General features: G+C 44.1%; 3 protein-coding genes across 3 annotated transcripts; 1 reads left to right on the top strand and 2 right to left on the bottom strand.

Annotated features, from left to right (window-relative positions):
- The first annotated feature begins 960 nt into the window (after window positions 1-960).
- On the top strand, window positions 961-2,892 carry LOC148142744 (uncharacterized). Its single transcript, XM_087975956.1, has 2 exons — window positions 961-996; window positions 1,741-2,892. The coding sequence occupies exons 1-2, from the start codon at window positions 961-963 to the stop codon at window positions 2,890-2,892; spliced, it is 1,188 nt and encodes a 395-aa protein (XP_087832082.1).
- Window positions 2,893-17,927: 15,035 nt separating this feature from the next.
- Window positions 17,928-21,912, bottom strand: LOC122547066 (zona pellucida sperm-binding protein 4-like). Its single transcript, XM_087975952.1, has 7 exons — window positions 21,842-21,912; window positions 21,625-21,758; window positions 21,339-21,528; window positions 20,429-20,576; window positions 20,240-20,312; window positions 18,149-18,256; window positions 17,928-18,065 (listed from the first exon to the last, which is right to left on the bottom strand). Exons 1-7 carry the CDS (start codon window positions 21,910-21,912, stop codon window positions 17,929-17,931), a joined length of 861 nt encoding a protein of 286 aa, XP_087832078.1. The 3' UTR covers window position 17,928.
- A 21,196-nt stretch (window positions 21,913-43,108) lies between these two features.
- Window positions 43,109-68,427, bottom strand: LOC122565073 (cystinosin-like). Its single transcript, XM_043720704.2, has 10 exons — window positions 68,367-68,427; window positions 65,726-65,804; window positions 65,545-65,629; window positions 63,437-63,540; window positions 59,237-59,374; window positions 54,871-54,970; window positions 53,671-53,790; window positions 48,282-48,452; window positions 43,954-44,071; window positions 43,109-43,263 (listed from the first exon to the last, which is right to left on the bottom strand). Exons 1-10 carry the CDS (start codon window positions 68,425-68,427, stop codon window positions 43,109-43,111), a joined length of 1,131 nt encoding a protein of 376 aa, XP_043576639.1.
- Window positions 68,428-71,866: the final 3,439 nt, after the last annotated feature.

The raw sequence follows: 71,866 nt of genomic DNA, 5'->3' as shown, positions 1-71,866 counted from the left end.
GATGCAAAGATTAACTTGAATGAGGAGCTAGCCCCCAACAGTATTTCCAGTCTTCCCTGCACTCTCCCCCCCCCCCCCCCCCCCCCTAGCAGAGAGCAGGGGGGCAAAAGGCAAACAAGACAACTCCACATTGAAGAAAAAAATAGTATAACCCGGATTATTTCTTCAGCATTAGGTTGAAATGTTCACCTCAATTCCCGAACCCGACACACGGCCATTCGGGGAGGGCTCCGCTCCGGGAGGAGGCTGGGCTGCTTACCTGGGCTGTCTCTCAGGTTGTAGAAACAGGATTGCCCACTGAGACTCGGGGACTGAAAGCAGCAGCCCTGCTTGATGCACTCAGTGCTGTTGATAGTGGCCAGGCCACACGGCAGCCTCCAGCCCGGCTCCGGAGGGCACACAGCAGAGACCAGGAAGGGCCGAGCGGCCCAAAGGTACAGACACCAAACCAACCAATGTCCCATCGCGCTGCCTGAATCTGTGCCCGCCCCTGAGCACCAACCCGCTTTATAGCCGCTAATTGGTGAGGAAACCAATCGCAGTGCAGCAGCTCCCTGCCCCACGGGGGGTTTCCCCATCCCAATAAATCGCTTCTTTCTGTCCAGGTTATTGCAATCTGTGACTGGCCTGGGAACACGGGGCTTATTAAACAATTCAGAGGCACCGTGGCTCAGTGGTTAGTCCTGTAGCCTCACAGCACAAGGTACCCAGGTTCGATTCCATGCCTCCGCTGATCACCTGTCTCCCCCTCTCTGGGTGTGCTTTCTCCCACAGTCTGAAGATGTGCAGGTTAGGTGAGTTGGATATGCTAACTTGCACCTAGTGTTCAGGGATGTCTAGATTAGGTGCGTTAGTTAGGGGAGTGGGGCACTTTCTGGAGGGTTGGTGTGGACTTGGGCCTGTTCCCACAGGCGGGAGTAACTCTGACTAAAACCCCTTAGGAAACCGTAGTTGCCGACTATGGCGTTTTCACGTGCCCCCCCGCTGGCCCCGCCGGTAAGCCCAGCAGTCCTGGCTGCTGGGTGACCAAACGACCAAAAAAAGTACGAGACGGCCGTGGTCTAGACCGACCTGCTCTCAAAAAACCAGTATGAGGCTTCCATTTTCAATGGAGCAGTCCAGCTGGGAAGCATCCTGGAAAAACAACCTCCCTGCAGCCTCATCCACAACCGCGAGTTGTGATAAGTCATTAGGTTGTACATGTTTAAAACCCGCAACAAGGTCCATCTCGGTCCAGACCGAGACAGCGACCTTGAGACATTACCTCCTACCTTACATGGAGCTGAGACCGGTCACCCCTCCCAGGGAGCCGGCTCACCCTGTAATGGATGACATAAATAACATTGAAGAAGGCACCGTAAGGGCAGCCCACCCTGCGGTTGAGACAAGCATAACCACCCAAACCTTCTACAACAAAAGTTATCGAGACATAATGCAGGGCATAGACCTAAAAAAAGACTATAAGTGAGACTGGCGAGGAAACAACTGATGCAACTGCCTTCATGGAAGGAATTGTTATCGAGCCAGTGTGTGACAGAACATCTGTCTCGGAGGTAATCATCCACTATCCCGTCGATGGGCTGTTCTGCAAGGACTGCGACACCCTCTTCCCCACGGTGAGCCTGTTTAAGACCCATGTGACTAAAGTGCACGGAATAAAGAACATCCGAACAAAATGTTAACGCTGCGATAAAGCAGGGGAATACCATTCCATCGCCTGCCATTACCCAAAATGCAAAGGAACAAAACAACCCCCAACTGGGGAGTTTGCATGCAGCGCGTGTGACCAGCGGTTTTCAACGAAGTCGGGCCTTGGTCAACACGAGAGACACAGACAGCCGGTTCTACGAAACAAGAAACGCCTCAAACCGGCACCCAAAGTCAAGGGCAAACCTGGGAGAAGTGACTGCAGGAGGAGGTGGCAATCTGAGGGAATTGGAGGTGAGACTTGCAGGATGCAAATTTATAAACAAATCCATCGCGAGCATCCTTAAAACCACAACACCAAAGCAAATCTCAGACAAGCGCAGGCTCCTGGCAAACACCCCGACGGAGGTCACGACCATCAGCAAGTCAACGACAGGTACAGACTCGCACGATTCTGAGGCAGAGAGTGTCCAGGAAAATTCCGACGATCAAGCCCAACGCCAAAGAGCCAGCCGAAGAACACTGGCTTCGATCCCTAAACATAGGGACGTAGATGACCAGCTTACACAAGCTGAGGAGCTCTTGAGCACGAGGAATGACCCGGACACACTTGCCCTCAGAATCGGACTAGTGGAGAGTATTGCCGACCTACGAATGAATAGTAGGAAAAGACAGGACAAACACAAGAGGCCTCAAAAAGATCGGGCCAAGAAAGACAAAAGGCCCGGCAGCAATACCGGAGCCAAAAAATGGTGGGCAGCACGTAAAGCGTTGTTTAGAGCAACACAGCAGCTTTACAAAACCAACTGGCGGCAACTAGCTCGCGAGATCAAGGGGGCGCCGACCTCATCCGCTTGTCCTCTCTCAAAAGAGGAGTTGGAGACATGTTTCCGTGAGAAACCGTCAGCACCAAATAAAAAATCAAACATAAATAAGTGTGCCCCATACACTGGCAAAGTTGATGACGGATGCTTGATGAAACCCATCGAGGTAAAGGAGGTTGACGCGGCCATCAAGGGGATAGACAAGAACAGTGCCACTGGACCAGACGGCCTGAAACTGCAGGACATAAGAACAATCCATGAGCAAGAGGAAACCCGTCTACCCCGCCTCTTCTCCCTGTGGCTAAAGTCAAGCACGATACCCGATTCAGTAAAAAAGAGTCGAACGGTCCTGATTCCTAAGTGTAGGGGTTCTGTGATTTGTTCATTCGTTCGGGCAAACCCTTACTACCTTTTCAGATAATGCATAATTTAATACAGGTTTTCAACACCGGGTCTATCAGTTTAGGCTTCATCTGTGGGCAGCGAAAGGCAAATTAAAGATGAGGGAAACAGGTCCATTGGGAGGGCCCCTCTTCAGAATTTGACTGAGTGAGGCATCAAGGATTCTGAGCATGGACACAGACTCACAGAAGCTCTGGGAAGGATGGACTCACGCTCTTGTCCTTGGTAAGGATTACAGGGAGCAAGCAGGGGAATGGGGTCGTGAAACATATTAGCTGCATCAAATAGTGCAGCACACCTGAGTGGCCAAATGGTCTCTTTCTGCTCCATACATTATGGTCTTCTGAATCTGTCAACTGTTCCTGGGAGGGTTATGTCAGCAAGCTATTTCCTGGAGATGCAAATTTTCTAATCCCACTGTTTCTACAGCTTGCTTTACCCTCTGCAATGGCTATAGTTTGCACTGGAAACATGCTTCATTATTCTAATCAAGACTCTGCTTTTCAGAATGATATTTCAGCTTTTAAATTTTCATCTGGAAGCTTATCCTTGATTTTTCTCTGTTATGGTGTTACTGTTGCGTTTGTAACACCAATCCGCAAGAGATCCCTTTTCCTCGAACCTTTCATGTCTTAAAGGTGAAGGCTATAAAATCTAAGGGTGTAAATTGGCTCTTCAGTCCACTGAATCATGGAATTATGGCTAATCTGAATTCTCGACTCCACTTTACTGTATTTCCCCATCATTTACAGATTAAAAATCTGACTCTCTCTATTTAACAACCCAACCTCAACAGCTCTCTGCTAGTCATTCTTCCATTTATTATCTTAGATGCACACCACCATTTAACATGTCACCTGTAAAGGAACAATTGACAGCACTAACTCAGTACCCCTGTATCCCACAAGGGACAGGGTGAGATAGGGAAAGCCGACTGACACCCTCAGTCTTTGTAATGTCTTGAGACAAGATCAAAGGATGATAATGTACTTCCATCTGAATGCATTAATATTGATCAAGTGCTGCAGCTGGCACAATGATTGGTTTAGAGAGTAACTATGGATTGTGAAGAATCTGATCTAAGTCCTCCCACCAGTCTCTAATGTAGATCAAATCATTGTCACATGTAAATGGTTACAGCGATGTAATAAAAATAGTCTTACTACCTATAATACTCTTCCAGTTATGATGTGGAGGACCAGGTCTTGGACTGGGGTAGACAAAATTAAAAATCACACAACAGCAGGTGCTCCTTCGGCAGCGCTCCGAAAGGTAGTGCTGCCAAATAAACCTGTTGGACTATAACCTGGTGTTATGGGATTTTTAACTTTTCTAATTAGATCAGAAGGTGGCCATTGTTAATACACAAGGCCACTTGGGTCCTGGATAAATGAATTAGTGTATTAGTTACGTGAAGCCAATGACATCTTGTAAAGCACTAGCGACACAATCTTTTTATAAAGATATTTTTATTGAAAAGGAAAAGGTTTTGGGATTTTTTTACAAAATTACAAAACTAATACAAAATAGTGTAACCACTTTACAATATAAATTGAGAAAATTAACGACTAATCTACTGTACAAACTACCAAAACAAAAAGTAAGAAAAAATACTATATATAAAAAAAACGACAATATCATACATTACTAACAACAAAACAAAAAAAAGGGTAAGTAAATAAATAAGCATTCAAAATAAAATTATATCAAGTCAGGGCAACTTTTCACGCACAGGGTGGTACATGTATGGAATGAGCTGCCAGAGGAAGTGGTGGAGGCTGGTACAATTACAACATTTAAAAGGCATCTGGATGGGTATATGAATAGGAAGGGTTTGGAGGGATATGGGCCGGGTGCTGGCAGGGGGACGCGATTGGGTTGGGATATCTGGTCGGCATAGACGGGTTGGACCGAAGGGTCTGTTTCTGTGCTGTACATCTCTATGACTGTATGACTCTAAATCATAACAAGACCCGTATTTATATGGGATTCTTCCTCCTGGGGGCCCCCAAACCGACCAACATCATCCTCACGGCTAAACAAAGGCCCAAGACAGTAAGGCCAATACATCTGCATCGGTGTAGTTCAAGAAGGCCGCCATGTTCGATAACATAATTCCGTTTTTTGGTGCACCATATTCGTAAGGAAGTCCAGGGAAATATGTTCCATAACTATCCTACGCCAGTTCGAAAATCCTAGGGGACTTTCCCGATACCCGGCTTGCTAAAATATTTTTACTTGCACAGAAGGAGAGGATAGTAAACAGTTTCTTCCCATATGCATCTAGCAGTCATATTTCTAAATCAGGAACAATTTGCACTCTGACAGAATGTGGTGCATTATAATTGCTCAGACAACTTGATTGTCAGTTGTACCTAATGACGAAATGTCATTCCAGGTGTAGTGGGAATTTAGAGTACGAATGGGGAATCACAAGGAGGCTGTGGGCAAGTTACTGTTTCAGCATAAAGTGGCAAGGGTCACAAATTACACAAGCAGGAGGCTAGAAGAACACAGCAAGCCAGGCAGCATCAGGAGGTGGAGAAATCCTTGTTTTGGGTATAACCCTTCTTCAGGAATGGAGGTAGGAGTAGGGGAAGCTGCAGATAAAGAGGAGTAGAATTATTATGGGTGGGAAGAGGGGCATAGTGGTGAGGTAGTGATAGATGAATACAGGTGGTGGGTACGACCTGGTTAATCGATGGGATGGATGAATCCGGTTGGTGTCTGGAAGGAAGGGTCGGTAGGTGGAATAGAAGGGAGGAGACAGGGCTGGAAATGGAGTCAGGGGATGGGAAGGGAGGTTATTTGAAATTGGAGAACTCAATGCTGGGTTCTTCGAGCTGTAGGCTGTCCAGGCAGAAGATAAGGTGTTGTTCCTCCAATTTGCGGTTGATTCACTCTGGCAATTGAGGAGGCCGAGGATGGACATGTAGGAGACAGAGGAGGAAAGGGAATTGAAATGGGCGGTGACCGCGAGGTCAGGTTGGTCCCTGCAGGCCTGGTTGAGATGCTCAGCAAAATGTTGCCTAAGTTTTCAAATTAGTCCTCACCCTCAATAACGTTTTCTTAACCCTTCCCATTTCCTTCAAATCCAGGAAGTGGCCATGGACGCTTGCATGGACCCTAGCTACACCTGCCTCTTTGTAGGCTACGTTGAACAATTCCCCTTCAGCACATACACAGGTACTGTTCCACAACTCTTCCTCTGCATTGATGACTGCATTGGTGCTGCATCCTGCACCCAAGCTGGAACTGGAGCAGTTAGAGCCATAGAGATGTACAGCATGGAAACAGACCCTTCAGTTCAACTTGTCTATGCTGACCAGATATCCTAACATTCTGTATCCAAATGGATAGTTCTCCCTGTGTTCCATGAGATCTAATTTTGCTAACCAGTCTCCCATTGGGAACCTTGTCAAATGCCTTACTGAAGTCCATATAGATCACATCCACCGCTCTAGTTCATCGACTTCACCAACAACTCCACCCTGCCTTGAAATTCACTTGTCTATCTTGGACACCTCCCTCCCCTTTCTTGACCTCTCGGTTTCTATCTACGGTGACAGTTTACGGACCAACATTACCTACAAACCCACAAGAGTCCCATAACTACCTGGACTACACCTCCTCCCACACCATAACCTGCAAAAGCTCCAACCTGTTTTCCCAATTTCCTGGTCTCCATCATGCCTGCTCTGATGAAAAGAGGTTCACCTCCCAAGACTCCCAGATGTTCACCTATTTTAAATAATGTGCTTTCCACCCCTGCCATCCAGACAGCTTCCACCGCACCTCCTTCATTCCATGCTCCATTGCTGTAAATCCCGCCCTCCCCCACAAATATAATAAAGACAGGGTCCCCCAGTCCTCACTTTCCACTCTAAAATTCCACACATCCATGGCATCATCCTCAAACACTTCCACAACTCCAACTAAACTCTACCACCACTATTTTCCCCTTCCCACCCCTCTCTGCCTTCCAGAAGAACTGTTCCCTCCTTTTTTAACAACACCCTCCCCACCAAAACACTCAGCACCCACCTCCCGCACAAGTACCTTTGTTCTGGACCAGGCCACACTCCCTCAAAACATTCCAAGAAGGTAGCCCAGACCCTAACGTTTCTACTTGTTTTGAATAGGTATAGAGTGGACATTCCAGGAGGGATGCATCTGGTCAAAACCCCTTGGTTTTAAACAAAGCCGAATTTATTTACAGAGTACCAAATGAAACACAAACAAAAGAGAACAGAATACAGAATAACTTAACCTTAGATCCAAAAACCCAATCGGCTCCATTGCAACTTATTAATGCTGTTCTATCTAGCTGCAACATCCTCATACAAACCCCCTTGGCTAAAAAAGGTCAAGTCAAACAGGTACCAACAGGAGAGATATCAAGAGAGAGAGAGAGATAGATATCAGAGAGAGAGAGAGAGAGAGAGAGAGAGAGAGAGAGAGAGAGAGAGAGAGAGAGAGAGAGAGAGAGAGAGAAAGAAAGAAAATCAGCCATGGAGCTGTTTCCTCGACCAGCAGCCTCAAAACTGACTGCATGCTAAAGCCAAACCAAACTAACCAGAGAAAAGCTGAGCTGGGTGAACTGACCAGTCCCCTTTCATTGTACAAGTTTTTTTTAATCAAAAAAACTTCAGATAGATAAACCCAGACATTTTGGAACCTGTGTCTTTACAACCCCTCTGGAAAAAAAACCAAGGACAACATAACCTTGTTAAAAGGAGCAGCAACATCACACCTTTCCCTGCAACCGTAAAAGATGCAAAACCTGCTGGTACACCACCTCCCTCATCTCCATCCAGGGCCCTAACATTCTTCCAGGTGAAACAGAGGTTCAGCTGCCTCTCCGCCAACCTAGTTTACTGTATCCAGTGCTCTCGATGTGGTCTTCTCTACATTGAGGAGACCAAACGGAAACAAAGGGAACATTTCGTTGAGACTCTCAGCTGGGCCCACAGGGGCTGACCTAACCTCCCAGCCATCATGCATTTCAATTCCCATTCCCACTCCCTCTCCCCCTCCGACATGTCTATCCTCAGCTTGCTCCATTGCCGCAGTGAATCAGACTGCAATTTGGAGGAACACTTTATCTTCAACTGGGCGGCCTACTGCCTAGAGGACTGAACATTGAGTTCTCCGATTTCGAACAACCTTCCCATCCATCCCTGGACTCCATTTCTAGCCCGCCTCTCCATTCCATCCCTCCAATCGACCCTTCCTTTCAGCTACCAACTGGATTCATTCATCCCATCAATCAACCAGGTCATACCCACCACCTGTATTCACCGATCATTACCTCACAACTCAGCCCCTCTCCCCACCCAAAACCTACCCTCCCTCTTTTGTCTGCAGCTCCACCGAACCCCCCCACCTCCATCCAGAAGGGTTATAACCGAAATGTTGACTTCTCCACCCTGATGCCGCCTGGCTTGTTGTATTCTTTCAGCCTCCTGCTTGTCTACTTTGAATTTAAGCATCTGCAATTTTTGTGTGTCATGGGTCACAAATTAATATTTGGCAATTTGCAATTCAACCTGATGCCTTAAAGTAAGCTGCTTTATTTTTTAACATCAGTGGCATTCATTCTACACACTGCCAAGTTTCTCCAGCACTGAGTCATGAACACACACCCTTCATAACTTCAGGCTATTGGTCTGACCCAGCCCATGTAGGTCAGGAGCCAAATGGCTGATTGAAAAGTGTGCATTACTGAGCACCCCACGCTCAGGAACCTCTGATTTTAAAAGTACTTGGACACCTATTCAGGGCTCGTCTTAACATTTTCTACTTTTTCATTCCCACTAACTCATTCAGCGGGTGATACTCGACTCAATACCAGCTGCAGAAAGCAGTCCTGAAGCAGTCAGTTATTAGAAGCGGAATCCTCACCACAGCTCATTTTGGTGTAAGATCCATCAGGTAGATTTTCTGTCACCATCCTCTTTCCTGGGAGGAATCTATAGAGCCACCTTGGTCTCTACATTAGAGGAAAACTTCCTGGAGTTAAATGAGATGACACTTGGCTTAAACACAATATCTTTCTTGCTCCACCTACTGCAGACCTAGTCTAGCAGTAATATCCTTTAGGACTTGATCAGCAGTGCTACTGCCAAGCCACTCTTTGTGGACGACATTGATATTCCTCACCCAGGGTACATTCTATACCGTTGCTAACATCTTTGATTTTTCCAAATGGTGTTGAACATAAAGGACTATGGATGCAGTAGCCTAGAGGTGGGCATAGGACATGTTATTCAGCAGGAGGTGGTTTCCTTGCCTATGCTTGATTTGATGCCATGAGACTTTGTGTGGAGTATGCCTAGGATAGCTCCCTCTTTACTGTATACCACTGTGCTGCCAGGGAGACAGGATATGCCCAGGGCTGGTGATAGTGTCATCCAAAACATTGAGGTATGATTCTGAGAGTGTGAAACAATTAGGCTGTTTCTTGACCAACCATCAGGCATTTCTCCCAGTTTTAGCACTAGCTGTCAGCTATGAAAGGCTGTGCAGGGTTAATAGGGCTATGTTTGTAGATTGGCTAGTGGAAATGAGAAACCAATGTTCTTTGTTTTGTTGCTGAGTTTATTTTTGTCTCATCTCTCCTTAAAATAATTTAGAGAACTCTCACCAGAATGTTATGAATTCGCCCAGGTATCCAACAATACAAACCAGTACCAAGAGAAGAGTCCCAACTTTATTAGGAACAGAGTTACAATAACCATCACCAATCAGCTCCTGAAGATTGCAATACTTCCCAAGTCTCTTGTAGATCTATGCTGTTGCTCTCTCCCTGGCTCTGCCAAGCTGCTTTCCTCTTTCGCTCCATCATCCTGCACCCCTCCTCCCCACCCCAGTCACCTGATCTCTTCTGCTTGTCACGTTGGTCTCCTTGGTAGGTCTCAGACAAGTCCAACAGCAACTTCAGGTGAACCCTGTTTAATGACTTTATTTTTCAGCATATTCTACAATTTTGGCCAATTGGAGATTGCTTAATCATTTACAGTAGTCAGTTTTTTGGATGACATGCTACTGTCAGTTTCTGGATTTTTTTAATTTCAAAAATATGCTTTATTCATAAAATACTTTAATGGTCTGTACAGTTGGACATGCCATACATATGTAAACATTCCATTTGTTTGCATACCTAAAACAGAGTAATCACTCCTATTTACAGGTCGGTACGATTACATTTTTCGCTGAGGCGTCAGCAGAGCCCAAAAGACTGCGTGGGCCCCCTATTCTTCTTTAGGCAGGCAGATGTTACACGTTGGTCTTTCCCCATCGCGCCTTGGCGGCAGCTGCCCCAAGCTTCAGCGCGTCCCTCAACACGTAGTCCTGGACCTTGGAATGTGCCAGTCTACAACACTGAGTCGGGGTCAACTGTTTCAGCTGGAAGATCAACAGGTTTCAGACCGCCCAGAGAGCGTCCTTCACCGAGTTGATGATCCTCCAGGCACAGTTGATGTTCGTCTCGGTGTGCGTCCCAGGGAAACAGACCGTAGAGCATGGAGTCCCGTGTCATGGCGCTGCTCGGGACGAACCTCGACAGACACCACTACATTCCTCTCCAGACTTCCTCTGCATAGGCACATTCCAGAAGGAGGTGTGTGACAGTCTCGTTCCCCCTCCGCAGCCGCTTCGAGGGCAGCGTGCGGTGCGGCTGAGAGTCCGGGCGAGCATAAAGGATCTAACAGGCAGAGCCCTTCTCACCACCAGCCAAGCCATGTCCTGGTGCTTGTTGGAAAGTTCTGGCGATGAGGCATTCTGCCAAATGGCTTTGACAGTCTGCTCAGGAAACCGCTCACTAAGATCCGCCCTCTCCTTTTCCCGAAGGGTCTCAAGGACACTACGTGCTGACCACTTCCTGATGGACTTGTGGTCAAAGGTGTTTTTCTTCATCAACTTCTCCACAAAGGACAGGTGATACGGAACGGTCCAACTACTCGGAGCGTTCCGCGGCAGCGAGGCCAGGCCCATCCTTCGCAACACCAGGAACAGGTAGAACCTCAGTACATAGTGACACTTGGTGTTCGCGTACCGGGGATACACGCACAGCTTGATGCAGCCACACACAAAGGTGGCCATCAGGGGGAGGGTGGCAATGGGTGTATTTCTTCCCCCATTGCCCAGATCTTCGTACAGCGAGTCCCTTCGGACCCGGTCCATCTTTGACCTCCATATAAACTGGAAGATGGCCCTGGTGACTGCAGCGGCACAGGTTCTGGGAATAGACCAGACCTGTGCCACGTGTAATAGCAATGACAGTGCCTCACACCTGATGACCAGGTTTTTTTCCGCACGACGGAGAGCGACCGTAGCTTCCATTGGCCCAGTTTCTGCCTCACTTTGCTGATACGCTCATCCCAAGACTTGGCGCACAACCCAGCCCTCCCAAACCAAACACCCAGCAACTTCAGGTGGTCGGTCCTGACGGTGAATGGGATCGAGGATTGGTCAGCCCAGTTCCTGAAGAGCATGGCCTCACTCTTGCCTTGGTGTCTGATGCCTGTTCGAACATGAGTCTGCGTACGGACAGTGGATGCGAGCAGAAAATGGCAACGTCATCCATGTACAGGGAGGCCTTAACCTGCAGGCCCCCACTACCAGGAAGAGTCACCCCTCTCAGGCTCGCATCCTTCCTGCTGGACTTGGCCAATGGCTCTATGCAGCACACAAACAAGGCAGGAGAGAGGGGGCAGCCTTGCCTGACTCCAGATCTGACTGGGAAGCTATCTGATTCCCACCCGTTGATTGAGACTGCACTGACAATGTTGGTGTAGAGCAGTCTGATCCAATTACAGATTCCCTCCCCAAAGCCCATTTTGGAGAGAACATCTCTCATATACCTGTGTGATATCCTGTCAAAGGCTTTCTAACCTTTGACGATTTTGTAATCCGCATTCAACAGTGAGATTGGTCTCTAATTTCTGAGTTCCTCCCTCTCCCCCTTCCACTTGTAGAAGAGGGTGATGATGCCTTTCCTCATGGATTCACTCATTGTACTTGCCCAAAGCATATTGACATACACCTCTAGCAGGTCCTGGCCATCAAGTCCCACAGAATGGAATAGAGCTCGACTGGTAAGCCGGCGCTTCTGGGAGTTTTATTCTTGGAAGGACTCGAGGGCCTTAGTCAGCTCGCCCAGCCTCTCGTGTGTTCTGTCATCTAAGACCTCTGAGCAGTACAGTGGCACAGTGGTTAGCACTGCTGCCTCAGTGCCCGAGACCCGGGTTCAATTCCCACCTCAGGTGACTGACTGTGTGGAGTTTGCACATTCTCCCCGTGTCTGCGGGGGTTTCTTCCGGGTGCTCCGGTTTCCTCCCACAGCCCAAAGAATTGCAGTCAGGTGAATTGGCCAAGCTAAATTGCCCATAGTGTTAGGTATGGGGTAAGTGTAGGGGTATGGGTGGGTTGCACTTTGGCAGGTCGGTGTGGACTTGTTGGGCCGCAGGGCCTGTTTCCACACTGTAATGTTGGTTGGTTAGTTTCTGGATGTAGCAAGAATCAATACCTTAGATCAGGGCCCTCCTTTGCTCCATGGATAAGTTATTGGGGTATATCTGTCATGATAACTTTTACATGATATTGATGCTAATGGCATGTGGCTGCTGTGTGAGATTGGAGAGTTTGACTTTGCCAGTGTACCCAGCATCCCTTGCTGATGGGCCAAGCTAATCATCTGCATTTTTAGGTAGGAGGCTACTACAGCTGAATAGCTTACTCAGGCAAATGACACCAGCCAGAGAACTCTCCCCTAGTTACCTCTTGATTTTCAGGGACAGATCCTCAGTGCTACAAGTCAAAAAAGGTAGGACAAAAAAAAAGGATTGTCTCACCCTGAGCACTGAAATTTTTTTTTTGATGTGGAGAGTGTCAGAACTGTAGAATCTCAACCAAATCTGTAGACATGAAGGATTGTGAAGCCACCTATTAACATTCCTCAACCTCAAATGCAATGGCAGGTGTGTTCAACTATCCATTCTGAACTATCTTTCAAAGACCATCTTGAAATAAATTGCTACTAATTCTCACATTCAAAAAAACCAATCAACTCCCCTTATTCACAAAAGCTGGTTAAATTGACACCTTGTTTAAAAAAGTTACCTGGTTTTTGGGAAGAATGTCCACATGAGGGAAGGGGTTATTGTTAAAGAAGATCTTCTGTTCAACAAAGGGGGTAGAGTCATAGTCATATGTACAGCATGAAAACAGACCCTTAGTCCAACCTGTCCATGCCGACCAGATATCCCAACCCAATCTAGTCCCACCTGCCAGCACCCCTGGCCTATATCCCTCCAAACCCTTCCTATTCATAAGAATCCAAATGCCTCTTCACTGTTGCAATTGTACCAGCCTCCACATCCTCTGGCAGCTCATTACATACATGTACCACCCTGTGTAAAGTTGCCCCTTAGGTCTCTTTTATATCTTTCCCCTCACCCTAAACCTATGCCCTCTAGTTCTGGACTCCCCAACCCCAGGGAAGAGACTATTTATCCTATCCATGCCCCTCAATTTTGTAAACCACTATAAAGGTCACTCCTCAGCCTTTGATGCTCCAGGGAAAACAGCCCCAGCCTGTTCAGCCTCTCCCTGTAGCTCAAATCCTCCAACCCTGGCAACATCCTTGTAAATCTTTTCTGAACCCTTTCAAGTTTCACAACATCTTTCCGATAGGAAGGAGACCAGAATTGCACACAGTATTGCAACAGTGGCTTACCCAATGTCCTGTACAGCTGCAACATGACCTCCCAACTCCTGTACTCAATACTCTGACCAATAAAGGAAAGCATACAAAATGCCTTCTTCACTATCTTATCCACCTGCAACTCCACTTTCAAGGAGCTATGAACCTGCACTCCAAAGTCTCTTTGTTCAGCAACACTCCCTAGGACCTTACCATTAAGTGTATAAGTCCTGCTAAGATTTGCTTTCCCAAATGCAGCACCTCGCATTTATCTGAATTAAACTCCATCTGCCACTTCTCAGCCCATTGGCAAGTAGATAAGGTTCATCTGTCTGCACCTGGAGCTTCAGTAATTTGGAAAGAGCCTGCCTGACACTCATTAGGTGGAGAACCTCATGCTGGGATCTGATCATCAGGTAGAATCTCATGCCTGCTATATTTAGCATGGTAGCCTTGCCACAAAAGGCTGAGGGGACAACAACCAGACAGTGGTTTTTGCCGACAATAGCAAGAACTGTTAGCGTGATTCACTATGAGCCCAGTTATACATTCTGCTTTTGGACAATCTCATGGCAAATATGACCTTGATGTACAAGCAAAAGACCTGTATATAATGAATGATTAATTCCAATCTGTGTACAGAAATGCAAGGTGCACCTATGAATGGCACCAATTGTACAGAAAATTATGAATAAAGTATATTTTTGAAATAAAAATGTCAGCAGGTGATGAGGGATTGTGACCTGACATCATTGGCATAAACTATCCCCATTCACCTGGTAGGTAACATTGGTGCCTTGACAGCAGCATGGATGGCAGCTGTTGTCACCAACATAGAAGGATCATCCTAACCAGATCTACAGCTAGATTATGGTGAACAGGGAGATGGCATGGGGCAGGGTGACACTAGGCACATTAGACACAAGATGGCCACGATTACAATATGAAGAGAAACAGCAGAGCACATATGGACAGTGTCTGGGGCCAGAATGCCAGCACAATAAACTCATCAACTGGATTGAGTGTAAAGTGGGAGGAGGGGGAAGAAAATATGCATGAATAATGAACACTGCCTAAAGTGTCTGGGCCCAGCCAACACCTCAGAAATGCCAAGTTTGATAGACTCAATACAAAATGCTAATGCCAGGGCTGAAGTATAGTCCTCTTCAGGAAATGAAGAGCACCCATTACTACAATGGATTTCCATGCCTACACAAACTGAAAGACTATTGAAACTATGATTCTGCAAGGATTACCATAAACAAACCATGTTACAAGTCAGTAAACTTTTACACATCTTGTGTCACAAGATGTATAAAAAGTTTGACATGTGCTCTGGGTTGACAGAAGACTTGCAGCTAACCACTTAGTGTCTCCCCAGAGCTCAGTTTATTGCACAAGGAAATACCAGTCATTGAGCCCTGATTCTGACTCAGACTGGTGTTTTCCCCCCCAACAATGGCATTCCCAATGATAGATGCAAATTCAGATTAAGTGCCATGGCAGGATTGCTGTGTGCTAGTATAACCAGAGGGAAAAATCAATTGATGACAGCCAACTTAATGCTCTAGATCCAAAACCAGGACATCTACAGATTCAGGATATTTGGTAGAAAGTGACCCAGCTCTGAAACCCTGCATATCACTAAGACATGGCTGTAATGGAGTAGCTATCTTCTGCATGGAAACTGGTATAATTGCAGGTCAGTCAGATGTACAGCACAAAGACCTTTTGGTCCAACTCCATGCCAACCAGATATGGTAAAATAATCTTAACCCATATCCCTTTAAACCCTTCCTATTCATGTACTCATCCAAGATGGCTTCTAAAGGCTGCAATTGTACCAGTCTCCACCATATCCTCTGGCACTTGGCCATACACACCCTCAGCATGATGTTGCTCATTAGGGTAAGATTTAGGTGCCTTTTAATCTTATGCCCTCCGACTCCCCACCCCAGGGAAAAGACTATTTATCCTATCCATGCCCCTCAATTTTAAGCCTTTATGAAGTCACCCCTCAGACTGACTCCAGGGGGAAAACAGCCCATTTAGCTTCTCTTTATAGAAATCCTCCAACCCTGGCAACATCCTTGTTAATCTTCTGAACCATTTCAAGTTTTGTAATGAGACCAGAATGCACCAATATTCCAGAAGTGACCTAACCAGTGTCCTGTACAGACAGGACATCCCAACTCAATGCTCTGACCATTAAGTAAAGCATACCAAACACCTTCACTATCCTGTCTACCTGGGACTTCAGGTCCCTTTGTTTAGCAACACTGCTGAAGACCTTACCATTAAGGTATACAAGTCTTACATGGATTTGCCTTTCCAAGAAGGAAAATGCAGCACCTCATTTAAAACTCCATGTCATTCCTAGACTCATCTGATCAAGATCTTGTTCAGAGGTAACCTACACTGTCCACTACACCTCCAATTGAGAGGTCATGTGCAAACTTATGTTCACATCCAAATCATTTAAATACAAAAAGCAGTGGACCCAGCAAAGATCCTCATGGCACACCACTGGTCACAGGTCTCCAGTGTGGAGTAACCCTCTACTACTATATTAGGGTCTTTGAGTTTTATCCAATTGGCTAGTTTGCTCTATTCCAGGGAATCTAAACAGTCAAGCGTGAGGAACCTTGTCAAACACTTGACTGAAGTCCATGATTTGAAGTCCACAAAATAATGTAGGAAATGGTAACTGTTGATTAGGACTCAATACAGCTCCCAAACATAAGGCAAAGCTAGAAAAAAGGTAGAAGTTGGTATTCGTTGATTTGGCAGCGGTAGTAAATAGCTGTAAACCAGGATGGGGATAATTATGTAATAAAGACAAGTTACATATGGGAGTAGTGTACAGTACCCCTCCAGTGGACCTTGTGGCAAGGTGGAGCATAAAGGGATGATTACTTAAGGTGCAAGGATGATGGAGGTGACTTTACTCTTTCTACATTCCAGGCTTGGTGTAATGGGCACCCAACTTGGAGGCCTCAGCATAACTGAACTAACTTTCATTTTAAAACAGGATGCATTGAAAGCTATGAGCAGGCTGTATACTAGACTGGGCATGGAGCCTTGGGGAAAGACCATTCCTGCTGCTCCTTAGTGGTCATGGTATTATGCATTAGCATGAGTAGCCATTAAGCTTGAGGGCCAATACATATATAGAAGCTGGGTTGATAAATTCAGGACAGATCAATAAAGTGCTGTGGCAGACATCTAAAATATCCAATGTAAGCCATCCTAGGATGACAAGTTACCAAATGCTGGATCCACACTTTGAAGGGAAAGATGCGCAAGGAGAAAAATAGTGTGCAAAGGTACATAGCAATCAGGTTTGGACTGAGTGGAGATTAGAGGGTACCAAACACAGATGCAACAAGTTTCCTTTGTCTCATACCTCATCAGGAATGATCTGGAGACTGGATGATGAGTACTTTGTAGATCTCAGAATCCAGTGAGGCATCCTAAAATGGATTTAAACTAGGAAGTGATAGTAAGGAGAAAAATGCAGAGATGAGCAAACATAGCTACAGGCTGGGAAGTGTCCAGGTCCTGAGAGCCTTCACCTTCTGGAGATGTAGAGGAATTGGTTTTAATTTCTGAAATAGCCTTCATTTGAGAGTTTAATATATGCAACTAATTCAGAAGGAATTAATTGGGAAGGAAGCAAAAAACTACAGGCTGGAAGACCGATAAGCACATCTAGGTATTATCCTGTGGGGAAAAATTAGGGCAGCTAGAGGTTTAAGATCAAACCCTGATATGGAGTGTTATGAGGAAAGGCTGGACATGCATTTAATAGCATGGAATCTCAATGAAGTTGGGTGAGTATTGTCTAGTTGACTGAGGAGATGTTCCCTCTTGGGTGGAGATTTCAAATTGGTGCTTGCCATTTAAACCTAAATTTCCCCTCCCTAATTTAGGATCTCTAGAACATTCCCTGATGAGTTAGTCAAAAATCTATCCACACCTGCCTTCAATATTAGTCATCCAAGTAAGTAGTGGGTGAAAACATTTCAGGGTAAATAGGAATGATATTCAAGGGGAGCATTATCAACCTTTGTATTCAGTGGCTAAGCAGGTCAGAACACTACTCTGGTTCCAATGGAGGCCAAACTATTGGATTGGTTCAGTTTGCTTTGGAAGATTCCAAAAATCAGTTCAAGTAACTGAACCAAGCTGACTGAAGTGGTCTGGTGTTTGGTGGATTCTGGATTGGATCTAACGACATAGCTAGAGTTCCCATCAATCCCTCACCAGCAGCAGAATTTGCTGATATTTGCACTGACAGTTCAAGGACTCATAACACATTTCCCCATCTGATTTATTTCTGTTCAGGGCTTACAATTCACATGGAGAAACAGCAGCAGCTCCTGCTCTCTTCATGTACACTGCAACCATCACTACCAGCAGGGATAGAGACACCATCAGGAGGCCAATAGCTGCTCCATGCAGAACCCAAGGGGTCCCAGCAACATCTATGGAGTGAGCAAAGGAGAGATCAGAGGATGGTTTCTTTTGCTGGAGGTCACAGGTGACCTATTACAGAGGCTTCACTCACCATTTGCTTCAAGTTGTTTCTTTGCAGTGTAACCACTCCCTCCCAGGAGGATTGGGCCAGGTGCACTCACCACTGTCCCCTCATGGGGATGGGTACTCCTGCGCTGCCCTGTTGGAGACAAAGATTAGATAGTTCTGACCCAAGCTAGGGGAGTTAGTTGAGAGCTTGCTCTAAGATCAGAAGTGTTTACTATGTGGAGAACCATCTGTACTTCATCCTGCTCTGCAACAGGTAGCAGTTAGCAAATGCTTACCTACCCCCCCCCCCCACAATCTGATGTTTTAGTGAAAACGGAAACCCTCATACTTGGTAGTCACTGCTTTCACTCAGGCTGCACTGGACACTGATGATTCAAACCATTGAAGTTGGAAAGAACCCCTTTTATGCAACTATATTTCACTGGTCAGTGAAAAGTATACTCCGTTATTGTTAACAGTGGTTTATTTGGGAATGGGAAGTGCCAGGAAGGAAGCTCAATATTGCTGTTGGTCTCACCTGGAGGTTTGTGACAAGCAATCAAAGCAAGCATTCCCAATGCTGGCTCAAAACAACTATTCCCTCACATACAGTTGAGCAAGTTCTTGCTGTGGATTGTTATATCTCTGGTTCTTCAGAGAAGGGCCATGACTCTGGCCATTAAATCCAGGCCTGTTTTCTTATTGGCATTGAGGGGGACAAGTTAGTGCTTCAGACATGGATTCAGTTCCTATTGACATAAAAACCCCCTTCACTGTCTGTCCAAGAGGGATCAAGCCTCAGACAGGCCAGCAGAAATTCCTTCAACAAGCAAGTTACTCCAAATCTGAAGCAGATGGCTTCCCAAGTCTGTGACCAGGATGACATTCAGCCCCTCAACCTATTCTACCATTTGGTGGTAGATCAGATTGGGTTCTTGACTCCTTCATTCACTTGTGGGACATGGCCCAGCTATTAACACTCATTGTCAATCCCTAGTTGCCCAAAGATGGTGAGCAACCTTCTTGAACTGCTGCAAAGCATTGTCTACCCCTCAATCATGCCTAAAGTCTGCCTTATTGGGCCTGCTATTGAATTGCAACAGTTTAACCAAGGGGGCCTGAATCTCCAGTGGATCACTTATTTGATAGAGTGAGCCTAGCTCTAACCAGAGGTCATCCTTCAGCAGTCACCTTATCTGACTCCTCCCCCTCAGCACCACTATGATCACCCATCATTCCAGCAGTCAATAGAAACCCATTCAGAAGGTTTGTATGTGAGTATTGAGAAAGGCAGTGACCCAGACTGGACAGTTTAGAATGTCATCTCACTGGTGCTTGAAGGAACTGTTGGGAAGCCTCCTAGGTGCAGTCATTTGGGAACAAACTATGATCCATATATGGAGAGAGTCTTTTACTGCTGTTATTTCCCCTCAATACTGTCCTTGTCTTCCTGCTAAAGTGGAAAAGCTCATTGTTTGAGCTACAAAAACTCTTGCCCACTTGATGTTACGTGCCTTTAGCTAGTCCAGCCAAAATCCTGACCCATCTGGAGGGCAATTAAAATTCAGCCACTTGGCAGTGGCTCTGGAGTAGTCAAATGAAGGTCAGACCCAGCAAGGACAGAAGACTTCCTGAAAGGAAGTTTTTGAAAAGGCTGACATCAGTTACACGGTCACCATTTAACTAGCTTTAAATCGAGAGACTTCTGGAATTCAAGTTACCTACAGGGGAGGGGGGGTGGTGGAGATTTGACTCAGATCCCCAGAATATTTACCCTGGAGTGGTGTATTGCTAGGTCAGTGACATTAGCATCTATTTCTCTTTTCAAACCTTTACCCATCTCTGCAATCAAGTTTAGCTATTGCACAGTCACATGAAGTGGAGGAGCCAAAAAGGACTTAACGAACTGAATCCCAACATTCACTTTGTGCTAGCTCAGATGACCAATTCATGCCTTCTGTTTCAGAAGAGAGCTAACCCCCTTACTTCATGTTATACATCTGCACTGGGAAGTGGTTTTGTAACTTTTAAATGCTTCAGTAAACATGACATCTGCCAATTCTCCTTTATTCATATGACTCATTACATTGGAGAGATTTAAATACCCTTTGCCTCCCACAAAAGAGGAACTTACTTGGACCACACATGGGTGTGCAGTCATCCTGAGCAGAGGGAGAGCAAACCTCAGCACTGCAGTGCAAGTAAACCTAGAAAGAAGGAGAGATGTGAGGGGAGCTTCCTGGAGATCAATATCCCAGGTTGTAGTACAGAGACACAGCAAGAGGATTTCATGAGCTTGGCCTCATTCCTTCCATTTGGTTACCTGTCCAGAGAGGGGCTGCTCAGACACTCCATCCAAGAAAACAAATGTCTTCACTTCAAACCGCTTGTGGTGGGTTGGGAACTGCAGGCCAGAAGAGACACCTACTGGGTGTAGGAGGGTCAGATAGTCATCACCTTCATAGGGACACCTGAAACAGGATGGTGTAGTCACTGACAGGAGTGATTGATCCACTGCAATAATACCTTGGCCATTTATGGCAGCAGTAATCAAGGCTAGAGTGAAAGTTGGAGATTTTTCCCTGTTCACCCTTGCTCCAACCCAGTTGGTTCTTCCACGTTAAAGAAAACATTGTAGACTCACTACAAACAGGTTCTAACTTGATAGCTTAATTAGAATTGGTCTAATGGTGGTATTGTCAAATCACATACCCTGATGCACACTTCAGTTGGAAAGATCATTTGGATCTTAATTATTTCAACTTGTCCTTAGTGCAGGTTTAGCCATGTTAACAGGTTAAACAGGGCCATTTGTGGCTGTGGTATATAGTTATTACTTGATCTGAAGAGGAGAGGCATCTGTTCACAGAAAAGTGGGTATAACATGGACAAAGTGGATTAATACAAGGACTACATAGCATCTAACCAGAAATCCTGTGTTTCTCTAGCACTTATTGTATTGGACTGATTACAGGAGAAAACAGCATGTTGAGTTGTGTACATCTGTGGAAGATCACCTGTACTAATTTGCAGTGGAAAGTTAATGGAGTTCAGTATTTCAGCAACAATCAGGTGGGCTGATATGAGGTTTGATTGAGAACCTAGAGATGGAGTCAAACAAATTCAAAACAATTGATCCAAGGCCATGGAAACATTTATCCATTAATCATGGCAGGAACAGCTGATCATCATGGTCTGATGAACTAAAGGCATTACCCTATCCATTTACTTACCCATCCACCAGGAGACTCCACTGCACCTCATGGTCAGGGGCTGGCACAGGGGTTGCCCAGCAGCCACGCAATCTCAGGACTATCATTGGGTCAGTGCGATCCTTCACACGAACCTCAACAAACACCGACTCCTGAAGGATTCTCTGAATGGGGTAGTCACTGTCCCTGTACCACCAGCTGTAGCTGCCATCTAACAGACAAAAATAAAAGAAGGAGAACAAACCAAAACAGTCACTCCCCTGAAGGGATACAATTCCCAGTGCTCCTATTACCAGGGCAGCACTACCTGTTGCTATTCGCAGCTCCAGCCTCAGGATCCCATCTTCAGAAGCAGCTAGTGGTGGAGGGAGGGTGTAAACTGAGACATTGATTTGTAAGCCTGCCTCAAGCTCCCCCTTGTACTTGCACTGGATGTGCAGGCTGTCGAGAGACAGAAATAGGTGGTGGAGTTGCAGTCAGTAACACTTCCCTCTCCATACCAACAAATCCCACTGCCCTCTCACCTGAAGGTGCTGTCTCGGGTTATTGAGCCCAGTGGCCCCGTCTGAATCATCCTCTTCCCCAAGACATCCATTTCATACACAAAGCTCCCATTCTCCTCCTGCAAGGGAAGACACTGTTTAATAGGGAGCTGGCCCGTTCAGAGGGACAGAATGCTGGAGCCTCCAATACTCACCCGCTGGGTCGAGCCACAAGAGGTAATTGGGAAGCGGAAGGCTACAAGTTCTGCTGTGATGAGCTTAGGCCTGCACTCAGCTTCATGTCCATCTTTCACGTACAGAGATGACAGGTTGAGGGCAGGACGGGTCAGGTTCCTGGTGATTGCTACAATGAACTGACCATCTGCTGTGCACACTGTAGAGAGAATGGGAGCATTCAGTTTCCCCATTGGTGATTATGGCCTCCAAATCATTGACAGAGGGATGAAGCCTCAACCACCCCCCAAAAAAGAAAGCCAGAGGTTTTGAGTCCTGAGAGATTTAAAGAGACAGTAATCCAACATTTGCATGTAAGCAAAACATCTTACATCTATCTATTACAGTCACAGGATTCTAAAATTTGAGACCGAGTCCTGAAGGATTACACTTGAAGCACTGACTTCACTTCCTGATGCTGCCTGGCTTATGTTCTTCCAGCCTCCTGCTGGTTTATTTTAGATTCTTGCATCTGCAGTGTCTCAAATTAGAGGCACACATTAGTTATCTGCACAGCAGAAAGAGACCTTTTGGTCCACCCCATCCACAAACTAATTTAGTTTAGCACCATATCCCTCCTGGAGGGGTACACTTCAGCAGTGAAGGACATTCAGCCTCAGATCTTTAGGTCAATATCTGAGGTGGATTTCAGGGATACACAATGTAGTGTTGCCAAGCAGAGACTGAGTTCAGTTCAGTACCCATGATCTTCATGGCTTCAAAGATCTTGGTTTGTGTCACACTACATGTGGCTCTTCTACACAAATCTAGGGGTCAATTTGCCATTCTTTACAATAGAATTAATCAGCAATCTGTAGATGGTTATAACCCCTATAGTGTGGAAACAGGCCATTTGGCCCAACAAGTCCACACTAATCCATTTCCCTACCCTATTGCTCAATATTCCCCTGACTAATGCATCTAGCCAACATATCCTAAAACATGGGCAATTTAGCCTGTCCACTTCACCTAACTTGCAGGTCTTGACCATGGGAGGAAACCAGAGCATCTGGAGCAAACCCTGCAGACATGAGGGAAATGTGTAAACTCCAGTCACCCAAGGCTGGCACTGAATCTAGATCCTGGTACTGAGGTAGTGCTAACTACTGAGCTGCTAGTGTGGCATTATACAATTCCTTCTTTGGAAGTGAAACCAGTCTGACTTCATGTTAGGAGTCATGGAAACTAACTAAGGCATCACTTAAACATCTGACTGAAGAGTATGTCTTCTGCTGACAAAAGCTCAAGTCATCTTGGGGCAGTAACTGATAAATCCCACAATTTCTTTCAATCAAAACCTGCATCTGCACTCAAGCTGATCAAAACCACCAACATCTAGGTTTGTTCAATTTGAATCTACTGTATGACCCTTTCATCTTTTAGTTACCAAGCAAGTGTCCAATACATCCTCCTCCCTAAAACCTAAAAAGAGTAGAGCTCTGAAAGCTGGTTTTTAACTAAAGCTGTTGGATGATAACATGCTGTTACTTTATCTTGGGCTGGCCAAGCCAGTCCAACACAGACACCTCCACATCATTCATATACCCATCCAGATGCCTTAAGTGTTGGAAAGGCACTAGCCTCCACGCCTCTGGCAGCTCATTCAATACACCACCTGCTGCCTGAAGAGTTGCTCCTCAGGCCCCTCAAATCTTTAGTTCTGGATACCCCCACCCCAGAGAGACCCTATCCATACCAGTCATAATGTTAAGCCTCTAAGGTCACCCCTCAACCTGACACTCCAGGGAAAACAGCCCCAGCCTATTCAACCTCTCCTCTAGCTCAAACCCTCCAACCCCAGTAACAGCCTTGAAGACTTCTGAACCCTTTCAAGCTTTCACCACACCCTTCAAATAGAGAGACAGTTACATACAATATTCCAATAGTGGCCTAACCAATGTCCTGTACAGCTGCAACATGACCTTCTAACTCCTATACTCAATGCTCTGAATAATAAAGGAAAGTATAGCAAACACCACCTTCATTCTGCTATCTGACTCTACTTTTAATTATAAACCCACACTGAGGTCTGTTGAGCAACACTCCCCAGAACCTTACCATTCAGTGTCCAAGTCCTGTCCTGATTTGCCTTTCCAAAATACAACACCGCACATTTAGAGACCAAGTCATGAGGGGCATGGATAGGGTAAACAGACAAGGTCTTTTCCCTAGGGTGGAGGGTCCAGAACTAGAGGGGCATAGGTTTAGGGTGAGGGGAGGTATAAAAGGGACAACTTATTCCAGGAGGTGATGCAAGTATAGAATGAGCTGCCAGAGGTATAGTGCTGGCTGGTACAACGACTTTTTTTTTAAGTTAGATTGTGGAAACAGGCCCTTCGGCCCAACAAGTCCACACCAACCCGCCAAAGCGCAACCCACCCATACCCCTACATTTACCCCTTACCTAACACTATGGGCAATTTAGCATGGCCAATTCACCTGACCTGCACATCTTTGGACTGTGGGAGGAAACCTGAGCACCCGGAGGAAACCCACACAGACACGGGGAGAATGTGCAAACTCGACACAGTCAGTCGTCTGAGGTGGGAATTGAACCTGGGTCTCTGGTGCTGAGAGGCAGCAGTGCTAACCACTGTGCCACCCATTTAAAAGACCTCTGGCTGGGTATATAAATAGGAAGGGCTTAGAGATGCAGACCAAGTACTAGCAATTTGGGACTAGTCAGTATATCTGGTTGGCAAAGACAAATGGGACTGAAAAGTCTTTCCATGCTGTACCTGTATAACTTAGTGTAAAACCAGTTTTGTAATAAGCAAACTTCTGTCTTGTCTTAGACAAAAGTTTAATACGTTGTTTGAAATTTCAACAATTAGGGGCCAAACAAGCCAAATTCAGAACACTACCTAGCATTGTCACAGGCACTGACAGATATTCAAGACAGTTTGATTAAAACAATTTAGACATTCACATCTAAAGAATCAATGCTGGCAGAAACATTTCATTATAACCCTCAAGTTGTAAAGATTTCAGGAAGCATAGGAATGTTTTACAATATTACTGACTAGTTTTAGAGAAAAGCAAAAGGAAGAAACATTTATGCCAAACATCCATCTTAACCAAACCAGTTGGTCTCAAAACAGGATGGGGGTGGGGGGTGAAAGATGGGTTCCTGGCAGCATCTATGTCCTGTGCAGATTCATGGAGGTGACAACAAGTGAACCCAAAGCAGACTCAGGAAGCAGGTTCGGGTCAGTGTAGTATCTGGTGGCCTCTGCACTGAGTGATAGTGCCACAGAATGGTGACTTGTCACAGCAAGGGCAGCACAGTGGCTAGCACTGCCTCACAGCACCAGGGTCCCAAGTTCAATTCCAGCCTTGGGCAGCTGTGTGGAGTTTGCACGTTCTCCCCCATCTCATGGGTTTCCTCCAGGTGCTCCAGTTTCCTCCCACAGCCCAAAGATGTGCAGGTTAGGATGGATTGGCCATGCTAAATTGCCTGTGTTAGATGCATCAGCTAGAGAGAAGTAGATCTGGGTGGGTTGCTCTTCAGGAGGAGAAGTGTGGACTTGTTGGGCCAAAGGGCCTGTTTCCACACTGTAGGGAATCTAATTTAAGTGCAGCATGGCAAAGGGACATGACAGATCACAGAAAGGCTGAAGATGAACACTTCTGGCTTGTGATGTTTTGCTTTATTTTTCCATCTTAAAAGTGCTAGAGTATAACCATATTACATTTTTTCCACAAGTGAGACAGTAAATCATATTAGAAAAATGTGATACCAGTTTGACATTTATAGCCTCATGTTAATATCTCCAGCATGAGACCCCATTCCATAAGTTTTGCTTTCATCAAGCAATAATTATCCATGCTCTTAGAAAGCTAGGATAATACAGCATGGAAACCGACCCTTCAGCCCAAAGGAATCCATGCTGATCGTGATACCCAGCTAGTTCCAATAACCCACATTTGGGGCATTATCCCCACAAACCCTTCCCATTTATGTACTTTTCCAAGGTTTTATCATGAACTGTTGCTATTGTACCTGCCTCAATCACTTTCTCTGGCAGTCCATTCCATGGAGATACCACTCTGCCCAAAGAGATTACCCCTCAGGTCATAAGTCTTTCCCTTTACAAGATATTAAAGGAATACCCACTATTTGTGTTAATGGAAAAACATTTAGACTAATAGTTTGCCAATCACAAACTAGTGTTTAATTCATTCAAGTTTATACAACAAGTTCAAGATATGATTTGTTTAAAGTGTTTATAGAAATACCCACTGTTAGACAAACTGGCCCATAGCTGCTAGCACTTCTCTGACACCGAAGCTCAGTGAAGGTTGATTTACAGCAATTTATGAGAAGAGTGAGGACTGCAGATGCTGGAGATCAGAGCTGAAAATGTGTTGCTGGAAAAGCACAGGTCAGGCAGCATCCAAGGAGCAGGAGAAACATCAATTCTCCTGCTCCTTGAATGCTGCCTGACCTGCTGCACTTTTCCAGCAACACATTTTCAGCTTACAGCAATTTATCCCTACCACCAATGTGGGCAGGCAGGCTACATAGGCCCTGGCATTTGTCTACTTAAGCACAACCTTATTTGACATTCTCCATTGCCTCTACATGGAGGTTTTCAGATTCTTGGAAAGAACAAGTGTGTTCCAAGCAACAGCAAATGTGGAGTTTCTACCCTCACACAGCAAACAAAAATACCCTCTTAGCAGTTACAGCAAGTGATAACCACCTCAACACGACAACACTAGAAACCTTTATAGTATCATCCCAAATTAACCTCTTAAAGGGATTATTATTTTAAAAGCAGATTTTTAACAACCTAGTGAGACCCGAACATTATCAATCAAACCAACCAGCCGCTTCACTCGGGATTATCCCCTACTCGAATAGGGAGGGACAGCGTCATGTTCCTGGGTTGTTTCCTCAGGGACAGGTCCCTTTACCTCCCTCCCACTGACTCCCCACTAACAGCCCTTCACCATTGCACAAGGAAACACCAACAAGTCCCGGGTTATTTCCTCAGTGCCAGCCTGGGGTGGTCCTCATGCTTCCTTCCCCCCCCCCATTCGGGGTGGGCTCCGCTCCGGGAGGAGGCTGGGCTGCTTACCTGGGCTGTCTCTCAGGTTGTAGAAACAGGATTGCCCACTGAGACTCGGGGACTGAAAGCAGCAGCCCTGCTTGATGCACTCAGTGCTGTTGATAGTGGCCAGGCCACACGGCAGCCTCCAGCCCGGCTCCGGAGGACACACAGCAGAGACCAGGAAGGGCCGAGCGGCCCAAAGGTACAGACACCAAACCAACCAATGTCCCATCGCGCTGCCTGAATCTGTGCCCGCCCCTGAGCACCAACCCGCTTTATAGCCGCTAATTGGTGAGGAAACCAATCGCAGTGCAGCAGCTCCCTGCCCCACGGGGGGTTTCCCCATCCCAATAAATCGCTTCTTTCTGTCCAGGTTATTGCAATCTGTGAGTGGCCTGGGAACACGGGGCTTGTTAAGTAATTCCTTCCTTCCGTGTTTCATTCATTCATTTGGGTAAACCCTCACTGTTCTTTAAACTTGCCATTTCAGATAATGTGCTTCCACATAAACCTGTTGGACTATAACCTGGTGTTGTGTGATTTTTAAAAAATGAGATCACGGTGTATCAGTGACCTCACTCCATAAATCCATCTTTACTTGAAGTGCCTTAATAAATAGTTTAGGAAAATCTGTCAAACTCAGTTGCAAAATTGGTGTTTTTTTCCATGGGATGTGGGCATTGATGGCAAGGCAGTTATTCATGGAGTGGCTTGGTCAGACCATTCACAGGGGAGTAAAGTGCCAATCGCAGTGCTGTGGGTCTTTAAGTACAATCAAGGATGGGCTCCCATCCGACAATACAAATTGCATCATACTCCATCCAAGGACAGTACATCTTTCCAAGGGTGTGGTGGCTAGATTGTTCACAGCCATTGTGTAATTATATATTTAAAAATTACATCTATCCATTGTATTCGACATTTTGAGATTTAAGGTATGCATTTGATGAGTATTTGATTATTTTCTGTACATTTTAATGATCTAAGTGCCAGGACTGAAGTGTCTTCAGACATTCCATAATGTTTAGTTATCCCATTTGGGATATTCCCTGTTCTGTTTGTTTTATGTACAAATTACATGAGTTACATTTTCCAGTTTGTACCCAATCACATAATCGACCAAGATTACCTTGTAATTTTATTCTCTCATCAGCATTGCCGACAATCTTTAGTCCCTTGCAAACCTGATGATGTGATTTTTTTTCAACCCAACTCTCAATTCTTAACACAATGTGAATATTCCTTGCAGGGGAATGATGAGTTACATCCTGTTAATCAGAGTGCCTACCTGTTACAGGCAGGCCCAGGTCAGAATAAAAAACTCTTACAGCCTTACCCTCACTCTCCATAATCAGTGTACTTTGTGAAAAGGAAGGTGTGGATGTTTTTCAGGCCTTGGTGTATTGCAGCCAATGTAATTAACAGCAGCAAGCATTCCTTTCTGTGTTTAAATTAACAGGGTCATTTATTACCACAGTCATTGTGAAAGTCTAACTGTTGCATCACACCATGAAAATGAAACAGTGAAGAGAACATTTCTACAACTGGTGAACAAAAGCCAGTTTATATATTTTGTCCTTCTTAGTAAAAATCTGTCATTACATGTGCAATAAGTGCAGTGTTTACATTCTGAAAGAATAGTGTATGTGTGTTCAGTGGCTGAATTCCAATCCTGGGTTTATTTTAAGATTCTTTCAAAGATATGGATGTTCAACAAGTCATCAATTAGAATTAGAATTAGCCTTTATTGTCACATATATCAATGAGTGCTGTGAAAAGTTTATTAGTTGCTACTTACAGTGCCAACTTAGATATAAGGATATCTTGGCACAGCTTCTTTGATTACAAGATTTTGCTGACATGATGCACATGTTTCTCTTCAAGAGATCAAGTATCCGGTCTGGTGGATTTTGAAAAATGCGGAGGAGTCTTTTAAGATGAAACAGTCACCAGATTTTTTTTTAAAGAAATATGGCTCTTACTGCCTTTGTTTGGTATGCTTGCCTTTATTGGTCAGTGCATTGAGTACAGGCATTGAGACGTTGTGTTGTGGCTGTACAGGACATTAGTTAGGCCACTATTGAAATACTGTGTGCAATTCTGGACTCTCTGCTATAGGGAGAATGTTGTGAAATTTGAAAAGGTTCAGAAAAGATTTAGGAGAATGTTGCCAAGGTTGGAGGGTTTGAGGTACAGGGAGAAGCCAAATAGACTGGGGGTATTTTCCCTGGAGCATCAGACTCTGTGAGAAGACCTTATAGAGATTTATAAAATCATAAGGGACATGGATAGGGTAAGTAAACAATAGGTATTTTTCCCCAGGGTAGGGGTGTCCAAAACTGGAGGGCATAGATTTAAAGTGAGGGGGGAAAAGATTTAAAAGGGACCTGAGGGGCAACGTTTTCACACAGAGGCTGATGTGTGTATGGAGTAAGCTGCCAGAGGACGTAATAGAGGCTGGTATGGTAAAATAGGGCAAAGTCAGCATGGTTTCATCAAGGGGAGGTCATGCCTGACAAATCTGCTAGAATTCTTTGAAGAAGTAATGAGCAGGTTAGACCAAGGAGGCTCAGTGGATGTTATCTACCTGGACTTCAAGAAGGTCTTTGGCGAAGTGCCACACAGGAGGCTACTGAGTAAGATAAAGGCCCATGCTGTTAGATGTAAAAATGCTAGGCTGTCTGGCAGAAAAAAAGAGAGTGGGGATAAAAGGATCTTTCTGAGAATGGCAGCCAGTGACAAGTGGTGATCCGCAAGGCTCAGTGCTGGGACTGCAACTTTTCACATTATATATTAATGATCGAGATGAAGGAACTGAGAGCATTCTGGCTAAGTTTGCAGACGATACAAAGGTAGATAGAGGTACAGGTAGCACTGAGGAGGCAGAGAGTCAGGAGAAGGTTAGGAGAGTGGGTAAAGAAGTGCCAGATGGAATACAATGTGGGAAAGTGTGACATCATACACTTTGGTAAGGAGAACAGAGGCATGTACTACTTTCTAAACAAGGAGAAAATTTAGAAGTCTGAACTGCAAAGACACGCGGGAGTTCTCATCCAGGATTCTCTCATGGTAAACTTGCAAGTTGAGTCAGTAGTTAGGAAGGCAAATGCAGTGTTGGTATTTATTTTGAGAGGACAGAATATAGAAGTAGGGATTTACTTCTGAGACTCTATAACGCTCTGGTGAGACCACATTTGGAGTATTGTGTGCAGTTTTGGGTCCCATGCCTCAGGAAGGATGTACTGACCCTGGAGCATGTTCAGAGGAGGTTCACAAGAACGGTCCCAGGAATGAAAAGCTTAACATATGAGGAATGTTTGAAGACTCTGGGTCACTCCTCAATGGAGTTTAGAAGGATGAGGAGGGATCTAATTGAAACTTACAGAATACTGAATGGCCTGGACAGAGTGGATGCTGGGAATATGTTTCCATTGGTAGGAGAGACTAGGAGCCGTGAGCACAGCCTTAGAATTAAGGGAAGACCTTTTAGAATGGAGATAAGGAGAAACTTCTTCAGTCAGAGAGTGATGAATCTATGGAATTCACTGCCACAGAGGGCTGTGGAGGCCAGGTCATTGAGTATATTTAAGAATGAGATAGATAGGTTCTTGAGTATCAAGGGTTAAAGGGGGAAAGTGGGAGAATGAGGTTGAGAAATGTGTTAGCCATGACTGAATGGCAGAGCAGCCTTGATGGGCTAAATGCCCTAATCACTGTTCCTATGCCTTTTGGTCTTGCAATTACAACATTTGAAAGACATCTGGATGTGTACATAAATAGGAAGGGTTCAGACAGATTTGGGCCAAATGCTGGCTTATGGGACTAGGTCGAAGGCTCTGTTTCTGTGCTGTATATCTCTATGGCTACTGCTGATGTTCTCTTCAGAAGGTATTGTTGTGTAGACTGGCATTGTGGTGTCTCTCTAGTTTTGGGGATTTTTAAAATTATTTTGTGGGAGTGGGTGTCGCTGGCTGGCCAGCATTTATTGCCCATCTCTAGTTACCCTTGAGCTGTCTCTTACCGCAGTCCACCTGTTGTGGGTTAATCCACAGTGTCATTGAGGAGGGAAATCCAGAATCTTGACACAGCGACACTGAAGGAACAGCAATACATTTCCAAGTCAGGATGGTGAGTGTGTTGGAAGGGAACATGCAGGTGGTTGTTTTACAATGTATCTGCTGCTCTTGTCCTTCCAGATAGAAATGGTCGTGGATTTAGAAGGTGCTTTCTGAGAATCTTTGGTGAATTTCTGCAGTTTATCTTGGAGGTGGTACACATTGCTGCTACTGAGCATCGGTGGTGGAGGGAGTGGGTGCCTGTGGCTGTAATGTCAATCGAGTGGACAGCTTTCTCTTGGATGGTGTCAAGCTTCTTGAGTGTTGCTGGAGCTGCAATCCAGGCAAGTGGGGAATACTCCATCACACTCCTGACTTGTGCCTTGTAGATGGTGCTTTGAGTAGTCAGGAGGTGAAATATATGCCACAGTATCCCTAGCTTCTGACCTGCTTTTGTACCCATGTGTTTATGTGGTGAGTCCAGTTGAGTCTGTGGTCAATGATAATACCCAGGATGTTGACAGTGGGGGACTCAGTGATGGTAACACCAGTGAATGTCAAGAGGCAGTGGTTAGAGTGACTCTTATTGGTGATGGTCATAGCCTGGCATTTATGTGAGACAAATGTTACTTGTCACTTGTTGGCCCAAGCCTGGATATTGTCCAGATCTTGTTGCATTTGGAAATGGACTGCTTCAGTATCTGAGGAGTTGCGAATGCTGTTGAACATTGTGCAATCATCGGTAAATATGTCCACTTCTGACCTTATGGTGGAGGAAAAGTCATTGATGAAGCAGCTGAAGATGGTTTGGCCAAGTACACTGTCCGGAGGAAATCCTGTGGTGATATCCTGGAGCTGAGGTGGTTGACATTCAAAAACCGCGACCATCTTCCTCTGTGTCAGGTATGACCCTAACCATTGGCTCCCGACACCCACTGATTCCAGTTTTGTTAGAGTTCCTTGATGCCACACTCAGTCAAATATAGCATTGATGTCAAAGGCTGTCCCTCTCCCCTCCCCTCTGGAATTCAGCTCTTTTGTCCATGTTTGAACCAAGGCTGTAATGAGGTCAGGAGCTGAGTGACCCTGGTGGAACCCAAACTGGGCGTCACTGAGCAGGTTATTGCTGAGCAGGTTCTGCTCGATAATGCTGTTGATATCACCTTCCATCACTTTACTGATGACGAGGAGTAGACTGACAGGTGGAAACTGACCACGTTGGATTTGTCCTGCTTTTTATTTTTGGACATACCTGAGCAATTTTCCACATTGCTGGGTAGTTGCCAGTGTTGTAACTGTACTGGAACAGCTTGACTAAGGGACCAGCAAGGTCTGGAGCACAAGCCTTCAGTGCTATTGCCAGAACGTTGTCAGGGCCAGTGGCATTTGAAGTATCCAGTGTCTCCGACCATTTCTTGATATCAAGTGGAGTGAATTGAATTGATTGAAGACTGGTGTCTGCAATACTGGGGACCACTGGAGGAGGCCAAGATGGATCATCCGCTGGACACATCTGGCTGAAGATTGCTGCAAAATCTTAGATCTGATCCGTTGGTTGTGAGATTGCATAGCTCTATCACTTGCTACATATGTTATTTGGCATGCAAGTTGTCTTGTTTAGTGGCTTTACCAGGTTGATACCTTATCTTCAGGTATGTCTGATGCTGCTCCTGGCATGCCCTCCTGCAGTCTCCATTGAACCAAGGTTGATTCCCTGGCTTGATAGCAATGATTCAGTGGGCAATATGCTGGGCCATGAGGTTGCAGATTGTGCTGGAGTACAGTTCTGCTGCTGTTGATGGGCCACTGTGCCTCATTGATGCCCAGTCTTGAGTACTAGATCTGTTCGAAGTCTGGCCCATATACCACAGTGATAGTACCACACAACAAGATGGATGTTAGTCTCAGTGTGAAGGCAGGACTTCATCTCCACAAGAACTGTGCGGTGGTCACTCTTACTGATGCCGTCATGGACAGAGGCATTTGCAGCTGGCAGGTTAGTAAGGGTGATGTCATGTATGTTTTTTCCTCTTGTTGGTTCCTTCACCACCTGCCACGGACCCAGTCTAGCAGCTGTGTCCTTTAGGACCTGACCAGATTAATCAGTAGTACTGCTGCCGAGGCACTCTTGGTGGTGGACATTGAAATCCTTGATCCAGAATACATTTTGTGCCCTAACCATCCTCAGTGCTTCCTCTCAGTGTTGTTCAACATAGAGAAGTACCAATTCATCAGATGAGGGAGGATGGTACATGGTAATCAGAGGGAGGTTTCCTTGCCCATGTTTAACCTGAAGCCATGAGACTTCTTGATGTCCAGAGTCAATGCTGAACACTCCAAGGTCAACTCCCTCCTGACTGTATACCACTGTGCTGCCACCTCTGCTGGGTCTGTCCTGCTAGTGGGACAGGACATATCCAGGAATGGTGATGGTGTTGTCTGGGACATTGTCTGTAAGGTATGATTCCATGAGTATGACAATGTCAGGCTGTTGCTTGACTAGTCTGTGAGACAGCTCTCTCAATTGTTGCACTAGCCCCCAGCTGTTAGTGAGGAGGATTTTCAGGGTGGATAGGGCTGTTTCTGCTGTTGTCTTTTTCATTGCTGAGGTCAATGCAAGGTGATCCAGCCGATTTTATTTCTTTGAGATTTTTTAGTGATTGGTACAACTGATTAGCTTGCTAGACCATTTCAAAGGGCAATTGAGAGTCAACCACATTGCTATGGGTCGAGAGTCACATGTAGGCCAGACCAGGTGAGGATGGCTGATTTCCTTTCCTTCACATTAGTGAACTTTTCTGACAATTGACAATGATTTCATGGTGATCAGTAGATTCTTAATTCCAGATTTTTTATTATTGAATTCAAATTCTACCATTTGCCGTGGCAGAATTCAAACTCAGGTACCCAAAAACATTTATCTGAGTTTCTAGACTAACAATCTAATGATATGGGTAGGCAATGGCCTTATGGTATTATCAAACTCTGAAGACAAGGTCAGTCACGTGATAAAGTGCTATTGGTTTGGAAGTACAAGATCATTGTTACACAATAGGTAACAGATTAGATTAGATTACTTTACAGTGTGGAAACAGGCCCTTCGGCCCAACAAGTCCACACCGACCCGCCGAAGCGCAACCCACCCATACCCCTACACATCTACCCCTTACCTACCACTACGGGCAATTTAGCATGGCCAATTCACCTAACCTGCACATCTTTGGACTGTGGGAGGAAACCGGAGCACCCGGAGGAAACCCACGCAGACACGGGGAGAACGTGCAAACTCCACACAGCCAGTCGCCTGAGGCGGGAATTGAACCCGGGTCTCTGGCGCTGCGAGGCAGCAGTGCTAACCACTGTGCCACCGTGTCGCCCACAAAGATGAAGGCCGTCTGCATTTACTTGTGGTTGATGGGCCCTTGCATATCTCGTTTGTTACATTTTGAACTCAGACACAAAAATCTAGAAATCTACAAGGGGGAGGAATGCATAATGAGTTATTCAGTTAGGATCTCTGATACTTGAAATACTGATATATACAGGGCTAAAGTCTCCTAACAAATGCCAGCCACTTGTTTGTGGCCATTTTAAAATGGAACAACAGCTGCAGAACTTATATGCCATATTTAAAATAGGCTATGCGAAGGCGTGACACTGCCCACTGTCACTACTGTCTCTTTCAGCTCAGCCAATTTCCCCAAATAAGTTGTTAATTACTCCCTCAATTCTATGACCTTCAACTTGAGACCAGCTAACTAAAGGAATCAAAATAAATGCCTTCAAAATAATCCATATAAAAATAAACTTGCACAGAAATTTCCCTGCCCACCTCTCTAGTCACCTCTTCAAAAAGAAAATCTAATCAGCTTTTTCAGGCATGATGCATCTTTTATAAAGGCTCGTCACAAGGTTTAAAATGGTCAGCTGCTTGTCCAACAGATTTATCTGTTTGCCTCAGTCTCATCATAAAGTGAGCCTTGCCTAGATCTAGAATCTCAGTTGCTGTTTCAAGTTTCTCCTTTTTAAACATACATTGGACATCATCGTCATGGCTCTCTTGCCAGGTCGTGGATGATGGTCTTCATTCTATTTATGGGCTCTCAGGTGGCTTAAGTGTCCAAATCTTGGCTTTGAAAGTTCTTCCACATTCAGGACAAGTAGTTCCAGATGACAGATTGGGCCTTGGTAGTTGCTGCCTTGCTTTCTGTTCTCTTCTAGTTCTGCCCATCTGTTGGCTTTGAAAGTTGCTGTTCCTTCTCAGTTGATAGTTTGCCAGAGTTTCCTGTCCTTGGCAATGGTTTCCCTATCATTGATGTCGATGTTACATTTTTTCTTGTTGGTTTTTAAAAATGTCTTGGAATCTTTTCTGGGAGTAGAAGATTCGTTTCGGCAGATGTTAGTCTTTCATCCAAACAACATGATCACTCCAGCTTAGTTGGTTCTTGATGATGTAGGCTTCAATGCTTGTTGTTTTTGCTTCATTCAGCACATTCTTCTATCTTCCCAACTGATATTCAAGATGTTTCAAAGGCAGCATTCATGGAACTTTTCAAGTGCCTTCAGACGTCGTTGATATGTTTTCCAAGTTTCTGATGCATACGGAAGTGTTGGAATCACCACTGCTTTGTAGACTAACATTTTGGTATCTGTCTGGATGTTATGATCATAGAGTCATAGAGATGTACAGCATGGAAACAGATCCTTCAGTCCAACTTGTCTATGCTGACCAGATATCCCAACCCAATCTAGTCCCACCTGCCAGCACCCGACCCATATCCCTTCAAACCCTTCCTATTCACATACCCATCCAAATGGTTCTTAAATGTTCAAGACTCATGTCTGGATATGTCCAAAAGCTGTTCCAATGCATTCAAGATGACATTGGATCTGATCATTAAGGTTGATGGTGGAAAAGAGGTGACTTCAAAGATATGGAACGGGGTCTATGCTTTCCAGGGTTGTTTTACCAAATCAAATTGATGGTTCTGTCCAATTTATCTCAGTTGGTGACAGTTGATAGAGGAGCTGAGTTTTCTTAGAATTGATGGGCAATCCAACTTTCACAAATGCACGGTTGAAGGCAGTCAGAATGTGAACCACCATTAGACAAATACTTACACACAAATATATATGGTTATCTAAATTTAGATAACTAAATATTAGTAAGTCTATTAAGACCGGCTTCCTGCCTGTCCCTCAAATCTAACGTGCTATTCGGAGTATCACAATTTGTATAAAGATTCCTCATTAAAAAATTACTATCTTTGCTACATACTTGTCAATTTTCATAATGTATATAACTGATTACTTCATGATTGCTGCCAGTCCTCAATCCACTTCTTGATTCCACCTATAAAATCATCACTTGCTACTTACCTCATGAAAATTATTTCATCCTTAAATCATTAAGGCAGCTCCTTCCTCTTTACCATTTTCCCAACCTGGGAACCTAGTTGCCAGGTATTTTTCGGCCCCACTCTATCAAGCTCAGATTCTGCAGGATATCCCAGAGATACAACTCCTTCCAAGTAGAGAAGTGGGGAATGGTGTTAACAAAGCCCCTCGTACCTGCAACACTCCTTCAAGTATGCACCCTTCTCCCTAATCTGCTAATTTTTTTTTTTTTTTTTTATAAACACAAAAAGGTTTGTGGTTCAGGTATTGCAACTCTTAATTTGATTTGTAGAATCCCTACACAGTGCAGAAACAGGCCATTTAGCCCAACAAGTTCACACTGACTCTTCAAAGAGTAACCCAAACATTCCCCTACCTATTACTCTACATTTCCCCTGCCTGAGGAGATTCCTAGTTCATTCTCTAATCTTTGTTGTTGGTCCCACTATAGGGGGTAACTCCACTTTGGAAAGCATGTTGGAGCCTTTGCTTTACCAACAGTTGTCTCCCACTTGTTGCTTACAATTGATCTGTGCCCTAATTATCAAACCCCATACAATCACTGCTTTACTGTCCCCTCCCTGTCAGAGGGCTCACTGTAAAAAGCTGGGGAACTTTAGTTAGAGTCAGAGTCGTAGTCAGAGATGTATAGCACAGAAACAGACCCATCAGTCCAACTCATCCATGCTGACCAGATATCCCAACCCAATCTAGTCCTGTTTGCCAATACCCAGCCCATATCCCTCCAAATCCTTCCTATTCATATCCATCCTGCTGCCTCTTAAGTGTTACAATTGTACCAGCCTCCACCACTGCCTCTGGCAGCTCATTCCATACATGTACCACCCTCTGAAAGAGTTGCCCCTTAGGTCTCCTTTATATCTTCTTTCCCCTCTCACCCTAAATCTATACCCTCTAGGTCTGGACTCCCCCACACAAAGGAAAACACTGTCTGATTTATCCTATCCATGCCCTCCATGATTTTATAAACCTCAATAAAGTCACCCCACAGGCTCCAGGGAAAAACATCCCCAGCCTATCCCTATGGCTCAAATCCTCCAACCCTGTCAACATCCTTGTAAATCTTTTCTGAACCCTTTCAAGTTTCACAACATCCTTCTGATAGGAAGGAGAAGAAGTCGCACGCAGTATTCCATAAGTGGCCAACCCATGTCCTGTACAGTTGCAACAATTTTATCCCAAAAAAAGTAGGGTGGCATGGTGGCTCAGAGGTTAGCATTACTGCCTCAGGTGACTGTCTGTGGAGTTTGCACACTCCTGTCTGTGTGGGTTTCCTCCCACAATCAAAGATGTGCAATTAGGTGAAGTGGCCATGCTTAATTGCCCATTGTGTTAGGGGAAATGGGTCTGGGTGGGTTACTCTTCAAAGGGTCAGTGTGGACTAGTTGGCCAAAGGGCCTGTCTGAACTGTAGGGAATCTAATCTAAACATGACCTCCCACCTTCTGCAATCAATATTCTGACCAATAAAGGAAAGCATACCAAATGCCTTCTTCACTATCCTATCTACCTATGTCTCCACTTTCAAGGAGCTATGAACCTGCACTCCAAGGTCTCTTTGTTCAGCAACACTCCCTAGGACCTTACCATTAAGTGTACAAGTCGTGCTAAGGTTTGCTTTCCCAAAATGCAGCACCTCGCATTTATCTGAATTAAACTCCATCTGCCACTTCTCAGCCCATTGGCCCATCTGGTCCAGATTCTGTTGTAATCTGAGGTAACCCTCTTCACGGTCCACTACACCTCCAATTTTGGTGTCATCTGCAAACTGACGACAATATTGCCATGCTCACATCCAAAACATTTACATAAAATGACAAAAACTAGTAGAGCCACTGATCCTTGTGGCACTCCATTGGTCACAGGCCTCCGGTCTGAAAAACAAACCTTCACTACCACCCTCTGTAAGCCACCTTCAAGCCAGTTCTCCCTGTATTCCATGAGATCTAACCTTGCTCAACAGTCTCCCGTGGGGAACCTTGTCGAGCATCTTACTGAAGTCCATATAGATCACATCTACTGCTCTGCCCTCAATCCTCTGTTACTTCAAAAAAACCTCAATCAAGTTTGAGACATGACTTCCCACACACACAACCACATTGACTGTCCCTGATCACCTCACCTTTCCAAATATATAATCCTGTCCCTCAGGATTCCCTCAAACAACTTGCCCACCACTGACATCAGGCTCACTGGTCTATAGTTCTCTGGCTTGCCTTACCACTTAAATACTAGCACCACGTTAGCCAACCTCTAGACTTCCAGCACACATGTGACTATCGATGATACAAATATCTCAGTAAAAGGCCCAGCAATCACTTCCCCAGCTTCCCAGACTTCTAGAGTACCCCTGATCAGGTCCTGGAGATTTATCCACTTTTATGCATTTCAACACATCCAGCACTATTTCCTCTGTAAAAAGACAATCAAGATGTCACCATCTATTTCCCTACATCTTCCATGTCCTTCTCCACAGTAAACACAGATGCAAAATACTTGTCTAGTATATCCACCATCTCCTGCAGCTCCAAAGGCCACGTTTGCTGATCTTTAAGGGACCCATAGTCTCCCTAGATACCCTTTTGTCCTTCATCTGTGAAAACCCTTTGGCAAATGAAGTTAAGGAGAATCCAAAGATTTCTCATGTCCCCTTTTTGCCCTCATTTCCTACTTCAGCATACTCCTACTGCCTTTATACTCTTAAGGATTTACTTGATCCATCCGGTCTATACCGGACATGTTTCCTTCTTTTTCTTAACCAAAACCTCAATTTCTCTAGTCATCCAGCATTCTCTATATCTACCAGCCTTTCCCTTCACCCTAATAGGAGTAAATTGTCTCTGGACTCTCTCTCCTTTTTGAAGGCTTCCCATTTCCAAGTATCCCTTAACCTGTGAACATCTGCCTCTAATCAACTTTTGCAAGTTTTGTCAAAATTAGCCTTCTTCCAATTTAGAACTTCAACTGTTATATCTAGTCTACCCTTTTCCATCACAATTTTTAAACTAATAGAATTATGGTCACTAGCCCAAAAAAGCTCCCCCATTGTCACATCAGGCACCTGCCCTGCCTTATTTCCCCAAGAGTCAGTCAAATGGTAACAATGATACACTGGCATTGTCTCAAATCATGAAAAAAATTTAACTAGTAAGAAAAGTTTGAGAACAAATAAAAGACATGCAAAAGAAACACCTTGGCACCTTGGAAAGAAAATTCCAAGAACATAGATAAGGAATTGTTTGGGTTATGCTCACACCCCGAGAGATCACAGAATATTAGACCTGGGGAGCATTCAGCAAGAGAAATATCAATTTTAATATCTGTCTAAACTCCAGCAGTCAGAGATATTGAAGGTGAAGGTGAATTATCATCTTCTGATGGGGTGTAACAGACCAAATACACAAGGGTAGAAGAAAGCAGTGTGTGCAAGAAACAAGGCATGCCCCCTCAAGAATGGATGGAGTGTTTGGAGATGGAGAAGTGAGAGAAGGGTGAGCAAAACTGACCAAAAAGACGTGGGTCTTCTTTTGGGTGTTCTAGTTCCGAAAATGGTCAGAACTGAAGAGCACCCATTGGGGGTGGAGGAGAAGGGGAGAGAGAAAATTTTTTAAAAAGCTGCTGAGATGAGAAGCCAAAAAAATCAACTCTTCCTGATCCAGACCACATTGAGAACAAGGGTGGTCAGTAGAACCAGGACCACCCAGCTGAATGGCTACAAAGCCTCACCATCCTTCACAGACAAGCTGAAGACTGGCTTTGTTCTCAAAACAAACTTTTGAGATCACAGCCAGCCAGTCAGGCAGCATCCAAGCAGCTAGTGTTGAGTGGAAATGACAGCTGCTAAGTAGAATGGAGTGCAACATTTATGCAGTGGAGGTTGTTGGGGTGTGGGGTGGTACAGTAGAAAGGCTATTGATACAGCAACTGATTTGCTTGTATTCCTTCTCCCCCACCGATGGAGTTTATTCACTATGTTAATGCACTTCCTTACATACCTCATGACTGAGAATCAGATTTTTCTTGGAGTTACAAAAAAGTAAGTTGGCTAGTTTTGAAATACAAAACTTTGCAACTCTGAAAAATAGTCATGAGGAAAAGTGAACTCATTAAGCTTGCAGTGACCAACTGAGGCAAGGAGACAGGGTGGAATTACATTATACGCTAGAAGAGGGTGGTAGTTTGGAGTGTTGCATCTGGAATCAGTTGTAACAATACTCACTTGCTCAGCAGTGATGCCTAAGATCTAGAAAAGTTGCTGAACTTAAGCTCAGAGCACACTGCAGATCTCACTTAAACTCATCAAGTTACTTCAAAGATCACACTGAAATACTGAAGAGTTTTCATTTCCTTATCCGAGGGAGGGGATAGATGGCACTGAAAAACAGCCCAGAGGGTAGATTCAAGATTAAAGGATTTCCTTAAATGGGAAGAGTTGAGGTTGGGCTGGTATTCATGGCATATAGAAAACTGGAGAAAAGACCTTTCTGAAAGATTCAAGAACACAAGAGGGTACATGGTCTCTTTAACAAGAAGCAATCTTAAGACCAAAGGACAGACTCACTCTAGGATTTGTTCATTTGAAATACAAGGTAAAAACAATGACTGCAGATGCTGGAAACCAGATTCTGGATCAGTGGTGCTGGAAGAGCACAGCAATTCAGGCAGCATCAGAGGACAGGCAAAATCGACGTTTCGGGCAAAAGCCCTTCATCAGGAATAAAGGCAGAGAGCCTGAAGCGTGGAGAGATAAGCTAGAGGAGGGTGGGGGTGGGGATAGAGTAGCATAGAGTACAATAGGTCAGTGGGGAAGGAGATGAAGGTGATAGGTCAGGGAGGAGAGGGTGGAGTGGATAGGTGGAAAAGGAGCTGGGCAGGTCGGACAAGTCCGGACAAGTCAGGGGATCGTGTTGCTGGAGGTTAGAAACTAGGATGAGGTGGGGGAAGGGGAAATGAGGAAGCTGCTGAAATCCACATTGATGCCCTGGGGTTGAAGTGTTCCGAGGCAGAAGATGAGGCGTTCTTCTTCAATGCGTCTGGTGGTGAGGGAGCGGCAGTGAAGGAGGCCCAGGACTTCCATGTCCTCGGCAGAGTGGGAGGGGGAGTTGAAATGTTGAGCCACGGGGAGATTTGGTTGATTGGTGCGGGTGTCTCGGAGATGTTCCCTAAAGCGCTCTGCTAGGAGGTGCCCAGTCTCCCCAATGTAGAGGAGACCGCATCGGGAGCAACGGATACAATAAATGATATTAGTGGATGTGCAGGTAAAACTTTGATGGATGTGGAAGGCTCCTTTAGGGCCTTGGATAGAGGTGAGGGAGGAGGTGTGGGCACAGGTTTTACAGTTCCTGCGGTGGCAGGGGAAAGTGCCAGGATGGGAGGGTGGGTCGTAGGGGGGCGTGGACCTGACCAGGTAGTCACGGAGGGAACGGTCTTTGCGGAAGGCGGAGAGGGGTGGAGAGGGAAATATATCCCTGGTGGTGGGGGATTTTGCCTGTCCTTGGATGCTGCCTGAATTGCTGTGCTCTTCCAGCACCACTAATCCAGAATCATTTGAAATACAGGCAGATTAAAGAAATTCCTCCATGTGGAATTATTTACTGCAGGGGGCTAGTGAGGCTGGATCATTCAATGTATTGATGTGGAGACAGAGTGCTAATCTTGAAGGAAATATCAGCCCCTCTCATTGAAATGGTGGAATAGACTTGGTATTGAAATGGTAGGCTAAGTGACCTACATCTTCATTGGAAGAGAACTTCCATTGGTCTGAAATTCTGGCATTTTTGAACAAAATGTTTTATTATAAAATAGAATTCTAACTCAGATTCAGGAATACAAGGTAACAGTTCAATTTTTAAAAAGTTTCATTTGATTACATACTTCATTCAGCAACATTCAACTTTGATTCAGAGGGAGAACCTGCAATCCCAGTATTTTCAAAGACCACAAAGATGAGCAAGAATGTTTTAACAATTAGCTATTCAAAGTGAAAGATGAAAATGGTCCCATTTACACTTCAGTTACTACAATCAGAACAGTTGAGGCCACTATACTGGCAGGTTTCTCAAAAGACCCCTTGCTGAATAAATACTGAATTTGATTAATTTCTTTCTAGAGATTCCAGTGAAGAGTTAAAGTTGCAAATTGAAACCTAACCCACATCACGAACACTCAATCGGTTTAAACAAGAAAGTGACTTCACCCAGTGTGCAGAGTTACATAAATAAGTTAATAAAGCATTCAAATTTGAAAACATTGTGGCTTCAGAGATAGATTCTCATTCCTCAAATCATTTTTGCATCTTCTGCTTCATCTTTAGTCTTGATAATTTTGGTTGTCTACCAGGGAAAATTGGAGAGGGGAATTCCAATCCTGTGGCAAAAGATATTCAGGTTTAATAAAGAAGGGGTGGAGTTGGTAACCATAATGAAAGCAGCAAGCTGATAAATAACCATGTAAAGTGGCTGACATTTCCTCCAGCCTTTCGTGTGCTGTCCTCAAAATCATTACCACAAATTGAACTGTGCCAAATGGATGCCTGTGTTTGGAATGCTAGCTGACAGAAGAGGCTCCATCATTTAGTGACATATAGACTTTGTGCTTTCTGTACAGAATATAATGCTGCACCAGGAAGATAATATCAAACAATATTGATATCAGTCCAAGACCAAACTTAGTTGGATCTCCCAAGATCAGCATCTCTTCATCTAGGAAAAAGAAAAAAGTAGATTAACAAAATTAAATACAGTATTAAAACATTGCAGATGCTGGAGATCTGAAACAATTTAGTGAAATGCTGATCCAGCAACCTCAAACAGTAAATGCTTAAATTCAAAAATGACATATTCCAAAGATAATTCACATTAATTTCTTTCCACAGTTGCTATCAGGCCTGCCAAGTTCACCCACTCAGTAGCAAAACCAAAAATAAATTGAAACATTAAATATCCATCTTTGCTTGCAGAAGTGGAAGTCCCCAGCTTGATCATAACTGAAAGAGGCACTAGGAAGAACATGTATACCTCAGGATCGAGACATTACAAGTTGGGTAGTCAAGGCTCAGGTAATACTGCTCAGGCATTAAGAATTATTAAGTCAAACCGGGATGTGAACTGGTGCAAGTGGTAACTATTGACAAGAGATTAGAGTTAGAGGGTGCCTTCATATCCAGCACAAAAGCTATTGCAATAAAAAGCCCAATCTGAACCTTAGAGTAACTTATTTCCAGGTAAGGAACAAAACCTGGAATCAGGTTCTCACATCTATGAAGTCACATCTATATGTTTCCAAAACCCTGACATACTTTTTCACATTCTGTACTTCAGAACCAAGACTCCAGGAGTGTTTGCACACTGTTGACTGGGGGACATGTTAGTATTCAAGGTTACGAACCTTACCATTGTTATATGATTGCAGGAACATCTGCAGGAGACTAAAAGTGCCTCCAGTAATATCCAACAGTGCATTCCAAATGCTCCAACCAACTGTACTCTTTCTTTGGTAGTTCATGTAGACCTGGAGAAAGATGTTACACTTTTACAGAAGTGCCAGTATCTAAACCAATATTAGAGGGTTTCAATTAAACAAAATCAAACAGGAATGAATAATACATAAAACAGCATTCCAAAGTGGGAGGGTCAGAGGTATATTTGTGTTTGTCTCTTGGAAATTTGTTCTTTCTCCCATCATTGCAGTGTGCCTTGCCACAAATTGGTTGAAGTCTCAGTTACAAGCTTTTTCAGCTAAAAAAAAAAATGAACAAACACCCTTGAAGCTCAGAAACCCAATGGTTCCTGCCAGTCACCCATTGTACTCATGAGCAGCTAACAGTTCCAGGAATACTGTAGGAATACATTGAAGCACCAATCTGATGGAGCAGTTAATGGGGTAGCTAGTGATCCAAACATTAGGAAGGATGTGGAAAGTGGTGGCTGAAAAGCCAGTGAAAATTACTTTGCTACTTGGATTATTGGGTGTTCCAAGGGACATTAGGCCATTTTGCCTGTTATCTACACTTCACATACTCAATGCTTTTCAATTAACTTAGTACAGTTGGTTTGTTCAGAACCATTTAATCCTGACAACTTTATTCGCCAAGTAGCTGGGATCTTAAACTGCGCTAAAGTGAAGAAACTGCAGATGCTGTAAATCAGAAAAAAACAGAAGTGCAGCAGTTTAGATTAGATTACTTAGTGTGGAAACAGGCCCTTCGGCCCAACAAGTCCACACCGACCCGCCGAAGCGTATACCACCCAGACCCATACTCCTACAGTTACCCCTTCACCTAACACTATGGACAATTTAGTATGGTCAATTCACCTGACCTGCACATTCTTGGATTGTGGGAGGAAACCGGAGCACCTGGAGGAAACCCACGCAGACACGGGGAGAATGAAAACTCCACACAGTCGCCTGAGGCAGGAATTGAACCCGGGTCTCTGGCGCTGTGAGGCAGCAGTGCTAACCAGTGTGCCACCGTGCTGCCCACCAAGTTCTGGCAGCATCTAGAAAGAAATCAAATCAATGAGGAAGGGTCACTGGACCAGAAACGTTAACTTAGATTCTTCAGGGATGCTGCCAGACCTAGCTTTTCCAGCAACTTCTGTTTTCAGTGACAAACTGTTACAGTCCCGAGCCAGACATAACAAGTTTGGTCTTCAGATCCAAATGGTTTCAACAGCAGTTACCTTCTTCCCATCCGAGGGGATTATCTACCCACAACCTCATTTATTACAAGCAACTACAAACCTCAACTTTAATTCCCAAGATTCACAACTGCAGGGAACTTTGTTTCTTTGCTCCAAATGAGTTGCTCCTCATGCAGAGACTGTCCGGTGTTAAACCTGCTGATCAAACTTTACTTATTGAGACCGTGACATTGAATATAGGCCCAAAGCTTCGGAATGATATCCATCCCTAAGTTAGGGGCTTGGAAACTTGTACTGCCTCCAATACAAGATCATATTTTTCAGCCTTCCTCAGTTCACCTTACTAAAAACATGCATCAGGAGAGACAGTAATATCTGGGTAATTTTGGGCCCCACATCTCAAGGAGGATATATTGGCCCTGAAGTTCACAAGAATGAACCCAGAAATAAAAGGCTTAACACAAGGTTTGAAGACTCTGGGTCTTGAGTCAAGAGCTTAAAAGAATGAGGGGAATCTAATGGAAACATACAAATACTGAACAGTCGTCTCGATAGACTGCATGTTAAGAGGTTTCCATTGGTAGGAAAGACTAGGGCTGGAGGGCACAGCATTAGAGTAATGGGAAGAACTTTTAGAATGGAGATAAAGAGAAATCTCAGCCAGGGAGTGATGAAGGAATCCATTGCCATGGAAGCTTGTGGAGACAAGTCATTGAATATATGTAAAACATTAGATTCTTGAGATAGCATGTTTCAAGGATCCCTATAAAGAGAACCTGTTGGCTATAAATAGCAAGTGCCCATTCTCAGCATTCACCTCATCTCCCCTGACTGATCAAGAACTCGAAGAGGGAGTGTGTTTTTAGAAATTTATGTATGGTCCACTTCATCTACTGTACCAGGAGAACTAAAGCAGTCAAATGAAAATTTTTGTCAAGCCACCAGACTAGTTCAGAAACCTACTTAATATCAGAATCCCCTTTGAATAGCATCCCACTCAGGCTCACCCCTCTACCTCTATTTCCCATAGTTAATCCACCTAGCCCACACTCCTTTGGACTGAGGGGAAACTGGAGCACATCCACAGTTTCAATTCCACCTCACACAGTTACTATGTCCCTGGCACTGAGGCAGCAGTACCAACCATTGTCACTGCTGCCCATAAGATTTCAGCATTTCCCTCAGTGACTGGCATTAGGCTAACTTGTCTACAATTACTTCCCTCCATTTTGGAAGAGATTTGTCAAATTGTAAAGTTATGGTATCATTGCTAAAACCAAAAATTGAGGAAACAATAATGAGTTCACAACTTTAGATCTTCATGTACTCCAGGCAATTGAGATCCTGGTATGTATTGGATTTGTGCTCTTTTAATCTAGCTTTTTTTGGCAGATTAATTCTCTTAAATTTCCTCACTTCTAGGATACAGTCTATGCCTGGGATAAAACTAATCTTTTATGAGCAAGAGCAGCTCTTGAATCTGTTTACACTTTTGCATCTTTTGCCTGACAGAAGAGGTTAAAAGAGATTCTAACTGGGGTGGGAGGGGTCTATGATGTTGGCTGCCTTCCTGAGGTGGCAAACAGTCAATAGATAGAAGGGTGGCTTCCATGATGGACTGGGGCAATGTACACAACTCTGGTTTTACTGTTTTAGTCAGAACAGTTGCCATACCAAGCCATGGTGCATTTGGATGGGGAGCTGTCCCAGTGGATGGGCTTCCCTGGAAGCAGTGTTCTGGCCAATTGAATTAGGAGTGCTGTAACGGGAGGACTTTAATCTAGAGATTTAGGCTTAGAGCCAGAGCCAAGAACAAAAAACAAAGGCAGCATTGCAGTGTAGGTTTTCTTTTTAAAGGTGGTGCAATCTGATAGGACAGTATACAAACCAAAACAGTTGAGGGTGTGGAAGAAAGTCACTCAAGGCAAAATATGGTGTATTGGAACAAGTAGTGAATTAGAGATTAATGGAGTTTATGGTTATAGTTGATAGCCAGAGACTTGGTTCAGGAGATTTAAAGCAGTGATTTAATAATTGTGGTTTACAACTTGCCAGAAAAAAGTTAGGGCGGTGGGGCCACTTAGCATGAGAGAACAAATACCATAGCAAGAAATAATCTTAGTTCAAATGTCGAATCCATACAGATGGAGGTTACAAAAGGGGAAGACCACATTGGGCTGGAGTAGCCTTGAGCCCCAAATAGCTTGAAGTACAACAGAAAATGGCAAGAACTAAGAGTGTGGGCGGCACGGTGGCACAGTGGTTAGCACTGTTGCCTCACAGCACTCGAGACCCGGGTTCGATTCCCGCCTCAAGCGACTGACTGTGTGGAGTTTGCACGTTCTCCCCGTGTCTGCGTGGGTTTCCTCCGGGTGCTCCGGTTTCCTCCCACAGTCCAAAGATGTGCAGGTCAGGTGAATTGGACATGCTAAATTGCCCGTAGTGTTAGGTAAGGGGTAAATGTAGGGGTATGGGTGGGTTGCGCTTCGGCGGGGCGGTGTGGACTTGTTGGGCCGAAGGGCCTGTTTCCACACTAAGTAATCTAAATCTAAAGTGTGTAAAAAGGTGATATTAATTCATGGGTGTCTTTAAACAAACAGAGGTCAGTTAGCAGAGCTTGATTGGCAGAGATAGTGAGCAAGAATGCACAGCATACTCAGGACAATTTTCTGAGAACAAAGTTGTGGAGCCAAATCAGGAATCTGATTTTGTGTAATGAACCAAGTTTAGTGAATCATTACCCAGTAAAATAAGTGATTACAATATGGTAGAATTAGTCCAAAGACATTCAGGCTGTGGGAAGAAACAGCACCGAGGAAACCCACTAGGGAGTGTAAACTCCCGACTGTTGCCAGAGGATGAAATTGAACCCAGGCCTCTGGCACAAACAACAGCGTGAACCACTGAGCTGCCCCATTTTGGGCTAATCAACATTTGAAGACAATTGCTCCCTCACTAACGTACTGAGGGAGTATCAAGTATAGAGCTCCCACTGACCTGATTCATCCATATGGGTGGTGCAAGCAGAGATTTATACTAACAGTTTAATCTACTTAGATAGCATGTCAAACTCTTACCTGAGGGACATATTTCACCAGGACAATGCCAAGTTTGATGTAGGAGAAGTAATAGACAAGTTGAAGCCATGTTATCTGATGGGCTAATGCCATGATAGAGGTGACAAGGGCACACAGCCATGAACCCACCACCAGTGCAGTAGCAATCTTGGATACTTTCTGCGACCCTCTCTATCAGGGAATTAAAGAATAGATCAGTCAACATTTTATAGAACATCCTTACAAAGCACAGATATCAAAGTTCAGAGCCACATGAGATACTGGGATAGGTGACAAAGATCTGCACATCTTAAACAGGAGGGGAACCCTACAGATACAGAAACTTCCTGAGTTGGAGAGCACAAAATGGTCAAAACAATCCAAAATTTTCTGCACTTGTCCCATATCTTTGAATGTTTTGATATTTGAAATAATGATCCAGATATCATTTCAAGCTCACAGCCTCCACTACCTTACTGGGCAGTGTATTCCAGATTCCCACCCCCAAGTGAATATCCTCTCCCCCTCAAAATGGAGTTTCCTGCCCCTTACCTTAAAAGGTAAGCCCTCGTGATGGAACCCTCAAAAGAACAAAAACAGCTGCTCTATTCACCTTATCTACATGCCTCAATCATGTACCTGTTCTTGCACTCTCCCAGTTCTGCTCTAGAAAAAAAACAATCCAAGCCTATACAATCTCAATAGGAATTTCTCCATCCCAGGCAACATCCTGGTGAACCTCGACTGTAACCCCCTGTCGTGCAAACACATCCTTCCTGCACAGTACTCCAATTGTGGAGTGAACAAGCTTTTGTACAACTCCAACATCACCTCCTTGCTCAGATCCTCAGTGCCATGACTGATTAAAGCAAATGTCCTATATCCCTTCACTATCTTATTCACATGCTCAACGACTTCAGGGATCTGAATAATTATCAAGATCTGTTCCTAAGCTACAGAGTGTCCTGCCATTCATTACATACTCCCTCATCTTGTTGTTTCTTCTAAAGTGCATCACCTGGTACTTAGCAGGGTTAAATGGGCCTGCACATCTGACCAATATATCTATACCTTTCTATACTCTACAACCATTTTCAACTACCATTTTGGTGCCACTTGGCAGTTGGCTTAACATTTCTCCACATTTTCATCTATTACCTATCAATATAAACAGTAACAGTCCCAATAACTGGACTCAAGGCTCCTTTTGTCCCATTACTGAGCCAGTTTGACCTCTCTTGCCAAGATTCCCAGAAGTCCATGTGCTTTAGTCTTTAGTCTCCCACATGGGACCTTATCATAAAATCTATATTCAATCAACTGAACTTTTATGATCACTTTTCAAAACAATTTCTAACAAGTTGGTCAGGCATGACCTTCCTCTGACAAAGCAATGCCAGCTATTCCTTAACCCATGCCTTGTCAAGTGGATATAATGGACTTCCTTAGTTCCCTCCCACTGGTTCAACTCTACCATCCCTCTTAGAGCGGCATGAGGGTGGCACTTCCCCTGCAGCCAGAGAGGAAATCAATTGGTTTCCAAACCCCTGCAGCTTCTTGCCTCACCTCATGTGCCTGGGATGTAAATCTAGGCCAGTGCATGGTGTCTATTTCAAAGCCCGAATCTCCAATACCTCCCCATTTCTTATGGGAGACTCTGCAAGTATCTCAGTCCCTATTCCTGACTTCTGCATCTATATTCTCCTTTTCCGGAGAAGGCAGAAGAGAAGTATTCATTTAACACTAATATCCTGCATCTTTACATAGAGGTTGTCCCTTTGGTCCCTACTCTTTCCCTTTAATGCATTTAAAAAGGAGATATTAGGATTCTCCCTAATACTGTTTGCAAGTCCTTTTTCATGCTCTTTTTGTTCCAATGACTAAGTTCCAGCCTACATTTCCTTTATTCAGAGGTCCACAGCTTAATTACTCCCTTATGAGTTGATAAAATCCCTACCTTTTCTTCCTTATCCAGTCCTGGATCATGCTGGACATCCAAGGTTCTGAATTTATTCTTTGGGCATTTCCCTCTGCAGGGCACTTTTTGGACTGTAGTCTCCCCAGCTCCTTTTTAAAAGGCACCCACCACTGCCCTGCTCTAGACTTACCCACAAAAGGAGCTGTCCCCAGTCTACTGTGGCCAGATTGTGTTTATTAACAATCTGCCTTCCCCAACCCAAAGTCATCTTTCACTCATTCAAATGTCATCTGGACCATACCATGTGATCACTATCACCCAAGTGTTCCCCTCCTACCACAAACTTGTCTAGAGACAAATTGTACAATGCTGGAATCCAAAATAGACAGGCCGGAGGCTAGAAGGACACCTCAGGCCAGGCAGCATCAGATGAAGTTGAAATTTCAGGTGTAACACTTCAGGGAGAGGCATCTAGCTTCTTTCCCAAAAAAAAAAGAGATCCAGCACTTCACTGTCCCTTGTTGGGCCTTCTATAGATTGATAGAAAAATTCTCCAGATGCATTTCAAGAAGTCAACCCTTAAATTGGGATAGTCAGTCAGTGTTATGTTGGGAAAGCTGAAGTCCCCTAGTGTATCATCCAATTATTCTTATACACCTCTGAACTGTCTACATGGTGCCATTCCCACTGTCATGAACAGCCATAATTGCCACTTCTGCTCTGAGTATGCCAGTTGATGTTGCTACTGGCCCTATAACCATGCCCACTCAAGCAACAGTCTCCATCCCCACTGAGCGTGTGCGCGTGTACTAGTGTTGCACCAATTTCTACACCACAAACCCAGGTGCCAACTCACATTTACTGCCCCCTTGATCACAAACTCACCTCCCATCACCAAGACCATCCACAACCTCTACCTCTGGGGACCTCCAATCCACAGCCTCCAACTTCATTGTCAGTGAACATCTCACTGCCCAATTCTACCTCCTTCCTGAGAGCCACAAGCCTGACTGCCCTGGTCAGCTCATTGACTCAACCTGCACTTGCCCACTGAACTCATTTCTTCCTACCTTGACAGTCCTGTTCCCTTAATCCAGGAACCCCCACTTGCATTTGTGACACCACCTATGCCATTCACCTCCTCCAAGAGGAGTTTTCCTGGCCCCCAACACATCTTCACCATGGACATCCAGTCCCTGCACATATCAATCCACCACCAAGGTCTCCAAGCCTCTTTCTTCCTCATGCCATCCCAACCAGTATCCTTCCACTAACACCCTCATGCCTGGTTGAACTGGTCCACACAACTTCCAGTCCTCCCACTTCCTCCAAAGCAAATGGGCACCCACATTAGGACCCATCTATGCCTGATGGTTTGTCAGATGTGGAACAGTCCATCGTTCACAGTTACATCAGCACCAACAGCCCACCTGTTCCTCTGCTGCATCAATGACTATCGTCATCGCCATGCGCTCCTACAAGGAGGATGAACAATTCAACAGTTTTACCAACACCTTCCACCCCAACCTCAAATTCACCTGGACCATCTTTGAAACCTCCCTCCCCTTTCTGGAAATCTACACTGTCTCTGGCAACTGACAAGCCTGTTGGCTCCCGCAGCTACCTAGACTACCGTCCTGGAGAAACTACACCTTATTGCCAGTTCTGTTCTCAGGAGTAATTCCACCTCAGACACATTACCTCCTTCCACAATCACCACTTCCCTTCCCACATGTGTTGGGAGGCATCGTCAACAATCTACACTTCACACACTACTGACCTTTAACTCCATCCCTCCCAACAAAAAAGGGCCAAACCCCCCGTCCTCACCTTCCACCCCAACCTCCCCATACAACACATCGTCCTTCACCACCTCTAAAGAGGCCCTAGAGATAAGTTTCCCTCCCCACCCCTATCAGTGTTCCAAAATCCCTAGAGACCCCTCTTGTCAGGGACCCTACAAACCACACTGGATAGATGTGGATTACAACAGCTTCCTCATTTCCCCTCCCCCGACATTATCCAGTCCCAAGCTTCCAATTCTGTACAGCCCTCCAGATCTGTCAATCATTGCCCCGACTAATCACCTCCTTCACCCTCATCCACCTATTACTTTCCCAGCAACCACCCCCACCCCATTTATCTCAGCCCCAACCCACAAGCCTCATTCCTGAAGGGCTTATGCCAAAAATGTTGATCCTCCTGCTCTAATGCCGCTTGACCCACTATGCTTTTCCAGCAGGACATTACTGATCTCCAACATCTACACATTTTCTCCCTGTCTGCATGTTTACTTGATTTCTCCACTGAATCTTTAGAGGCCAATAACACTCCCAGTAAAGTAGCTGCCCTCTAATCTGTCCTAACAAAGCCTCATTTGAGACTCCTTCCAAGATACCATATTACAATTGTAACAGTTTTAGAATTCCAAGCAGGAGCACCACTGTGGCACAAAGGTTAGCACTACTGCCTCACGGCGCCAGGTTCAATTCCCACCTCTGACCAGTGTTTTGAGCTTGCACATTCTCCGTGTCTGCCTGAGTTTCTTCTGGGTTCCAGAAAGATGTGCAGGTCAGGTGAATTGGCCATGCTAAATTGCCCAGTGTTAGGTGCATTAGTCAGGGGTAATGTTAGGGGAGAGGACTGGGTGGGTTACTGAGGGTCAGTGTGGACTTGTTGGGCTGAAGAGCCTGTTTCTATGCTGCAGGGGATCTAATCAAAACTATCCAAATATGGTCTAACCTTGTGGTCACTGAATCAAGCTACTCCTTGGATCTCAAAAATTAAAAGTTGGTTTGTATAGAGAGGCAGCTGTTTGTCTTCAACATTTGGCTTCACTTGTCTAACTGAGTGACCCAAATTAGAAACTTGATCAGAAATCAGATTTATAGCAGAAGTCCTGCAACCCATCCAGTGAAAAGCCACCCAACTATAATAATTTTCCAGCACTTGGCTCAGTTTTGTATGCTTTGTTAACAGTGCACTTTGGAAGGTTTTGCCACTACTACCCTTAGACAGTTCCAGATTTTCATTACCATGTGAAAAAGGATTTTCCTCCCATCTGCTCTAAATCTCCTCCTTTTTGCTTAAGATAAAGTCATTTATGAAGCTACTTCTCATACAAGGTAATCTGGAATTAAAGTCTAGTGCCCATGAACCCACTCATTTTGTTGGAAAAAAATGATCTGATTCACTAATGTCCTTAGGGAGAGAAGCGGTCATCCTTACCTGGTCTGGCTTAGGTGACTCCAGACCACAACGTGGTCGACTCTGAACTGCCCTGTGGGCAATAACGTGGCCTAGCCAACCACCCTTATTCCCTTAAAATTAGAAATGCTGTAACAACCTAGATGTAGTAGAAATGCAATATAAAGTTTGGGAAGGGGGAGGGTTAGGTGTTGATCAGTGCCTTATGACCAAGATACTTTATGTAGTCAAGCAGTCTTACATCTTCAATGAGTCAGTTTGCATCACTACTGCATAGTTACTCACCTCATAGATAAGGCACTGAAATATTGTAAGTATGGTTAACAATATAGCGTGGATACTGAAAAAGACATCATTTGCTTCCACTGGGTTCACACCATTTGGGTTATGCTCCAGAAATTGTTTCTGTAGAGAGACTAGGTTAATCAGTGACAAATCTGAAAGAACAGCTTGCAGTTACAAGGACAATTTTAACCTGGCCAGCTGAAACCAGAGAGGTAAAAACAATGACTGCAGATGCTGGAAACCAGAGTCTGGATTAGTGGTGCTGGAAGAGCACAGCAGTTCAGGTAGCATCCAAGGAGCTTCGAAATCGACATTCGGGCAAAAGCCCTTCATCCTTTATTCCTGATGAAGGGCTTTTGCCCGAATGTCGATTTCAAAGCTCCTTGGGTGCTGCCTGAATTGCTGTGCTCTTCCAGCACCACTAATCCAGCTGAAACCAGAGTCATGGCCACAGACAGGCTGGTCTAACCTGGTCCAGTAGCTATCTGCTGGTGTATCAGATACAAGACTGCCCCAAAAGTCTTGCCTCATGGTTTGTGTTGTTGGTATCAAAAGGTTATGTCTATACCACTATCTTTTACTTGCTCACTAGATTAAAACTTCGTTACATGCGGAGTGGAGTGGAGTGCATTGACTAGTAACAATTAATTTAGTAGCTCAGCATATGCATTTTATGCAAAGTTGGGAATCCAATCTATTAAGGCATTATGACTAAACATGAACCACCTTGAGGATGGTGGATTTGAAATGCTTCCTTCCATTGGCACTGGAAGATCAGAACCAGCAGCTCAGAGTCACTCTGGAGAATAAAGTCCAGTTCTTCACCTAGAATACTCATCTAGCAGCCTACTAGTTAAGGTCTGAACAATTGGCTTGAGATGTAAAAAGATTTGATCAAATTGCTAGTTGGGGACTACATTCCTTTGGGTTTTATGTGTAAGTAATAAGTTAAATATTAATCAGGCCAATGGTTCACTATGTAATGTGTTAAATTCAACAAACTTGTTTAGTCTGGAAGGAAGAGTTAAACCCAAGACAAATGACAGTTCTGCAGCCAAACTGAGGACCCACTGAGACAAATTGTGGTTTATGGCAATTATTTGTGGTGAACTCTTGCCCCCCCAAAAATAATCCACTTTCCACAATTTCTTTTAATGCCATTAATGGTTTAAGGCTTCTAGGCAATTAGAAAAACTTTACCTTTATACTTGGAACCCAAAAAAGGCTGATGTTAAACACTCCATACGCCAAGTGTCCAGTCAGATTCAGTGCCAGAAAATCAAAATTCAATCCAATCACACTGTTTAAAAGAGAACAGATCATTCTAAATTCCAGGTAACCTCTTGAAATGAGAGCAGCTTTATTCTCTTGGCTGAATCGGTCAGAAGTGATCACATTATTGAACGTAATGTATGATTGATCTAAAGAACAGGTTTTATAGAGAGTCAAAGAGATGCTTTGATCCAATTAGTCCATGTGGACCATAATCCCAAACAATAGTTCCCACCTTCCTACAATTGGTCCATATCACTCCAAGCCTCTGGTGTAGGTTGTCTTTAAAATTATTTGGCTGTATTACATCTACAATTCCACAAACCACAAAAAGTTCTGTCTATAAAGTCTTCTCCCCTCACCTTAAAAAATATGCCCAGTCTTGAAATTCCCCACCTTAGGGAAAGACACCTATCATTTATCTTATCTGTACTCATGATTTAAGCCTCCAAGGTCACCTCTCAACCACCTACCCTCCAGTGAAAACTCCCAGCATATCCTCAACTCAAAATCTCCATTCCCAGTAACACCACAAATCTCTAAACCCGCTCCAGCTTAATTATGCTTCCTATAAGTCTGCACACTTCAAACCTGAATGTTCACCTTTGTCTGGTCTTCACCTTTATGTTTTTGATATTTGACTATCAAGGGGATCAAAGGTTACAGGGAGAATGGGATTGAGAAACTTGCCTGCTCTGCCAGTCAATCATGGCAGACTAGATGGGCTGAATGGGCTAATTTCTGCCCATTTGTTTTATGGGCATACGTTTGCAATTCTGCACTTGTTTAAGTGTGTAATGAACAGCTTATTGGGTTTGAAAGTAATCCTGAAGTGGCAGAATGCTGGGGATTTCATATTCTGTCTGATGTTAAGTGTTGAAAAATCAACTAGCATCCAAAGATGTGCAGGTCAGGTGAATTGGCCATGCTAAATTGCCCATAGTGTTAGGTAAGGGGTAAATGTAGGGGTATGGGTGGGTTACGCTTCGGTGGGTCGGTGTGGACTTGTTGGGCCGAATGGCCTGTTTCCACACTGTAAAGTAATCTAATCTAATCACTCAGAGCTAACAGCTCAGTTATCATCTTGCTGGAGAAGTGTTAGATTGAATCCAATGAATCTTCATTACTACCTTAATATAGTCGACCATTTGTCTATGAACTTTTGACAAAGCCAAGTCAGGCTGATAATGAAACTAAACATGGAAATCAGCGAAATATTGGATGCGCATCCCAGAAAGTCATACCTTTGAAAGTCTTAGCTGTTTGAAGCTGCCCTAAAGAGCAAGAGATCAAGAAACTTACCTTCCCAGCAAGAAGGTATTTAAGATAGACAGGTTCTTGATTAGAGGGAAATAGAGGGTTAGGGGAGAAGGCAGGAGAGAGAGTGGGTTTAAGAAACAGCCATGATCAAAGTGACAGAACAGAAATTGATGGGCTAAGGGCCTAATTGTTCTCCAGATCCAATGGAGAAACAAACATCACCTGTGGGTTGTACGCCAGACTGTGGACACTAGTCAAGGAGCAGGGTTTGTATTTTACCTTTACTGAAATAGGTAAAAAGGTCACCTACAACTCTACTTGGTGTTAGTGGACTAGTGCACTGTTGAGATCACAGAGGAAGACCCATTAAATACCCTGTACACTAGTGTTAATGTACACCAGCCAGTATTACACCGAACAAGATACAGAATTCCAGTCAACTTAGTTAAGCATCTTAGAGTCCATAGATGGATAGGTACAACAGTCCTTGGTCCAACTCATCCATGCTGACCAGATGGATAACCTCTAGTCCCATTTGCCAGCATTGGCCCATATCCCTCCAAACACCTTCTATTCATATACCCATCCAGATGCCTCTTACAAGCTGCAATTGTACCAGCCTCCACATCCTCTGGCAGCTCATTGCATACATACAGCGCTACACCTCCAATTTTGGTGTCATTTGCAAACTTACTAATTATACCTCTTCTGCTCACATCCAAGTCACTTATATAAAGTGAAGAAAAGCAGTGGACTGAGCAGATCCTTGTGACACACCACTGGTCACAGGCCTCCACCCTGTCTACTTTCAAGCCAGTTCTGCATCCAAATGGCTAGTTCTCCTTGTACAGGAGATCTAATCTTGCTAACCAGTCTCCCATAAAGAACCTTGTCAAAACACCTTACTGAAGTCCATATAGATCATGCCTACTACTCTGCCCTCAATCCTGTTACTTCAAAAAACTCAAGTTTGAGACACATTAGTGCTACTGGCATCACAATGTAACTATAGTCTCATTGGAGTTCCATGAGGAGTAGACATACAATAAGATCTTTAACCTAATCATTTCCAGAGAGTTGCTTTGTTGTTTCTCCTTTTGTAAGGAGATATTAGAGTTAATTGACTGGTTTAAAAACAGCTTGCTATAGAATAAATGCATCCTCCTAAAAATCAGGAAAAGGAACTGTTGTTACAGAATTTAGTGTTGAAGGATAATATCACTAAAAAAGATGCATGCTGCCATGCTTTAGTGAACAATATCTAGTTATTTTGTTGGACTGCAGTAGGTTTGATAACCAAAAGACTTACCAATTAATCTATTAACTGATCAAGTGCACTTTTACACTAACTTCTATGCAGGCTTATTCTCCTGGAGATGCATGTGGAAGGAGTCAGTTTCAGTTGATCTTTGATGGGGTTTAACCCAACATAACCTTATATAAACTCTGATGTACAGCACAGAAGCAGACCCTTCAATCCAACTTGTCCATGCTGACCAGAATTTGAAAGTAACCTGATCCCATTTAAACAATAGTTGGCCCATATCCCTCCAACCCTACTATTCAAAAGGGTTCCCCATCCAGATGCCTGTCAAAGTGTTGAAATTATACCAGGCTCCCCTTTGGCAGCTCATTGCAGACATGCACCACCCTCTGTCAAAAAGTTCCTGCCCCCACTCCACCCAAAACCAGACCCTTTTTCAAAGCTTTCCCCTCTCACTTTAAAAACTTAGCCTTAGGTAGGGACACTCCCACACAGGGGAAAGACCTTGGCTATTCACCCTATCCACACATGATTTTAAGATAATCTCAGCCTATGATGCTCGAGGGAAACTAGCCCCATTGCACAGCTAATATGAAACACTGACCCAGTCACTTTAGTGTGGAAGTGGCCTCCAAACCCAGTTGCTGGCAGAGAGGGAGATCTTGAAGTCAGTCAAATTAGCAGCATATCCTGCAACCCAATTGAGCAAGAATTGCAGAGCTAGAAGAGCCAGTCACATTCTTGACCAAGCTCTAGCATAGGCTGAATATTTACGTCATATTTAGTATTGTAGAAACTCAATAGATCTGACAGCAATGTTGAGTCTGATGGGACTCTACAGAATTAATTCAGTTTCCCTCTCCACAGATGCTGCCAGATTAGAGTTCAATGTTTGAACACTGCCAGCATCCAGTATTTTACTTTTAGGCGATTGGAAAAGGAGAGGGCGGATCCTGTCGAGCGGTTCCCTGAGCAGACTGTCAAAGCCATTTGGCAGAATGCCTCATCGCCAGAACTTTCCAACAAGCATCAAGACATGGCTTGGCTGGTGGAGAGAAGGGCTCTGCCTGTGAGATCCTTTATGCACGCCCGGACTCTCAACCGCACCGCATGCTGCCCTCAGAGCAGTCTCATACCCCCCTGCAGCTGTCACAAACCTCCTTCTGGAATGTGCCTACGCAGAAGAGGAATGCAGTGGTGTTTGTCAAGGTTCGTTCCGAGCAGCACCGTGATGCGGGACTCCGTGCTCGACGGTCTGTTCCCCGGGACGCACACTGAGACCAACATCAACTGTGCCTGGAGTATCATCAACTTGGTCAGAGACGCTCTTTGGTCTGTCTGAAACCTGTTGATCTTCCAGCTGAAGGAGCTGACCCCGACTGAGTGCTGCACACTGGCACATTCCAAGGTCCAGGACTAAGTGTTGAGGGACTTGCTGAAGCTTGGGACAGCTGCTGCCAAGGTGCAGTGGGGAAGACCATGTAACATCTGCCTGCCTAAGAACAGGGTGCCCTCCCAGTCAGTCATTTGGGCTCCACTGACGCCTCAGAAGAGCTGGATAGTAAATGTACAGACTTGTATGCAAAAAACTTTGCTGTCTGTCTGTATGTATGTAAAGACATACAATGTCCACAAGAATGGCATGCCCAATTGTATAGAAATCCAAATAATTTTATGAAAAGTATATTTTTAAATTAAAAAATTTTACTTTTAGGAGATATGTAAAACTCAGACTAAAGTTTCTGCAAATAATCACCATTTACACTTTACCTTTTCCGCCGCCAGTTTTCAATAACCTGAGGGTAGAAGGAGATGGACCAAGCCACAAAGTAAATCCATCCAATCACTTGGTTTATCACCACCAGAGCATTGCTGTGCACCACTAGAAATCGCATTTTAACTGGAGCCCTGCAAAATATTTCAGGCCATTAAAAATTTGCTCCAATTAAATTAAGTTACATATAAATTAATGTAAAGACAAGACCCTTAAGCACAAGCCTGTTGTAACTATTCAATGTAAACTTCATGAATAAAATCTCAACTTTATTGAAATGATCAAGGGGGGGGGGGTTAGAAGTTTGCAGGCAGATAATATTTAAAAATACTTAGGTCTTTGTTGGAGCCAGTTCAGGGAAAAGATTCACTAGGTTGAGCCCTGATAAGAAACAAGGGCTAAACACATTGGGGCCCTACTGACTGGAATTTAGAACAGACAATCTAATCTCAGATTAAGGCCCTTTATAGGGTGAATGCTGAGAGGGTGTTTCCCTTAGAGAGCCTAGGATCAGAGGGCATTATCTCAGGATAAAAGGTGGCACCAATTTAAGACAGGAATTTCTTAGAGGGTTGAGCGTCTTTGGAACTCCTGACCACAGCTGCAGGGACAGAGCTTCTGTGTATATACAAAGTGGAGACAGGTAGTTGTTCAGTCAGGGAAGCAAGGATTAAGAGAAATGCAAGTGGGCAAAGGTGTTGAATTAGCTATGACTTCATTGGCAGCTGATCAAGGTCCTGCTGTAACTTCCCATAAACTTCCTTATGGTCCATAATACTTTCTGCTTTAGTGTCATTTGCAAACTTAATCATGCCTTTTACACTCATCCTAATCATACATAGGAAATATAATGGGCCCAGCTTCTGCCTCTTCACTGGCAGGAGGGGCTAAACTGCCTATATTCCTGATATATATAGTCAGCATATTGTACCATCATGTTAGAGACATGTTTGTTGAATGCAGTTGTTTTCATTCAAGTCACTGAATTCAAATGTTAATTCTACTTGCTCAACACAGATGCTACCAGACTTTAGTTTCTCCAATTTGTATTGTTAGTTTTCCAGTAGAAAATGAAAAGTAACTCAAATGGTGAGCACAGCAGGTCAGGCAAGGAGCAGGAGAATTGAGGTTATGGGCACAAACCCTTCAAATTAATCTTAATTTGAGTGGGGGGGGGGGCAGAACACAGACAGACTAAACTAGTCCATGCCAAAGTACCATCGAGGCCAACTCCATTTCCCTGCACTTGGCCCACATACTTCTAAACCCTTCCTACCCATGTATTCTCAAAATGCCTTTAAATGTTTTGTATACACACCTCAACCACTTCCATGGGTAAGCTCATTCCATATACATACCAGCCAGCATAAAAAAAGGTTGCCCCTCGGGTTCCTTTTATCCTTTCCCCTCTAACCTTAAACTGATACCCTCTAGTCCTAGATTCCCCAACCCTTTGAAAAAGGCAGCACATTACCCTATCCACCAAGGTTCTTTCTTCCCCCCCACCCCCGTCTCCGACATTTGAAAGCAAGTAGTCCTAGCTTGTCTAACCTCTCCCTACAACAGACCCTTCATCCTGGCTACATCCTTAAATATCTTCTGCACTCTTCAGTTTAAGAAGATCCATCATCTCCAGGTGACAAACTGAATACAATACTCCAAGTGCAGCCTCACCAATGTCCTGTATAACTGCAACATAACTTCCCAACTTCTATTCAATGCCCTGGCTGATGAAGGCCAGTGTGCCAAAAGCCTTCACCACCCTATCTACCCATGACTCCACTTAAACAGAACTGTAAACCGAGAAGCCAATATCCAAGATCCCTCTGTTCCACTACACACAAGGCCCGACTATTCACCAAGTGAGACTCCTACCTTGTTTTGACTTGCAAGTCCATTTGCCATTTCTTAGCCCACTTCGCCAGCTGTAAACTTCCCATAAACTTCCTTATGGTCCATAATACTTTCTACTTTAGTCATTTGCAAACTTAATCATGCCTTTTACACTCATCCTAATCATATATAGGAAATATAATGGGCCCAGCACTGACCTGAGTCACTCCACTAGTCACAGATCTCCAGTCCAACAAGCATCCTCCCCACTGTTACCTGCTGTTTCCTACCATCAAGCTAATTGCGTATCCAATTTGCCAGTGTGCCGTGGATTCCAAGCGATCTAACCCTCCAGAGCAGCCTACCATATGGAACCTTAAAGGCCTTACTGAAATCCATATAAACTACATCCATCACCCTACCCCCTTATCCTTCCTGGTCACTTCAAAAGTAGTGTAACAAATTTAAGGCATGAGCTCCCACTCAAAGCCATGCTGACTTCTCCTAATCAAACCCTGTCATTCAAATGCATGCACCTCTACCTTCACTAGTAACTTACCTGCCACAAATGTTAGACTTACTAGTCTATAGTTCCCAGGCTTTTCTTTGCAGCCCTTAAGGGCTTTAGTATTCCAGAACCTCACCTGTAGCTAACAATCAAAATGTCAGCTTGAGCCCCTGTAATTTCTTCCCTAGCCTCTTGGAGTTCTTGGATATATCTGGTCAGGAGCAGGGGATTGATTCCCCTTCAAATATTAAAACACATCCAACACCTGTGATATGGAGTATCCCCAGGATATCACCACTAACTTTCCCAGGTCTTTCTCCACAGTCAAAAATATTCAGTGAAAACCGCACCCATTTCCTGCAGCTCTACACATCTATATCCACTTTAGTCCTTGAGGGGCCCTATTCTATTTTTTCCTTCTAATGTACTTAAACTCTCTGGATTCAAACTAGGCTGAGATTAAAAGGTACCTCATGCCCCATTTTCACCCTCTAATTTCCTCCATACTTCTAGGAATTTCCTTTATCTGAGCTGCCTATACCCTGAGCCACACTCCAGAGTATCTATCTCTGGTCATCCTGGGTTCCCATCCCTACCAACCTTGCCCTTCACACGAACATATCGACCTCCAACTTTGGCAGCCTCATTTTAATGGCCACCCATTTGCCACAGGTCCCTTTGCCTACAAAGGAATTACTCCAACCCCTGCACGTTAGCATCTAATTCCATCAAAATTTGCCTTGTTCCAATTTAGAGCTTGAACCTGTGGACAAGTTGTGTCCCTCTACTTTAAAGTGAATAGAATGGTCACTGGTCCCAAACTGCTCCCCACTCACCTCAATCACCTGTACTGCCCCACCCCATTTCCCACCCCCCCCCCCCCCGTGGGGGTGCTTTGCCCCTTCCCAAGTAGAACCTGTTATGTACTGCTTGAGGAAGCTTGACTGAACACTTACTGCCAGCCAACTAAGCCCTTAACATGGAGTCCTGTCCTCTTAGAGAAATTAAAATCCCCTGTGACAACCTTGTTAGTCCTGCAAGTCTCCCCAATCTCCCTGCATATTTGTTCCTGATTCCTGTTGACTGTTTGGGGGCCTATAGTCAAACCCCAATAATGTCACTATCCCCTTACTACTTAGCTCTACCCATAAGCCTCACTGGATGATCCTTCAGTTATTTCATCTGAATACTACAGTGATACTTAGCTAATCAAAAATGCATGTCCCCGTCCCCTCTTTCCACTACCTCTGTCCTACCTAAAGCACCTGCACCCTGGCATGTTAAGCTGCCAGTCCTGTCCCTCCCTTGGCCATGTTTCTGTAGTAGAAATACTATCCCAGTCCCATATCCTTATCCATACTCAGTTCATTTGCCTTACTTGTAAGCCCTCTTGCATAGAGATAAATGCAATTTAACCCAACAGGCATCCCTCCCTCCCTGTCTGACCTCTCCAACCTACTATTTGATTGTCTCTCCATCCAGCCTCACTTGCTTGTGCGGAGGACCCCACCCATCTAGTTTAAACCTTCCCTTGCAGCAATAGCAAAGCTGGCAGTCATTTGGTCCCCCACCAGTTCAGGTGCAACTTGTCCCTCTTGAAAATATCCCAGAAAAGATCCCAATGATCTAAAAATCTGAATCCCTTCCCAAAATTCTTTAGCCAAGCATTCGTCTGTCACATCCTCCTGCTCTTACCCTCCTGATACACAAAAAACCTTCATCCTGATTCAGTGAAGTTTAGTGAAAAGTTCAAGATAAGTGTGGTTGAACTTGGGCACTTCCTAAGCAGAGCGATGGTCAGAACAGTCTCTTCCTATCAGTAATAAGAGAATGTTTCACACAGCAATTCACACACCTGATCAGTTTGCTGCTGTTGGCCTGGAGGTAGGTAGTCACTTGCCCAACTTCAACTCCTCTAATGGTGAAACTTGTTGAGTTTACATCTTTCGGCAGCCTTATCTGAACAAGAACAATTCCAGTTATTTTAGGGAGAAGATGAATAAAGGAGACCAGAATCCTGGTCATATTAGGTACATTTCAGTGAGCTTGGTGTAAAGAACACTCAAGATTAGGCTCAATGCTGTCAATAGTTTAAAAGTCTGGATGCAAAGATTGTTATTTTATCAGGAAAGAAGTCTTTAATATTTAAAACAAGGAACCAAAACAGATTGACAGGGTCAGTTAATGACATAATGTGAAGGATGTTAGCAACATGGTTTGGATGAGCAGAGAAAGGAAACAGGGAAGTATTCATTAGTAGAATCTTTAGAGGGGGTAAGGACATTTAGCAAAAATCAGGCACAAGATGTCAGTAAAAAAGGGTCAGACTGTTGGTATGAGTTGTCAATTTCCATACCGAGTATTGGTACAAGACGAATGATTATTAAGACCAATTCAAAGGAACTGGGGAAGAGGTTGTTTATTTGGCAGAGAAGTCAGCGCAAGGTGCAGATGAAGTCGAGCTAGGCAGTGATGTTACCGTGCTTGTACAAGACAAGGTAACTGAAATCCCACTGCTTGAGTCAGTAGACTCAACTGGATTCTAGTTTTTCATGGATGCTGCCCCCTGCTGGGTTACACCAGCAATTTCAGCATTGGTTTGAAATCCCACTGAACACATTAGTCAGTACTGCTGAAGCCCTGCTTGCAGCACATCCTGTACAGGATGCTCACATGGTTCATGGACTGGAGCTGGCATGGCAGAAACCCTACACAATATTCCATGCCAAGGCTTCAGATGTCCCAGCTCCTATCCCCACATTTCCTTACGTACCAATAAGCTGTTTGACTGGAGTGTACAAAGTATAAAACCAGACAAAGAATTTTCTCCTATGAGAATCTCATGGTTGAGCAGCCTGCTAATGAAGTGCTCTCACAGTCACTAACTTCAGAGCTGCTGCTTGCTGACAAAATACCCTGCTTTTCTGAAAGGTCACACCCATTGGTGTCCAAGGAGCTGCCAAATACAAATTTTGGTGCCTTCTCTAATTAAACAGCCATAACTTGTGGGTTTGGTCAGTCAGGTATCTCTCAAGACTCTAGCTAACCAGGCAGATGTAGTAAATGTAATCTGTAATGTATTATGGAATAAGCTAGTTGTCACTCAAATACATGCCTCATCCAAGGTGAGGATTTGTTCTTCACCTGGTATTACCAATGGGTAGATGATACAAATGAGGGCTCAGTGCTACCCCAAAGCAGCAAGCAGAACTCATGCCAGCTGTGGGCATTTGCAGCCGACTGAAAGGAGAGAACAGGGATAAGTCCCATAATATCCCTCCATCTTATCTTGCCTTTGTAAAAAGCAGCCCTGACCAGCCTTGAAGGGGATGTCAGTCTGATTTCTCCTTGCTGTTTGCCTCAGTCAGTTCAGAGCACCTTGCCTCAAAGATCAGCTACAATTTCCAATTACTGTACTTACATTTCAGTAATGTTCACATTCAACTCAGGCAACCAACTTTGAATCAACTCTGGACCAGTGAAACAGGGAACTTGTAAACCCACATTTTTGTGAAGAATTGCAAAATATCCTGTTTTATGCAGATAGGATATATGAGCTGAATCAAAAGTGTCTGGCCAAAAATCCAAGATTTGGTTCCAACATTTCAGAATGATTTACTTTGAATCAGATCCCTTGTGTGGAAGCAGGTCATTTGGTTCAACAAGTCCATTCCAACCCTTTAAAGAGCATCCCACTCCCCTAGATCCCTGTTACCCTGAATTTCCCCAAGGCTAGCTCACCTACCCTACACACTACAGGGTAGTTTAGCCTCGCTAATCCACCTAACCTGCATATCTTGGGGGTAACCTGGGCACCCAGAAAAAAACCTGCAGACAGGGAGAATGTGCAAACTCCACACAAGCAGATGCCTGAACCCAGGCCTCTGGTGTTGAGGCAGCAGTGCTAACCACTGAACCACCTGTTTGTCACCACTTTTTGCACTAAAGAAAGCTTTTACTTACTTGCTCAGGTAGTTGAACAATGCAAGTTTGTTTTGATGAGAAGGTCACATTGACTGTAATCATTACTGTCTCCTGCAGGGGTGCACTAAGATGGATAAAATCAAACCATTGTTACTAAGAGCCACAACATGCTTTTAAAAGTACTTTTGGATTACAAAAGTGGCATGTTAACAGGACCTACCTCAAAGCAATGTGGATATCCTTCATACTGTTGATTTCCAAGCTAACAACCTCTGGCACACTCAGCATCACAGAGGCTTCTGTAAAGCAATGTGACAAATCATTCTTATGTACCCTTACACAAAGGATTGTGGCAACGCAAAGGCTTCTTAGAGCACCTTCCAATCTAGCCATCTCTGGAACGAGGTAGGGGATGAGAGTCAACAAAGTACACTGTCACCTGCATATTCTCTCCCATCCAGGAACTGCATTGATGTAGTTGTTTCACTGTTTCATCCAAATCCTAGAGCTCCTTTCACATTATTACTGGCTAACTATATTCCTTGAACTGCATCAGTTGATACAAACAGCTCACCACCACCTTCAAGGTGAATTACAAACATTGATCTCCAGTAGCATTGCAGTGCTCACTTTGATCTAATTCTGGTCCAGCCAGCCAACAGTCCCTACCCAAGATAAAATAAGTGCTGAAAGGTTCATCCAAAAAGTCATGGTCTGCAACCTCACTAACCAACACTTTATTCACTCATGGGACATTGACATTGCTGGCTGGACCAGAATTAGGTGAAAGTGAAGACTGCAGATGCTAAAGATCAAAGTTAAGAATGTGGTGCTGGAAAAGCACAGGTCAGGCAGCATGAGGAGCAGGAGAGTTTATGTTTCAAGGCAAAAGCCCTTCAGGACCAGAATTTATTGCCCATCCTTAATTGGCTTCAAAAGGTATAGTGAGCTGCCTTAGAGAGTCCATGTGCTGTAGGAGATCCGCAGTGCCATTTGACAGACCACTGTTCTAGCTGTACAGGACTCAAAGCTCTCCCCTCACTGAGTGTATGGTTTGAAACAGACCTGTTTTTAAATCAGAACCAAAACTTATTACAATGTTCACAATCATTAATACCTTCTTTTGGATTCACAAAATATTCAAACTATTGAACACTCTTCGCTAAATCCACTCAATTAGATGTGTCAACTTATAACCCAAAAGGAACACAAACCAAGAGTTCAAATCTAAGCCAACCAGGAATAGGAGTTTAAAATCTGTAATACATGGGATTAAGTTAGACTGTAATCTCACTTTGATACTTGCTCTCACCCTTGAAACCACAGTAACTACATTTCTCAAAAAAAATGCTCAACTTTCCTTTGCCTCAGAAATTGGTAATATTCTTTACTTTGTGCAGTTAGAAACATACCAGTTTGAGGAAAAAAAATGTCTGAAAGGGTCGATAAAAGCAAAACATTTGTTCCACATGGGAATCAGTACTATTTAGTTACAGCTCCATAGTTGGAGTATTCGCAGTTGGGAAATATAGAAGAGGCTGGCTTGAGTCAAGATATTGGGAGGCAGTGTCTTCAGTTTTGTTCTATTTATTCTAAGGCCAACAGATCCTTGGTAAGCAATGTCCACAGTCCCCAGTGTTACTGGGGTCAAACTGCAGTTACGAACAGCTGTTACCTTGCCTATTAGAGCCCCTTCCCAAGAAGGGGAAATATACCTCATGCAGTTTTGGAACCTTGCTCCCATATCAGAATTAGTTTTGTCACATGAACTCAGTACAGTAAAAGATTTACAAGTCATCATTTACAACACCATATTGGGTACAAAAGTGCCTACATATTTAAGATTTTGTAAAAGTTCTTAGGGAAAGTATTAAAAAAGTTAAAGTCCAACATTACTGTTGGTCATAGGAATAAGTTAAAGAAATAAAAAAGTTATATAAAAAGTCTTTCCAACACAGCCCCACACTAGTTTCAGCTGAGTTCAGGACATAACTGAAAAGAGAATAAGAAATTTTTGAAAAACCAAGAGGAAAAGCAAATACTCAGGTGAGTCTACTCCACTGCTATCTTGCAGCAGATAAAATATTAGTTAGATTCTGTTTATTTTCTAAAATCTGCTTTTTAATGTTGCTCTCGTCCCAGACCACAGGGCTGCTCCAATTAGAAGTGGCTCAACCAGAGGGTCACCACACCTCAGGTGAGGCAAGAGGCTGGGGAGGATCCTTCATGGAGAGTTTAGCAGATGCTGTAATTTAATCTACTGTTGGATCACAACTGCATCCCACTTGTCCAGCCAACTGAGCTAACTGACACCCCCAGTGCTAAATGTACCTTTGGAATATCATGTGACATGATATAGTTTGCTTCCAAGGCCATCTTCTACCAAAAAAAAAGTTCCTTGCTTCATGTTAGAGTTGAATCGAGTTAACTGATTATTAAAGCAGTTATGAGCCAGATGACAAGTTGCTTTTTCATCTTGAAATTCATATCTCTTTATGGTCAGTGTTTTCCAGAAACCCTCTTTCTGATAATCCCTTCATTCTTGAAGACAGCTCAGCTTTGCTAATACAAAAGCAATCCTATTAATACTTGAATGGATTCTGTGTGAGTATACACTTGCAAATAATTTGATGAAACGCTTTCCATTGCAAGAATTTAGGGCTAGTTTAGTGAAAGGTTTCCAGAGGTTCAAATAAATGAAAAATGTTCAGTTAACAAAAATAAAGCTAAACATATAATGGGACTTGCTGGAAATAGTTAAAAGCTAAGGAGACAACGAAATAGCTTGGTCAGTGATCACACTGAGAAGAGCAGTAGGGGGTCAGGACAAATTTTGCAGCCATTTTAACCTGAAAGCTTACCACATTGTAGCATGTTGATCAGATTGTAAGAGAGCATCAAGAGGAACACCAGGAGCTTCATGCTGGAAGTTTTAGACCTAAAGTACAAGAGGCGTTAATGGAGATGAGCTTTCTCAAAACTAACCCATATCTAGCAAGGGATGATACAAACAAGGCTAGACTTCTAACTTTTAAATTCAGTCCAATCCAAATAGACCATTCAGCTGTGCAGTACAACTCAAAGCATAGGAATTCCCAAATCTACCATCATTTGACTTAAGTTATATACACATCCAATACCCAGAGAATCCAAAATATAAACCAAAAGGAAAGCCCATGTATAGTTAATTCTGACACTTAAAGTTGCAGCTTGTGAATTCAAACAGCTTATGATTGAACAATAAATTCACAATCATTTGCTATGTGTTTGCTATGCTTTTGAACAGGTACTCACCGACATGGATGGCCTACCCAATTCTAACAGCAATAATTTGGATTCATCTAGTGGTGGATAGATAGCAGCAAGGACATGTCTATCTTATCCTAGAAGTGAAGCTGCTGTCAGAAAGATGACTCAGGAACACTTGTTCAAAAAGGACATGTGCACAAAGTACAGCAAGTGTAAACTCCATGACTGAATTGCAAAGACCCCCTGGGGTGATCCTATGAGCTATCACAGCTGAAGATTTTTTAAAACATTGAGTGGGGGAAAAAAAAAGCAATGAAGAGAAAATGCTGACAACACTTCAGCAGAAATCTGGGGGATTACATGCTAAACATCAGTCCTTTGTCAGCACTGGGGGCTAGGGCAGAGCATACTGAAAACTAACAGCCATTAAAACAATCTTGAACTGCAGATAAAGACCAACCTTTGCTTAGTGCAGAGAGCCAGGCTGTCAGTGCAATCCCACTCAAGCAGCATATAGGATCAGAGCTAGGATAAGCTAAACATAAAACAAAGAATCCCACTAATTCACTATCAACATTAGTATCATCGACAAAGTAACTGCCATAATGTTCCACTATTACTCTTCACTGAGCAGAAACATTGATAACTTAATTTGTTTCTAGGATTTAAGCTATAAGGTGGGGGTTGGGACCCAGGGATTGAGGAGAAATCAACCTGAGACTAGTTTTGTTTGGAAAAGGATGAGTCAAACAGGTAGGATCAAAACAGAACAAGGTAGGACTAATAAATTAAACTGCATTCATTTCAAAGCAAGAGGCCTAACATGGAAGGCAGATGAACTCAGGAGTGGGATATCATAGCATTTAGAGACATGGCTCAGGGATGGAGAGGACTGACAGCTTAACATTCCAAGATACAAATACTATAGAAGGATAGATGAGGGCAGAGAGGGCAAAAAGGAGGGGGCAGTGGCATTTTTGCCAAGGGATAGCATTATTTAGATTAGATTACTTAGTGTGGAAACAGGCCCTTCGGCCCAACAAGTCCACACCGACCCACCGAAGCACAACCCACCCATACCCTTACATTTACCCCTTCACCTAACACTACAGGCAATTTAGTATGGCCAATTCACCTGACCTGCACATCTTTGTGACTGTGGGAGGAAACCGGAGCACCCAGAGGAAACCCACGCAGACATGGGGAGAACGTGCAAACTCCACACAGTCAGTCGCCTGAGGTGGGAATTGAACCCGGGTCTCTGGCGCTGAGGCAGCAGTGCTAACCACTGTGCCACCGTGCCACCCATTTAGGGGGGATATTCTGGGAATACAACCAGGGAAGTTATTTGGGTGGAACTGAGCAATAAGGAAGGGATGATCACCCTATTGGGATTGTATTGTACCCCCCTCCCCCCCATAGTCTGAAATTGAGAAACAGATCTCCTTACAAATTTTAGTCATTGCTAAGATGGTTATGGTAAGGGATTTTGACTTTGTAAACAGACTGGGACTGCCACAGTTAAGTGTTTAGATGGAGAGGAATTTGTTCTGTGTACACAAGAAAATTCTGATTCAGTATGTCGATGTACTGACTAGAGAAGGTGCAATACTTGACCTACTCTTGGACAATAAGGCAGGGCAGGTAACTGAGGTGTCAGTGGGGGAGCACTTTGTGGACAGTGAGCATAATTCTATTAGTTTTAAAATAGTGATGGAAAGGATAGACCAGATCTAAGCTGAAGTTCTAAATTGAAGGAAGGCTAATTTTGACAGTATTGGGCAAGAATTTTCAAAAGCTGATGGGGAGGGAGTGGTGGCAGGTGCTTGCAGATAAAGAGACGGCTGGAAAATGGGAAGCCTTCAAAAATGAGACTGAGTCCAGAGATAGTATATTCCTGTTAAGGTGAAAGGCAAAGCTGGTGCGTGCAGGGAATGCTGGATGACTAAAGAAATTGAGGGTTTGGTTAAGAAAAAAGTAGCATGTGCCAGCTATAGACAAAGGTCAAGTGAATCCTTAGAACAGTATAAAAGGTAGGAGTATACTTAAGGGAAGATTGGAGTACTAAAGGGGACATGAGATAGCTTGGGGAAGTAGGGTTAAGGAGAATCCAATGGGTTTTACAAATACATTAAGGGAGAGAATAGGGCCCTTCAAAAAAAAAAATCAGCAAAGCAAATTGTGTAGAACTACAGATGGGAGAGATACTAAGTGAGTATTTTGCATCATTGTTTACTGTAGAGGAGAACAAAATATAGAAAGATTGTAACATCATGGAAAATATCCCTCTTACAGAGGGTGTCAAAAAACGACAGGGAATAAATCCCCAGGACTGATCAGGTGGACCTTAGAGCGCTGGAAACCTCGAAGTGATGATAGGCCACTTAATGCTACAAATGTCAGCAATAGTTACAGGTGAGGTGCTAGAGGTTGGCTAACATTTAAAAAATAGCATCATAAGTAAAAGCCTGGGAACGACAGACTGGGGAGCTGGAGTAGAGAAATGAAATCACCAACCCAAGGAAACCTAAACAGAAAGCAGGACATAACACCAGTGCTTCACCAGAGAGTCACTGTGACTTAGTATGGTGATGAAACATCTGAAAACGAACATAGAACACAGCACAGAACAGGCCCTTCGGCCCACGATGTTGTGCCGAACATTTGTCCTAGCTTAAGCACCCATCCATGTACCTATCCAATTGCCGCTTAAAGGTCAAAGATTCTGACTCTGCCACTCCCACAGACAGCACATTCCATGCCACCACCACTCTCTGGGTAAAGAACCCACCCCTGACATCCCCCCTATACCTTCCACCCTCCACCTTAAATTTATGTCCCCTTGTAACACTGTTGCACCCGGGGAAAAAGTTTCTGATTGTCTACTCTATTCCCCGATCATCTTATAAACCTCTATCAAGTCACCCCTCATCCTTCGCCGTTTCAATGAGAAAAGGCCTAGTACTCTCAACCTATCCTCATACAACCTATTCTCCATTCCAGGCAACATCCTGGTAAATCTTCTCTGCACCCTCTCCAAAGCTTCCACATCTTTCCTAAAGTGAGGCGACCAGAACTGCACACAGTACTCCAAATGTGGCCGAACCAAAGT

Source organism: Chiloscyllium plagiosum, unplaced genomic scaffold (genome assembly GCF_037043375.1).
Source record: "Chiloscyllium plagiosum isolate Xiang-an unplaced genomic scaffold, Cpla_swu_hap1 HiC_scaffold_28, whole genome shotgun sequence".
NCBI lineage: Eukaryota > Metazoa > Chordata > Chondrichthyes > Orectolobiformes > Hemiscylliidae > Chiloscyllium > Chiloscyllium plagiosum.
Note: the sequence above shows the minus strand (reverse complement) of the source record. Positions and strands in the feature narration are given on the sequence as shown.

What these genes read in the sequence shown, in the direction of transcription:
- LOC122565073 (XM_043720704.2), bottom strand. Translation starts at nt 68,427, where the DNA reads ATGAAGCTCCTGGTGTTCCTCTTGATGCTCTCTTACAATCTGATCAAC. An exon ending in GATCAACATGCTACAATGTG is followed by an intron (nt 65,805 to 68,366) that starts GTAAGCTTTCAG and finishes ATTGCTTTACAG; the next exon opens with AAGCCTCTGTGATGCTGAGT. An exon ending in TTGTTCAACTACCTGAGCAA is followed by an intron (nt 63,541 to 65,544) that starts GTAAGTAAAAGC and finishes GTTCTTGTTCAG; the next exon opens with ATAAGGCTGCCGAAAGATGT.
- LOC122547066 (XM_087975952.1), bottom strand. Translation starts at nt 21,912, where the DNA reads ATGGATGTCTTGGGGAAGAGGATGATTCAGACGGGGCCACTGGGCTCA. An exon ending in ACCCGAGACAGCACCTTCAG is followed by an intron (nt 21,759 to 21,841) that starts GTGAGAGGGCAG and finishes GTCTCTCGACAG; the next exon opens with CCTGCACATCCAGTGCAAGT. An exon ending in GAAACAACTTGAAGCAAATG is followed by an intron (nt 18,066 to 18,148) that starts GTGAGTGAAGCC and finishes CTCACTCCATAG; the next exon opens with ATGTTGCTGGGACCCCTTGG.
- LOC148142744 (XM_087975956.1), top strand. Translation starts at nt 961, where the DNA reads ATGGCGTTTTCACGTGCCCCCCCGCTGGCCCCGCCG. An exon ending in CCCCCCCGCTGGCCCCGCCG is followed by an intron (nt 997 to 1,740) that starts GTAAGCCCAGCA and finishes CAAAATGCAAAG; the next exon opens with GAACAAAACAACCCCCAACT.